The sequence below is a fragment of the Salmo trutta genome, chromosome 32 (assembly GCF_901001165.1).
Source record: "Salmo trutta chromosome 32, fSalTru1.1, whole genome shotgun sequence".
Lineage (NCBI taxonomy): Eukaryota > Metazoa > Chordata > Actinopteri > Salmoniformes > Salmonidae > Salmo > Salmo trutta.
Window position 1 is genome coordinate 10,461,991 of NC_042988.1, and position 57,373 is coordinate 10,519,363.

A 57,373-nucleotide genomic window follows, 5' to 3' on the forward strand; every position below is an offset into this window, starting at 1 on the left:
GTCATCTCAGAAGAGTGGAGGCTGTTATAGCAGCAAATGGGGGACCAACTCCATATTAATGCCCATAATTTTGGAATGAGATGTTCGACGAGCAGGTGTCATATACTTTTGGCCATGTAGTGTATTTACTTTGATGCATTTTACTGTACGTATGTGCATACAGTACAGTAGATGGCGGTAAAGTACTTTTACTTGACTAAACCTGCATGCTATATAGATGAAGAAGAGTTTCTTGCCCAATCAGGAAATAGCGGCTGTATTCCGCGCCTGCGCGTTTGAAATATGATAATTTTGTTGATATGCTATGCTAGCTAGCTAGCGGAGTTTATTTTTGCATATTAGGTTACCATTAACTTTCCTCTCTTCACTGTCTCGCCACTGTATCAAGTGAAAATAGAAAACGCTCTGCATGAAGGGCTGATGGAAAACGCAAGAGATTTGGTGAGCGCTATTATTGTGTTCTGTGTACATCTCTGGTGTAATCCTATTTCCCCTTTCTTTGTTGTGGTTGTCAGACTGCAGCAGCTCGTTTAGCTAGGTAGGCTAGGCAGCAGTAGTGCCAGCTAGTTACTGTAGCCGCAGAAAATAAAACAGACAGCTTTATTCCAGCATTGCCTGCCTTTCAATTGTTTAATAAAGCTAGCCGTTGTTGATGGCAAGCTGTGGTGCTGCTTCTTCAACAACCCTCCAACCTTCTAGGGCAGCTTGTCCGCTTGTATAACGGCGCAAGATCCAGCAGTTACCATTAACGTTACCTTAGCTGGCTAGCAAATTATTGCAAGAAGGCAGGCCCGTCATGTTAAATAGACCGCACTGCAGTGATTTTTGACGCTGTATTGGGGTGTCTTGCAGACTAATTCCTGGGATATCAGGTCATGAGCCAGCGCGTGCAGCTGTCATTTCAATATTGTGCTTTGGCAACAGAGGTTCTGAATAGAAAGGGGGCAGTGCACCACCGATGACATTAGCTATCGGTTACTGCAGTGCAAAACGTTTGCCATGTAGCTTACTTGCTGTATGTTGTCACAATATGTCGCTATTTTGATCACTGAGAACAGACTTGTTTTAGTGTAAAAATGGTAGGTGAACTACCACCAGATATGTGGTGGTGGGTGTTACGGTTATAATTGGTTAACATGTTGAGCTCTGAGCAATTTCCATGTTGGTTCAATGCAGTGTTATTCATAGATTAATTAATTGGTATGTAGCTATTGAATTGACATACTTTCAAAGTCCTCTTCACTCTTCATCTGAGTTCTGTCCGTGTTGCATGGAAACATTGCACATAGGCTACATATCCTCTTGGACCTCTATATGAACGCTTATCTAAAAAGGTTTATGGATGCAGTGATTGCTTTGCCGTTTTCAGAAAAATGGTCAGCAGTAGGTTATCATGCAAAGCAACCACCTGTAGTGGCATGCGGGTAAGTGAGACTGCATTGACTGCACTGTGCTAGCTCTATCTGACACAATCCTCTTTCTCCTACAGGCTGAACGGACTGTTCGTTCAGAAAGGAAGAGGCGGGACTCGTTTGGGATGTTCGATGGCTATGACAGCTGCAGTGAGGATTCTAGCAGTAGCTCGAGCTCCGAGGACAGTGATGAAGAGGTGCCCTCCCTCCCTGCCAGCCTGCCTATCATCAAGACCAACGGCCAGGTCTACACCTACCCCGATGGGAAGGCAGGAATGGGTTAGTAGTACTGTGACTGCCTCTGCTTATTGAACATAACCGCTGATGATGTTATTACAGGGTTGACCTGAGATTTTAGCATTCTATTATATGGCCATTTCTTCGACTGAACAGTACTCACACCTCGTTATCCCTCCTGTGTGTGTGTGTGTGTGTGTGTGTGTGTGTGTGTGTGTGTGTGTGTGTGTGTGTGTGTGTGTGTGTGTGTGTTTCACTCTCCTCAGCCACCTGTGAGATGTGTGGGATGGTGGGAGTGAGAGATGCTTTCTACTCCAAAACCAAGCGCTTCTGCAGTGTATCCTGTTCAAGGAGCTACTCATCCAACTCTAAAAAAGCCAGCATACTGGCCAGACTGCAGGTAACAGCAAACTGCACTAAGTCTACTTCTATTGTCCTTTTACCTCCCTCTATAACCACCATTTTTAAGTTGAATTGACATTGAAAAGTTGTGAAAACAGGTTGTATTTATTTCATTTTAATTCCTTCCTCTGTGTATCATCCTCTGTGTATCATCCTCTGTGTATCTAAAAGTAGCTATGTTTCCATTAACTGGTCCAGTGATTTTTTTTTTATTAGTATTTTTTTGACATTTAGAAAGTTTGTATAGAAAATAGATGCAACAATTGCCTGCTACAGTGTGTTTCCATTTAACTATATTGTCGATAAAAACAGCTGAACGTAATGACGTCACACCAAAAAAAGAATACAAATTAAGTAGTTAAAGTGTTTCCATTAACCTTTAAGGCAAATTGAACATTAATAAATCGTTGACAGTCTGGATGCCCTCCCAACTATGTGTTTCATGTCTCGGGTAGCCCACACAAGCCAGTATGGATATAATGCAATAATTTACTAATAATTATCATGTTCCCACGTATTGCACCGGTCCATGCCATGGTGAAACTTGCATCCAGCTAACCAGAAAAGCAAGGCGAAGCAGTTCAGGCATTCTTGAAATTCAGGACAATCGTTATCCTGCAAAAAAAAACACAATTTTAATAGTTGAAAAAATTGATTTTGGCAGCAATAGGTATTTAGCATTAAATGTTGAGTGGATCTTTTTTGTTAGGGCTACGTGATGACATCAGGTGCCCTGCGTACGTTCTAAATTATTTTGCGATCCTGTTTTTGAAAAACACAGTTTCCATCATAATTTGTCTCAATAAGAAAGTTAGACAAAATAAATCCATCTCAGTCGAACTGATACAAATGTTGTTGAGCTTCAGAAAATGTATCCTATAATCTGCCGTTTCCATTACACACATCGCAATGATTTCTTTTGTCGAATAAACCTGGGACAAAGGAAACCTGCCTGGCTTGTATGATTCTATCTCTCTCAATAGTCGTTTATTATTATTTTCAAAGGGTAAACCACCAACGAAAAAGGCTAAAGTATTACAGAAGCAGCCTCTCATGGCGAAGTTGGCTGCCTATGCCCAGTACCAAGCCAACCAACAGAATCAAGTCAAGTCAAAAACAGGTAAGTTCCACGTAAAAGTCCATGACACGTGAAATGTATTTATTACCAATTACAAATGACAACCATTACAAATGACTACAGTATAGGTGCAACAGTCTTCAAAGATGATTCTACTAGGACTAGATTGAGATATCTTTCTCACTGTAAATAAAGAAGGTGATGATAATAAGGTAGTCGTTGATTGAGTTGTGTTATCTCTCATGACGGTACTTGTGGTGGTTGCAGTGATTCCTGTGAAAGGCTTTGATTGGGGACGCTACATAGGCACCGGCGACATTAACGGGGCACCTGTCGGCTGTTTCAAACATGTAAGCAACGCTCAGCTCAAACACTCCAAATGGTTGCTGGTGAAAAGTGGCGGTGTATGGAAGTCAGAACATGTACACACAGACAATATGGTATATCTTAACTAACATTATACTTTTAAAGTAGAGATCACACTCAGTGGATAAATGATGTAAGCGTATATGGTTGCCTCTCATGACGACTACTTATTAAGGGACTAATATTACAATAAATACAAAGTAATTGAATTTCAGCTTGGGCCTTTCTTGGTTGTTATAAAGAAGTAGATTCTTCTAGATATTAGAATGTGTTGATTTGTAACCTGGTAAGACGTTTTAGGCTCCAGTACAACAAAACTCAACAGAGCAAGTATGTTAGAATATACCTCATTCCTATTGACCCATCAAACAGTGTGATGAATAGCTCATCTGGATGTTTTGGAAATACGGTGTCATTCTGCCTCTGGGGGGGAACTCTGGGATGACAGGTAGCCTAGCGGGTAGAGCGTTGGACCAGTAACCGAAAGGTCGCTGGTTCGAATGCCCAAGCCGACAAGGTGAAAAATCTGTCTGGGTTCTTAAACAAGGCACATAATCCTAATTTGCTCAAGGCGCGCAATACTACTATGGCTGACCCTGTCAAACAACACATTTTACTGCACCTGTCCGGTGTATGTGACAAAAAAATAAAACAAATATATACACACAGTTGAAGTCGGAAGTTTACATACACTTAGGTTGGAGTCATTAAAACGAATTTTTCAACCACTCCACACATTTCTTGTTAACAAACTATAGTTTTGGCAAGTCAGTTACGACATCTACTTTGTGCATGACACAAGTCATTTTTCCAACAATTGTTTACAGACAGATTATTTCACTTTATAATTCACTGTATCACAATTCCAGTGGGTCAGAAGTTTACATACACAAAGTTGACTGTACCTTTAAACGGCTTGGAAAATTATGTCATGGCTTTAGAAGCTTCTGATAGGATAATTGACATCATTTGAGTCAATTGGAGGTGTACCTGTGGATGTATTTCAAGGCCTACCTTCAAACTCAGTGCCTCTTTGCTTGACATCATGGGAAAATCAAAAGAAATCAGCCAAGACCTCAGAAAAAAATGTGTAGACCTCCACAAGTCTGGTTCATCCTTGGGAGTACCTTCCAAATGCCTGAAGGTACCACATTCATCTGTACAAACAATAGTATGCAAGTACTAACACCATGGGACCACGCAGCCATCATACTGCTCAGGAAGGAGATGCGTTCTGTCTCTGAGAGATGAACGTGCTTTGGTGCGAAAAGTGCACATCAATCCCATAACAACAGCAAAGTACCTTGTGAAGATGCTGGAGGAAACAGGTACAAAAGTATCTCTATCCACAGTAAAATGAGTCCTATATCGACATAACCTGAAAGGCCGCTCAGCAAAGGAAGAAGCCACCGCTCAAAAACTGCCATAAAATAGCCAGACTACGGTTTGCAACTGCACATGGGAACAAAGATTGTACATTTTGGAGAAATGGTCTGATGAAACAAAAATAGAACTGTTTGGCCATAATGACCATTGTTATGTTTGGAGGGAAAAGGGGGAGGCTTGCAAGCCGAAGAACACCATCCCAACTGTGAAGCACAGTTGTTAGGGTGCTTTTCTGCAGGAGTGACTGGTGCACTTCACAAAATAGATGGGTATCATGAGGTAGGATAAGTATGTGGATATATTGAAGCAACATCTCAAGACATCAGTCAGGAAGTTAAAGCTTGGTCGCAAATGGGTCTTCCAAATGGACAATGACTCCAAACATGTGGCAAAATGGCTTAAGGACAACAAAGTCAAGGTATTGGAGAGGCCATCACAAAGCCCTGACCTCAATCCTATAAAACATTTGTGGTCATAACTGAAAAAGCGTATGTGAGCAAGGAGGCCTACAAACCTGACTCAGTTACACCAGCTCTGTCAGGAGGAATGGGCCAAAATTCACCCAACTTACTGTGGGAAGCTTGTGGAAGGCTACCCAAAACGTTTGACCCAAGTTAAACAATTTAAAGGCAATGCTACCAAATACCAATTGAGTGCATGTAAACTTCTGACCCACTGGGAATGTGATGAAATAAATAAAAGTTGAAATAAATTATTCTCTCTACTATTATTCTGACATTTCACATTCTTAAAAAAAGTGGTGATCCTAACTGACCTAAGACAGAATTTTTACTAGGATTAAATGTCAGGAATTGTGAAAAACTGAGTTAAAATGTATTTGGCTAAGATGTATGTAAACTTCTGACTTCAACTATATATATATATATATATATATATATATATATATATATATATATATATATATATATATATATATATACACACACACACACACACACACACACACTTTTTTTTTTTACATTGTTGAAGCTGCACTAATTGTGAAGATAGGTGACAATGAAGAGTATTAGCTTGCCATGATGCGTTTGGTTGTTTTAATTAATAGCAGTCCTTTTTGAGCGGACATATTTGTATTGTGATGATGTCATTCTCTATGTTCAGCGTGTGTTGTCTTCTCTGCCTTAGGTTCCCATGGGAACTTCTTGGGGTGACCTTGCAGAAGGCGTGAGGGTAGAGGTGCCCAATACAGACAGCGGCCTGCCAGTGAAGGTGTACTGGATAGCAGGAGTTATCAAATTAGCAGGTAACAAAGCAGCCCAGAGAATCCTCTTCACTCTGAAATGCACCTGGTTGGATTCATAGATGACGGTGTACGTTCTCTGCATTCATTGTTTTCATCAAACTCTGTTTACACATAGACATGTTACACTTAGATGTAACCTACACACAATGCTTGGAAACATAGATACTTCTCTCATCCAATAATACTCCTATGATTCATTTTTAAGGGTATTTCAGGAACAAAATGATTGGGAAATCACAAATAAGGTTCATTGGTTTTCCTAACCTTAAAACATCCTTGCGTTTCTCTCCGCAGGCTTTAAGGCACTACTACGGTACGAGGGGTTTGATGGTGACTCTGGCAGGGATTTCTGGTGTAACATCTGTGTCCCTGACATCCACCCGGTGGGCTGGTGTGCAGCAGGAGGAAAGCCCCTGGTTCCTCCCAAATGTAAGAGTAACAGAGGGAGTCACTTAGACAACACAGCCAGGATATTTGTGGCCATAAGGTTAATTATGATAATGCCTTTATTTTTAAAAGCACCTTTCCTGATTTATGCTCAAGGTCACCAAATCAGTGCTCCCTACTCTTTTTAAACAAGGTACTGTAATTTGTTATGTATACGGCATGCGTAGCCTGTTCGCTGAAAGGTAATAAGAACAAATTATAGTACTGTACTTTGTTTTGCCAAGATAAGGATATATGCTCTGTTACAAGTGGTGGGGCAAGTGTTAAGTCATTAATCATTTCTGACCGGTTTGAGAGAATAATTTCTAATTTTTCCCAAACGTTGTCTGACTGTTTCACCTTAGCCATTCAGCACAAGTGCACCAACTGGAAAGCGTTTCTTGTGAAATGCCTAACAGGAGCAAAGACTCTACCTATTGATTTCTCCACCAAGGTGAGCTACAACTCTTCATCACAAGACACTCCAACACCTCACTCATAGCACAAACATGCATCAAATATCAATATGAGAAGATGAATACGCGTGTATTATTTCCACAAATACAACGCTAATAACCTTATGGCACTACCAGTACAAACATGCGTTGCATCTATTATTATATAGTCACATATTCTATAATGCCTAACTGGATTGTCAAGTAACCTTGTAGAATCTTCACCTCACCCTTCCCCAGGTGCAGCAGAGCATGCAGTTCCCCTTTAAGAAGCTGATGCGTGTGGAGGTGGTGGATAAGACTCACCTGTGCCGGACGCGGGTGGCCCTGGTAGAACAGGTGATCGGAGGTCGGCTTCGGCTCGTCTACGAGGAGTGCGAGGACGGCTCGGACGACTTCTGGTGCCACATGTACAGCCCACTGATACACAGCATCGGCTGGTCCCGCGGCATCGGACACCGCTTCAAGAGATCTGGTCAGTGACCATAGTGGGGAGGGCACGCGGGACTAGGCACGCGGGTCTTACACAAGGGTATAGATTTGCTTAGGGTTTAAGGATCTTGAAAATCTCAACATGGGTGAAACACTTAGGCACTTTAAGATTGTAGTTGTTTCTGTATGATTTATATTGACTTTTAGGGTTTGATTGTTGTCCATTAATGACAGATGCTCTTCCTTTATTTTGGGGTTTCAAACATTAATGATAATGTTTCAGATGTTTCAAAGAAACTTGATGGCCAAGTAGATGCCCCAGGACAGCTTTTTGCTAAGGTGAGTTCAAATAAATGTTTCAATCTGCCACTTGACTCAGTTCATTCAAATATTTTTCTGGTCTCTGACATTTGTTTGATACGTGGCACAATCTCTCTCAGGTGAAGGATGTTGACCAGAGCGGGGAGTGGTTTAAAGATGGCATGAAGCTGGAGGCTATTGACCCTCTGAATCTATCAGCTATTTGTATTGCTACTGTTAGAAAGGTAAGCCCTATAATCGTGATGAGAAATATGACTGACAGAGAAATTAGGGAAATAAAGGCAAATGACATTGCACGTGTAACAGAGTTGTACACATTCACGCTCCCTGCCTTCTCTTCTTCCAGGTCTTGGCGGATGGATACCTCATGATCGGAATTGATGGTTCCGAGGCAGCTGATGGCTCTGACTGGTTCTGCTATCACTCTACCTCTCCCTCTATCTTTCCTGCTGGATTCTGTGAAATCAACACAATTGAACTCACCCCTCCACGTGGTACACACTGAATTACATTACATTGTGTGGTAAAAGCATAATCACAATTGTCTATTTGAGTTTATTTGTAGTACCAAGAGAGTGCGCACCACTGATTTTCACCTCACAGTGGCTATTTCAATTGGCCAGCCAGTTGCTGTTACTTGTAGCCTCAATAAGTAAGTCTTTTCTGCAGGGTACACAAAACTCCCATTCAGATGGTTTGACTACCTCAGGGAAACGGGTTCAGTGGCAGCTCCGGTGAAGCTCTTTAACAAGGTAACCTTGTTCAGCTTTTGGTCTGCTAGCTATTTTGCCTGTTAGGTCGTTTTGGCTCTTTACTTTTGTTCTCAGTCTGTTAGTTAGACTGAATTTGTTGTCAAAACCAACTACTTGCTGTCTGAGTAACCCTTTACATTTTTCACCTGTTGGATTTCATCTATTTGAAGTTTGATTGTTTATGCACTTTGGCTTTTTCAAATTGCTTGATTTCTGTCAGTAGTGTAGTCGTTACAGGATATTAGTCCGAAATAAGAAAGACCAAGCGCATCTGAGTGCAGTGAAGTTAAGACTAGTAGCCCACCAATGTACAACTTTGCTTGCTTGTAGTTGTAGTGTTATGAGAAATTCCCTGAGTCCACCAGCTGAATGTCCCCTTCTCTTTGTTGACTTTAAAGGAGGTTCCAAACCATGGGTTCCGCCCTGGCATGAAGCTGGAGGCTGTGGACCTGATGGAGCCCCGGCTGGTGTGTGTTGCCACAGTGACACGTATTGTACATAGACTGCTGCGCATCCATTTTGACGGCTGGGAGGACGAGTATGATCAGTGGGTGGATTGTGAATCACCTGACCTCTACCCTGTGGGTTGGTGTCAGCTGACTGGCTACCAACTACAGCCACCAGCTGTGCTAGGTGAGGTTTTTTTAAATCCTGTTTATTGGGATTTTTCAGCATTTATTTCACAAAGACAAAGATAATAATTTTCTTAGTGCAAAGTCTGAAGTAGCTCTAGTCTAGCCCAAAACAACCTTTTGGAAAACAAAGTCAGATTTTTCATTAGCATCATCCCCAAAATGACCTTGACTGTAATCTCCCAAATAACCAAAACTACCAATACAGGTAGAACTGCTAAATACAAAACAAAAACAACCAAGAGAGACGGTCAAAACATCAAACTTAATTTAACCAAAACACAGAAACCTTCAGATAACCAAAACACTGCGACTTTTACGCAAACCTTTAATCTGAAACTAATTCTAGTAATGTAGAAAAATTGAGCTAAAGAATTGCATTTTTTTGAATGAGTTGAGACGAGCTGTGCTGAACGAATGTATGAATGAATGAGTTGTTCTCTGGTTTGTGCTTTTTTTCAGCCTCTAGAGAGCTCCCTCCGAGTGTGACAAAGCAGAAGAAGAAATCCCAGCAGTACAAAGGCCAAAAGAAAAGTGGGTCATCCGTCCCCTTGTTTCGCCCCGTGCCTCAGCCCCCTCCCCCTGCACCCTCCCCCTCTCGTTTCTGCCCCTTTGCCTCCGCCTCCTCCCCTGCACCCTCCCCTTTCCCTCTTTCTTTCTCTATTTAAGGGCAAAGCTGCACTCACCACGGTTCTTGCTCTGCGGGCATCTTTATTCACACCAAAACAGAGCATTGAAACAAAGTCAAAACTCTCCTACACCAGATAGAATTTTCGTACCAGTGTGAAGCTGTTACTACCGGATGAGACCTCAGGCTGAAGAAAAATCTTCAATGACTGCAATAAAATACAAATGATTTGGTTATGTAGGCCCATAGTGTGGATCTTTTTATAGTATGCTTGGTTTTTATATGTTCCTTCAGTGTTTGTTAGGCATGCCAGACATTACATCAAGGTTTTCCTGAATAACTTACATTTCTAAGACATTTTTTACCTAGATTTGAATATTTCAATTTTACCTTCTTAATGATTAATAACACATTAAGTAGTCACACGTCAAAAAGAGCAAAGATATAAGAGACATGAGAAGGTAACAGCAGAGCTGATAAACCATTTTACCTTTGTCTTGGTTTTTAGAGAGGAAGATCCCCATTGGTAAGCGGCCAGTGAGTTTGTCGGGGGTGGTATTGAGTGGAGTGCCCCAGAGGAACCTATCTGGAGACGAGAACATGACCCCGCCAGACTACCCATCTCCTCCCATGCCAGCATCTGCCCCTGGGAATGCACAGCCTCCCTCGGCAGCCCAGGAACTCGGCCCCAACGTAAAGCCAGGTAACCTAAGCCACCCTACCAACTGAACTCAAATTAGAAACCCATGTTAAGCCTGGTAGTTGGGTAGGGATGTCCGCTACTGAAATGGAAAAGTGTAGTAGTCCAAGTACTCTACCCCATCTCAACATCAACCATCTTGATAAGGCAACTTATTTTCTCCTTTATCGCCTGAGTTTTATAATTCATCCTCTCCTTCCTGTCTTTTCATTCCCCATCTTTCCTACTTCTCTACTGGCCCTCTTTTCTTTTTTAAGGGGTGATGCTGCAGCTGAAGGAGGAGGTTCAGGAGACGGACGAGTTCACCTTCCCGCAGGGCACAGCCTCCGACCTAGAGAACAACGGCTCCGGCTGCAGTTACTACATCAAACAGGAGCCCTGAGCCTCCATGGGGCACTGCTGCACCCACCAACGGAGGGCCAGCCTGGGGGCAAGAAGGAGCCAGTCCACTCCCTCTTTCTCCACAGCACCAGAGACCATGGGCCCTAGGTGGCATTCTCACAACATTAACATGGAAGGTCACCAAGCTGTGCCCATAGAGAGATTCAGGACAGAGCGGCTGAAAGACTAGTTCCAAACAGACAGCGCAAACGGGGAGAGGAGTGTAGAAAATAAAGGAAAAAAGAAAGGTGCGTAAATGACAATATCTTTGTTTCAGTTCAGTTTTTTGTACTTCCACAAAAAAAAAGTTTTTGTACGATTTTTTCAAATCCGAGATGTTTTTGTGCATCTCTCGTATTCGTTACTTTGAGGTAGGGTAATCTTTTGATGGATAAACTGTGTGATGTTTGAGTGTGTATATATAATCAGATTTTCCAAAAAACAGGGTGTATGTACAGTTGAAGTTGGAAGTTTACATACACTTAGGTTGGAGTCATTAAAACTAGTTTTTCAACCACTCCACAAATTTCTTGTTAACAAACTATAGTTTTGGCAAGTCGGTTACGAAATCTACTTTGTGCATGACACAAATCATTTTTCCAACAATTGTTTACAGACAGATTATTTCACTTTATAATTCACTGTATCACAATTCCAGTGGGTCAGAAGTTTACATACACTAAGTTGACTGTGCCTTTAACAGCTTGGAAAATTCCGGAAAAATAGTGTCATGGTTTTAGGAGCTTCTGATAGGCTAATTGACATCATTTGAGTCAATTGGAGGTGTACCTGTGGATGTATTTCAAGGCCTACCTTCAAACTCAGTGCCTCTTTGCGAACATCATTGGAAAATCAAAAGAAATCAGCCAAGACCTCAGAAAAAAAATTGTAGACCTCCACAAGTCTGGTTCATCCTTAAGAGCAATTTCCAAACGCCAGAAGGTACCACGTTCATCTGTACAAACAATAGTATGCTAGTATAAACACCATGGGACCACGCAGCCGTCATACCGCTCAGGAAGGAGACACGTTCTGTCTCCTGGAGATGAACGTACTTTGGTGCGAAAAGTGCAAATCAATCCCAGAATAACAGCAAAGGACCTTGTGAAGATGTCTGGAGGAAACGGGCACAAAAGTATCTATATCCACAGTAAAAACGAGTCCTATATCGACATAACCTGAAAGGCCGCTCAGCAAGGAAGAAGCCACTGCTCCAAAACCGTCATAAAATAGCCAGACTAAGGTTTGCAACTGCACATGGGAACAAAGATCGTACTTTTTGGAGAAATGTCCTCTGGTCTGATGAAACAAAAATAGAACTGTTTGGCCATAATGACCATCGTTATGTTTGGAGGAAAAAGGGGGAGACTTGCAAGCCGGAGAACACCATCCCAACTGTGAAGCACGGGGGTGCTAGCATCATGTTGTGGGGGTGCTTTGCTGCAAGAGGGACTGGTGCACTTCACAAAATAGATGGCGTCATGAAGAAAGAAAATTATGTGGATATATTGAAGCAACATCTCAAGACATCAGTCAGGAAGTTAAAGCTTGGTCACAAATGGGTCTTCCAAATGGACAATGACCCCAAGCATACTTCCAAAGTTGTGGCAAAATGGCTTAAGGACAACAAAGTCAAGGTATTGGAGTGGCCATCACAAAGCCCTGACCTCAATCCTATAGAACATTTGTGGGCATAACTGAAAAAGCGTGGGCGAGCAAGGAGGCCTACAAACCTGACTCAGTTACACCAGCTCTGTCAGGAGGAATGGGACAAAATTCACCCAACTTATTGTGGGAAGCTTGCGGAAGGCTACCAAAAACGTTTGACCCAAGTTAAACAATTTAAAGGCAATGCTACCCAAATACTAATTGAGTGCATGTAAACTTCTTGACCCAGTGGGAATGCTGAAATAAGTCATTCTTTCCTCTACTATTATTCTGACGTTTCACATTCATAAAATAAAGTGGTGATCCTAACTGACCTTAGACAGGGAATTTTTACTAGGATTAAATGTGAGGAATTGTGAAAAACTGAGTTTAAATGTATTTGGCTAAGCTGTATGTGAACTTCCGACTTCAACTGTATGTCGGTATTGAATGGACTAAACCTTACTGGTAAAAAACAATCACTCAGATATAAAGTAGAAACACCCCACCAATCAGCTTCATACCAGTTCCACACATTCAACTGAGATTTGAGCAGCTGACCACATTCTCTGGGTCTTGCGTTCCATTTGTGTGATAGCCAATCATGACTGACAGCTATCACTGGGACATTTACCAAGGAGAATGTGGTAGAGCCCCAAATCTCAGGTTTATCCTTTACCCACACTATATTTACCATGCCTTATTTAAAGTATGTTTACAAATATTACTCCTCTTGGCCAGTTGATTGCAGGCAAATTTGTCAAGTCAAAAAATTCTACTCTATGAAAAACAGGTCATTCACTGTGGTAATATTTAGTTCTATCACAGTTTACGACACAATGATATGCAAACCTTGACTCTTGTGTCAAATAATACAGAGATCTATCTGAAATGTTTTATATCTAATGTATGTAGCATTATTCTACATGAATTGTCATAATTCATCTGAAATGTTTTATATCTAAGGTATATAGCATTATTATACATGAATTATGTCAGAATTCAGAGCGATACTATAAATGTGAATAGAGGAAATATTCAAGCCACTGTAATAGTCGGGCTATTGTTCATCATTATCATCATTAGTGTTTCATCACTTCACTACCATCAACAACATGAGAACCGTTTATCTAAATAGAGAATGTACTGCCTTTTGTAAAAGAAAATCTTCAAAATAATGCTATGTTTGCTCTTCCTCTTTTAGAAGTTGAATGTAGTCTCCTGTTGCAAGGTAGTCAGGTTCTGGTCAAACCACACAAAGGTGATTTTCATGACAATTTAAATCACTTTGTGTGCATATTTCTTAGTAAGTGATTGGTAGGCTTGGGTTAAATTGTCACACTCACTGACTCATGATCATACATTTTATTCATTGGCCATCCTTTCGTTGGGAGATATTAAATGAAAGTCTATTGGTTTATAAAACAAAATATATTACATTAAATATTTATTCACAAAGCATACAGTATATAACAGAGGCAATTTACAAACATGATATGGTGATTTATTTTGTGCCATATGAGAAATTAAAGAGGGATTATAATCTACAATACTTTATCAAATACCAACTGCACTCCATTGTCTCACTTTATATACCAGTAAGGTTGACAATTTACTCTCAGGAAATCTTAGCGTATTTATTGTATTATAGGCTTCTTCGTCGTTATGGTTATTGAGAAAGGTGGTGTCGTTGGCTGTTGGCATGCTGAAATTAGGCTTCAGAGATTGATGTGGTCAACAGTATTAACAAAATGTGTTAGTCCAAGATCGGTCTGTAAAGTAAGTGTGTCACTTGGTTTACCATCTCACTAATGTAGAGACCTATCTGATTGTGATACAAGGCCCCATTTCAAGTGGATTTGTCATATATTTTGTCTCTAGAGGTAGGATTAACTGTCTGTCACTGTTTGATCATGTGTAGGTGTTTCTTGAACGATATTTTTTTTTTTCTCCAAAAGTTAAACGTTAGCTTTGTCGATTGTCTTACTGTTGTTACTGTATGTTTCAATGTCTGGCCCTGAGTGAAACTCAAACTAGTATTAGTCTCAATGAAAATGTACATTTTACACGTTGGCTGGTGTAAACCAGCTCAGGTGACCATGGTGATGCCAAAGATTGCCTAAGGTCACTGTCAAGCAATAACATCTTATCACAGTACTCTCCTAATGCAGTGAGATCCTAAGCTTTGAGCGGTACTTTCACTCAAACGTCAGACTGTGCATCAAAGACCGAATGGTGGAAATATACATTACATTGTTAATATATGGTATGACTGTTTTGAGGCGACAAATCTTGTCTCCATCGTCCTTGTAACACAAATGTTAAACTCGAGAATTCATGCTATTTGAATGAAGAAAAGAAACGCACAAATGGACTCAATATAGGGCTACACTATTCTGATCATGACGTTCAAATGCATTATTTCATCAATATAAGAAAAGACAGAGGATGTGTTTTAAAACCAAAATATGTGCATGCAGCAGTGTGAACATGTGCTTTTGGGCTTAACTAGTTGATCTTGGTTTATGTGTAACTGTTGGTCTTTGCACTAACATGGGTCTGTGTGCTTGTTTCTATTGTGAAACCCCTTCATTGTCTTTGTATTATGGTGCTATATATTTGATAGTCATAACCTTTTTAAGTATGAAATGACTTGACTGTGGCCATGGTGGAGAAATTCAGTTCTCTTGTATTTTGGATACAACTATGAAAGATTTGTATTGAATTAACTGCCAAAACATTCTTTGCATGGCACTTGTAGGATAAATTAATTTCTTTCTTCATCCAAGTATATCATTTATATTCATTGGTTTCCATGGTAATTGTGCTGTGAACATAGTTTACTAAGCTACAGTATAAATAAAAATGTATTTGAAAGACTGGTTTACTTTAACTTAAAATGTTAATTTTGCAGCAATATCGTAAATTAATTCAACTTTTTTTACACTGCATAATACAATATTGCGAAGCCAGCGTCTATTGTTTTGTTACCTACACCATTAAAGGGATGATTCAGGGTTACGGCAATGTCCTAGACTTGGCACTCCGGTACCGCTTACCATGTAGCAGAGAAGTCTGACAATTAGGATCTTCCTGACATGGCATAGTCATTACGCTAAAGTTCAGCCAATGCCAACTTCCTTTATACTGGACTTTTATCGAGTTCATTGGACACTGGGGAAGTAGAGAAAATGTGCCAAAATCCTGAAGCACCAGTGATGTTCTATTCTGTCTAGTTGCTGTTCAATGAACCATGGTCTCTGGATTTAAACATTGCTATTGTGCCCTCACAAGCAGTTCCACTACTCTCCCAATCCCTGATTTAGACCTGGGACACCAGGTGGGTGCAATTCAGGTAGAAAAGAAACCCTGTGAGGGCTGGAGCCTGCTGGTTAAGTGGTGTATACCCTTGTTCTCATTAAGGTTAACAAGTTGAGCCAATATAGTAGGCATATAGGGTAACATCCTGCTCTAACTGGATTGTCAAGGCAAACATCCAGAATTGTGTAGTTGACAACTCACAATAAAATCCTATATCTGTAATGTTGTCCAAGCAGTTAAGGTTGACCAAAACCTCCCCTCAGGCTTGCCCCACAATGGAAAACATGTCAGAACTTCCTTCACGGTGGTGAAATTGAGTTGCCCCAATTAGGTAGTCAACCCCCCCCAAGTAATCAGCTATACTAGAGGGCACCCTGAACGGTAACACCCAAATGGCATGTAAAAATCTTTGAAATTATTCTTCACAATATGAACTATTTGCAACAGCAATCCTTGCCGTTTATGAATATATTGAAGCCCCTTCAATAGAGACCCACACTGACTGAACAAAAGCCAGAGGACACTACCAAGTCATGAAACCAATGCTTTAATCAAATGTTTAATCAAGTAAACTAAGCGAGCCTTGCGTAGTCGACGTCATGATTGTGTTTGACATTATTTGTAAGTGCTTTAAAGTCACAAGGTACATGAACAATTCCAGATAACAGCATTCAGAATGGTTTGTGATGAGAAGACAGTTCCAAATTCATTTTATTTACTCATACAGGAATCCATGTTGGCAGCTCTTGTACTCAACCATCTCCTCTGGCTTGAACCACAGGCCAATCTCCTTTTTGGCACTATCAAGGGAGTCACTGCCATGAATGATGTTCCTGTAATTGCAAAAGGCAAATCAGCAACTCTGCATCACGGGGATAACAGGCTTGAAGTTTATTGGAACTATGCCACTGCAGGGGACATGTCTATGCATAGAAAATCCATTTCGGCTTGAATATTTTAAATCAGATGCCTGGCCAACGATATCCTACACATTTAGGCTGCACCCCTACTCACATTGGTTTAGCACTTTACTTCTTGCCATAGATTCGGTATGGACAGGCATCGGTGGACACTAACCTGCCAAGCGTGATACAGAGGTCACCGCGGATGCTGCCGGGCTTGGAGTCTGCAGGGTTGGTCTCTCCCAGCATCAATCTGCCGTTCTTCACAATGTTCAGGCCTTCCCAGATCTGAATGCAAGGGAGGATAAAAACTGAGGCTTAGGTGGAACACCACATTCTATCACAATCACTGCTCAAGAGAACCTGAAGTATTGTGTTCAGTGGCATTAGCAGTGAGCCACTATGAATTTAGCGAAGAGCAAGCATTTTGAAAAGGCCTGTGAGTAGTGTCTGGAGGATAGTTACCATGGCAACAACGGGACCGGAGTGCATGAAGGAGCAAAGGCCACCATAGAAGGGCATGTCCTTCAGGTCAATGTAGTGCTGCTTGACAAGGTCCTCAGATGCCTGCAATCACAAAGACTCAGTTCAATGCCGTTGAACCCTACTAGACGCGCCTCTGAACAGATGCAGTTATTCACATACCTGGACCATCTTCATGGCCACAAGCCTGAAGCCCCTCTGCTCAAAGCGCTTAATGATCTCTCCCACAAGGCCCCTCTGGACACCATCGGGCTTGATGGCAATGAAGGTACGTTCGTTGTTAGCCATGGTGCTGCAACAGGAGGATAGAGATGGTAGTGGGCCATCAGTGAAATGCACATTAACAATGAATAAACTGCTTAATTCGTGGAGATGCAAATGGCCCCTGAATTGGCTGGAGTATGCCAGGCCACTCTGCACAACACATCAGCGCAACCTTTTATCAACGTACTGCCAGTTGACAGCTCTTCAATGTCACCTAGACTGCTATGGAGTGAACAGATGTACTGTAGCTAGTGGGAATGTGGCCAAGGCCAGTACAATTCTATTCTTATCACCATCCTGCGGAAAGTATTCCCACATGCCCATTCCATGCCTATGGGGTATTTAGTATGAATTTGTTTCGTTGCCAACGCTCAACTCATGTTACATACGTGGGCAAACGAGAAGTTTGTTTTACTGGTACTGTAGTGCAAATTGAGCTCAGGCTTTAGCTGTGTTATGTTTAGATTTATGAAAAGTACGGTTCACTACATTCGACTGCAACCAGATGCTGCAGCAGTGTGACAGTGCAGTGTTGAACTCTAGCGCAAGCATAACTTTCGCTTTTTTTAAATAGTAATTCAAAAACCTACACCGACTTAAGTACATTACAATGAGTCAAGTGATCAAATCACAACCACACGAATTGCGCACAGGTAAGCGAATTTCACAGAAGTCAACGTTAATTAGCATTTTACATCGAGATTGTTAAATTGTTTGAAAAACACGACAAGTATCTGACGTTACATGGCCAAGTCCCGATTTAATGCAAATCCGAGTTATACTGGCATTATAACTTCCTAAGCGAGCTAAGGACGTTAAAGCAATGAACTTGAGCACATCCCATTGTTGAAAGCAGGTATATTTAGTAGATACCACATGGCCCGGCTTGCCACTGTCGTTAATCGAAATAAATTCCAAGTAGATTAAAGTCGAATTGTCAAGTACTTGCCACCTACAACTGAGCTTACTGTAACACGAATTTCGACGAATAAATTGGCTTAAAGTAACCCGCAAGGCTTAACTAGTTTGCCATGTAAATTAGCTGATAACACCACCCAAGCCATCACGTCAGGTGAAACAGACGCACATTCCCGGTGTTAACGAGTTATATTTTTAATTAACTATCGTTAAGCATGCTATGACTAATCCAAATCATTGGTTTACTATTAGGATGAGACTTACCTTTAAAGCGTCACTCAACGCATGTCAATTAGCTAGTTAGTTGGGGAGAAACGGGCGAAGAACCAAGCCGTTACGTGGCATCCTAGCTAACAGTTAGCTAACGTTAGTCAATGCGAAAGGCAAAACACTAGCGAGACCGAGCCACCAACTTCCTAAAACCATGAAAGGAATAGATCGACAACGAGAAGACGCGTAAAACACAACGCTGTGATTTAATGCAAAATGAAGGGAGTTGTGGTGCCACCATTCAAGTAGCATACCTTTAAAGTTGAGATGAAGAGACTGACAGAAGACCCAGGAGACAACCGTTCAAGGCAGGGATACAATCAGTAAGAACAAGAGTTGATGACAGCTAGTTTATATAGGCTGCCGAGTGAATGGGTGGGGCTTGGATGAGGTCAAAAATGGATTGCCATGTTGCTTGCCTATTAATCACCAATGTTATTTTGTGCATTCTAGAGCCACACAACAGTTCATGGTGATATCGACATGTGCTGTCAAATATTCGAGTCTAGACAATGGGAAGTGCAAATGATGTACCATAGCAACACCAAAGGTTGATATCAGCAGACTAACCAAAATGTTATCTGTTGCAAAGGGTGGGTGTAAACAGGCTTAGGTGTAAATATATAATATATATCCTCACATTTTACAAACACACTTTGAAACAATTTTCCTTTACGCATTTTTAATTAAGTCTGCTTGTGGTGGCCGAGACATATGTTATTTTTTTATGAGGCAGACTTTATTTGACTGGAATAGTGTCTAGTCTAGTATCTGTTGTTGGCATTTATGCAATTATGCTTGAGAACCCGGGAATTATTGTGAAACAACTTGCGACAATGGCTGTTCTGAGGCCCGAGGCGACGCAACGTTTTTTTATGGGGCAGAATTGATTTGAGTGGAATAGTGTGTAACGCTCAGTGGTCTAGTCTGGTATCTGTTGTTTTCATTGTTGATTTTGCTGCCACCTGTTGACTGTTGCAGTTACCGCACAATTACGTTTGTGACGTCAATCAAATACGTCATAAGTGATCGTGTTTATATGGAACGCCTTTCATATGTTTGAAACAGATCAGACATTTGACCATCCATTCAGTCATCAAGTTGGCGTCGTTGGTGGTCGAAAATGTATTAATCCGCATTTTATTGCAATGTAATTGCATCATAATTGTTTGGGGTGATACAACCGGTGATAATATGGAGAAGAAAGAAGTTGAGGTAGGCTTTGTTTTTATATCAAACATTTTGAAAGGCAAGATAAGTCTTGCCATCTGCCAAATTCAGGAATAGTGTGTAATTGGGTAAAGGTGATCGCCAAGGTGACATTATTCATAGAGGACTTTCTGATGAGATTCCGGGGTCAGAGGTCAAAGGTTATATAACCGTTTGATAAATAATGTAGGCTAATTAATGAGAGTTTGAGAAAGGTGATATGTAAAATCTCAGTCACAGGAGACTGAAGCAGAGAGAGAGATGGAGGATGCTGATCCAGAGTCAGCCGGCCCATCTCAGTCACAGGAGACTGAAGAAGAGAGAGAGATGGAGGATGCTGATCCAGAGTCAGCCGGCCCATCTCAGTCACAGGAGACTGAAGAAGAGAGAGAGAGATGGAGGATGCTGATCCAGAGTCAGCCGGCCCATCTCAGTCACAGGAGACTGAAGAAGAGAAAGAGATGCAGAAGGCTGATCAAGACTTAGCCAGTCCATCTAACATATGGGAGCCACATCAGACTTTTCATTGCAACCTATCCTTGGCCCAGAGAAGCTCCTCCTCAGAACTCAAATTCTTAGGGGAGGAGATGACTGAGAAGTAGGTTGCTCTTTGTCTTCCCCATACTTATCTCCTATTCTCTACACTGTATGTTCTGCAACCAGCAAAGAACCAATCAGAAGGTGTGTTTGTAGTGTACATGTACAGTACCAGTCAAAAGTTTGGACACACCTACACATTCCAGGGTTTTTCTTTATTTTTACTTTTTTCTACATTGTAGAATAATAGTGAAGAAGAGCAACCGCGAAGAGCAACGCTCAGACAGGACATGAGGTTCGGGTGTCCTCACCTTGCACCTACTTCCTGTCAGCAGTGTCGGCTGAGGTGCAGAGTCTGGTGGTCCAGAGATCAGGGACCAGGATGTCAGCCAGACAGTCAGGCAGCAACCACCTGCTGAACGTGTCTCAGGCGGAGATCACCAGGGCCGTCGAGCTGAAAATGGCTGAAATGTATGGTGGATCCCTATGGGATTGGTCCCTGACAGAACAGAATATCCAGCCAGGTCATGACAGAATCACTGCTATGTCCAGTGATTTGGTGGATTTGGTGGTCGATGATACCCTAGATGCCCTTGGATATCTAGAGAACCAGGCATTATCCGGGCCCCAGAGCGTTAGCTACCTGACAGGGATTGAAGGCCACGACACTGATGGTGTGGCAAGGGACATAGTCCGGAAAGCTGCAGCCAAACTCAAGGCATCCATGTCTGAGTTTGAGCTGGAGGTGGGATCCAGATCCTCACAGGGCAGCAGTGGTCCCTCGAACCACTCACCTCTGTCTCGCTCCTACTCTGACCTGAGGATGCTCTGTGTCCAGTCAGCAGTCAGAACTGCCCTGCAAGTGTTAAAAACAGAGCTTGACAGCAACTCAGACGAGTCCTTTGATCCGTGCCAGATGGCTAGAAACCTTCTAGCACGTCTAGCGTCGGGTGTCGAGAGCATCGACGATCTGGAAATTGGTGAGATGCTCCAGGGCCCCTCATCAATCATGGAGCCGGAGGCTGTGAGTGAACACCCAGACATATCTTCCACTGCCATCTACCAATCCCTGCTCATTGATTGTCCTTTCCCACCATCAGAGAGGGTTCAGGAAACAATTATCCTAAGCCATCCACTCACTGCACAGGACGTGACCACACAGGGGGAAAAGCAGCATTCTGCTGACCTTCAGACCGACAGCCTAATGGCAGAATATCCTGCCAAGGCACAATGGGTAGTGAGTCAGGTCATAAGAGATGCTTCTTTGACCGTGGACATCCTGTCAGCCCACGTCTCCTCAAAGAACGTTGCTGAGGCCTCAACTCGCATTCTTCAGTCCCTTCTAGTGGACTTAAACGAGGCAGTTGAGGTGAGTAGGGCAGAGGCGAGCAAGTTCTGGGAAAAGGTCCAGTTATCCTCCCAGAAACTTTACAGCACAGCTGTGGACAAGCTGAAGAGTTTGTACACTGGTTGCCTCCTCACCAACGAGCAAGACCACCAGGATACCCATGTAACCGCTGACAAAATCCAGGACATGGAAGTGTCTACCAACAATGACCTCAAAGACCCAACAGTTGCAGTCAGCCAGGAGTCAGTCAGACGCAGCGCCAAGAAGATCCTCACAAAGGTTCTGAATGTGATCAAGGCCGGAGTAGCTGGCTCAGAGCACTCATCTGTGGGCGAGCAGATGACCGAAGAGTGCCAAGTTGCCACAGAGATGTTGGACTCCATTCTGAACAGACTAGAAGATGATGAGCCTGATGTGGGTGAAGAGGATCATCTTCATGTGATGTCTGTCCGTGACATCTACCAGGATGTCTCATCTAAAACCTCTCAGGTTTGTATGGTGGTTAGTAGCCAGGCGATGGACGCGTTGACCGATGATGTGTCTGCCGCGACCTTTGTGCATGGTAAGTGAAATTAACACTTTTCATTTATTTTCTTTTGTAATATGCACTAAATTGATTAACTCCTGTTGAATGTAGGATTCACTCATTTTGAGCTTAATAGTTTTATTGCAATTGTGTTCATTGGATTTTCAAGATTGTGTATTATTGTAAAATATGCACAACATAATCCTGAGCTTAATTATTTTATCTCTTCTACCCCCAGATATTGTGCACAGGTCAGAGAGTTGTCTCTCTCAGGCCACAAGTACCCACAGGTCAGGCACTAGCCAGGCCTCCAGTGACCTTGTTGTTGAATACATGTCTGAGCTCCATACCAACTGCCTTGACACCGCATTGCCTGTGAGGTGCACTTCTACAGCTGTTGGCGATACAGAGACTTGTCACGTCCCCTCTGCCAGAGTGAAGAAGAAGAGTCAGGGCCGGAGGTTCAGTTGCTGCCCAAAGTTGCCAACGGTCAGCATCAAGGTATGAAGCTCCATGTTTGGTGTTTTTCCCCTTCATTACAGCTGAAATATAATCCAAAGCTAATGGGGTCAGAGTGAGACATTGTGGGGCGTCTAATGGAAGGATGAATTTACTCTGCAACAGGTGTTCAAGAGCAGAGTGGAACCAGAGAGCCACCCTGTTCAAAAGGAGCTGCCTTCGCAGCGTTTCAGCACCTCTCGAGTTGCGCTGTGTAAGCGACACACAATGATGATCGTTTTATTTTGATGCATTGCCAAGACGTGGCCAGTGGTCAGAGTGGATGCAGCTTTACTGAGTTTAATGCTGAGGTTTATTCGTCTCTGGTCCCATAATGCTTTCTCTGATCAAGGCCACTGAGTTTGACGAGCTGTCAGGCAAACATTGTAGCGACTCTTACATTTCCCAAAGTCAAAATTATAGATGCTGTCATTTTGATGTATTACCGTTTGTCTGGTTGGTTTAGACTGTGGTCGGAGAGAATGAAAGTACATTTGCCATGTTCAATTCTGATCCTGCAATGTTCTCTTATCACACACAGATGATGATCATGCTGTCCCATTCATTCCCCAACTTGAGGACGACCTGCCACCAGCACCTGCACAGGAGTCCCGTAAACGTCCCCTGTTGGTGAGAATGTTCCGGGCCATTTCCAGGGCCATCTCGAAGCCATTCAAGGGCTGTGCTTTTTGCAAGAAGAATTAGGAAAGGGTTAGCCATCAACATCTAATAAACATGTTAGCAGCATTGATTTGTGTGTCTGCAGTCAAATTTAATAGACTCTCTTGACATGGCATTTTAGTAGACACTTATCCAGAGCAACTAGGGATAAGTGCCTAAGTCAGTTTGGAGATACAAACCAGTGACCTTTTGGTTATTGGCCCAACACTCTTAACCGCTAGGCTACCTGCCACCGCATGGGTTTTACCATACACTGAAGTGATAAGGGGTTGACCCAACTGAACATTTCACGCCAGATTTGTATGTTCCATTTGCTGTTATAAGTACACGATTTCAATATCTGTAATATACTTGCAAACTGAGAAGGCATTTCACACCAGCTTTGTTTGTATTGACCTTAGTGAAAATGTGTTTATATTACATTGCAGCACAATATTAATATAATAAGTGCCTTTTTCAACACATTTTGATGCATACATTTCCAGTGGGGTATGGTTTGTGGCCCATTATATTCTATACAGCTCTTCGGGAGAGGTTGCCAAGGTCAAAGTGGAGCTATTATCATCCTGCTGATCATACAGTATTTGGAATGAAGAAGGGTCCATTAATAGGGGCTAGGGTCAGCCTGAAACTGAGAGGTATCTGTTGGTTGGGGTCCAAGTGTGGGCTTGAAAATGGGCCATTGACAGTTGCTATTTAGAGCTTCTGCTTTCCCTCGCTCCTTCTGACAATTTACATAATCCCTCTGTCTCTCTTGCACCCCTTTGATAGTTTGATTTGTGATCACCTCTGTAAATCTCTTGTATTTTTACAAAATAATTATCTCAACTATGGCCTATGGATGGAGGTGTACCAGGAGGGAAATGTAAGAGAATACAGATTTGTGTATTTGAAAATATAGGAAAGTTCCCATTTCCAATACTGTATATGAAGATAATATGTTCCCATTATGCATAATTGTTATGCTTTTTCTATGCATAGTCTTTTATCTTTATTGTATGTCATTTGTATCTGTCTCTTGCCTGTCTCTCACATACTTTCACACATACCCAATGATTACACTAATATGTACACTCTCAAAGAAAACATAAATAAATACAGATTGAAATAGTTAGGAACATTAAATTCAAAATACATTTAAACTTTTTGTCAATGTCAAAGTCAATAGCTGAATATCATTCTATAACCCATGGAGAACAGGGCTCAAGTTGTTTGTAAAGAGAGAAAAAAATACAATTTATTCCGAGGTCAGGGGTCAAGAAAAAGGAATCACGTGATAGGGAATTTTGCGCTAAGCCTGCGCTCAACCACTGATTAATAAAACACCTACACCGTTGGAGCGTTGCGTGGGCCATGAGTTCTTCTCGGTGCACATACTTTGAAACTTTGTGAAATAGTACAGCCACACTTTGACTTTGCTCACACCTAACACAGCGTTGCAGCCAGCCCATGTGGAAAACATTGGGCATGTTATTGTAAATGGCTAGCTAACACATCTATGGGTCTACTGAATCTTGCTAAATTCTAGTGTATCCTGAGATAACTTACAATTCGTTTCATATGCTAAGGTTTAAACGATAAACATGGACAAAGTCGGTATACACTCTAGAAAGGGGAGAGAGACGATGAAGAGAGTCTCTGTACCAGAGCCTGACTACGAGGAAGAAGTGTTAAAAAGACACAAAAATGCCCAAGCAGTGACTGTTTTAGGCGTAGAAGATGCATCTGTAAAACTTCTTGAATATCTTGTTTTTGGTGCTGAAGATGATCTTGTGGAAAGGCTCGTGGAGGTAGGAATTCATTAGTTACATCTGGGGTGTATTCATTACACCGGTTCTGTAGCTTAACGTTTCGTCTGTTACAAAACGTTTTGCAACAACTTCCGAACGCTCTTCAACGTGACGTAAAATCTGTTGGGTTCTTAAACGGAAGTTGTAGTTCATTTTCATTTTACGGTTGCCATTCCAATCCGAAAAGTCTGCATAATGAATACACCCCTGATTCCATACAGAATGATCCTGCCTGCCAAGGTTCTTAAAGATTCTCAGTGGATTATGTTGTCACATTGTCAGCATAGTATAGATGTAAATCCAATATTGATTAATATTTAGTTACAACCAGGTACTAGACTAATAATCTCCAGTGTCATATCCGTCTGTCACATATTTACTTTTAGTTTCATTGCAGTCAGTTTTTATCAAATCCATTTCTTGTCAACAGGACAGAGAGGATGGCGGTGCCACACTTCTGGATGATGGCGAATCCGATGTAGAGAATGAAGCACGGCTGAAGGTTCAGACAACCAGGACTGCAGTGTGGGAGGATGAGGATGATGATCTGGAGGAAGAGTTAGTACCTGGGACTGCAACGACGATGTCTTATTGTTTCTTTTCAGCATCATCATGTACAGTGCGTCACACTTCATGTTACTACGTTAGCTGTAGTCATGTAACCCTAATGTCAATTACATTGATATGTGAATCAAACATTGCTTGTATGGGCAGTTACTAGGGATAGGCATCTTTCTCTTTGAAGATGAATTGATATGTATCTAGATACATGGGCTCCAGTATGATACAGAAATCAGTGCTTGACTTGGACTGAAATAGGTTCCGGTACTCATTTTGGGTGCCGATACTGTTTTATATTTAGGTGCAGGAGCGCCACAATACTTTTGAGCTAATCTTCTATAAGATGAACAGGAGCTCAAGCAGTAGAACATTTGAGGTGCTGGTACTCTGCCCCGGTGAATTTCTGCCCAAGTCAACCACTGACAGGAATGATCCGTTTTAGTTTGCAACGATTTGGTTTGATGAGAAAAACAAAATCGGTTGTGATAAGACATTTGTTGCATAAACACATTCATATTCCATTCTAAATTCAAATCTGGTGCTGATGGAGCTCATGGGCTGGGCCTCTCTTGAGCTGGATCTGTTCGAGCTGACTTCTGTGTGTAAATGTCTATGGTGTATTTTGTCACCTGAGCTGAGCCATAAGGAAGACTAGTGGGCATCTACCAACCCACTATCAGATTAGGGGGCTTTTTGCGTAGACAGATTGTTAAGCCTCGATCACACCTACAGAGTCATTGCGTAAAATGGTACGCAGCATCATCTGGATGTGTGCAACCAATGTTCAACATTCACCTTCTAGTGTACCAAAATGCAATGACGCTATCGGTGTGATCGAGGTGTTATTGGTCAGCGTGCGAAGCAGCAGCGCACAGTTTGAGTAGGCTACTGATATTGCTTGGGGTTGTGTGGCATGCAAAATGACTTGTAGATCAATGACTGTCAACGCAGTTACATGCTTAGTTTTGACAATGAAAGAGAAGAAGCATCAGTTTTCACAAAAGATCAGAGGTATTTTCAGAAGGTAGAAAGAAAGAAAGTAACATGCGCAAAATCTTTTTTAGTGAACTGACAATTTCTAACGTTTGAATGGATTTTCTGACCGATGCATGGTGCATTTTAGATCGATTTGTATTTGAACCGGGGACTGATGCGTATCGGTGAACGGTTACATCCCTAGCAGTTATGTCACTATGTTTATTCTTCCATGACCTTTCTCTCCCGTTTCTTAGAGTGGACATGACACACCGGTTCCGTAGAGACCTGACCAAGAGTGACGCAGAGGCCAAGATGTCCAAACAGAAGTTACAGCAGAGGATGAAAGAACAGTAAGTGGATATTAGTAACACAGCCATGGAGTAAATACCACTGGGTTCTGGTGGTTCAAACTCACACTTCCAACTCATTTTTGCCAGGTTCCAAAAAGCAATGGGTGGAATGCCATCTTGGGCAGAGACAAAAGTCAAGAAAAAGAATAAGAAAAAAGGTAAACTCACATTTTGGTAATAAACATCTTCATGATCCATGTAATATGTTATATGACAGATGCCCCTCACTGATGATTACCTACTATATAATGATGAGAGGGTATATAGCAGGGTTCCCTCAACTGACGGCCGCGGTTCCCCCAACTGACGCCCTCCAAGTTTTCTGAAGTATTTTTTTATATTTTTGAACATAAGACTGTAAAAATCCCAAGTCAGCTCCAAGTGATTTAATTTTGGAAATCTGTTCCAAAGTATTCCCATACATAAAAGATACACACTAAGTGTACAAAACATTATGAACACCTACTCTTTTCATGGTATAGACTGTTTGAAATGATTGCTTTAATAACATTGTATACATGTTTGGGCTTCTTGCGGTCAATTTGATGTCTACAAATTATTTGTATTTACGTTCCGGCCCCCTGACCATCCGCTCAAGAAAAAATTGGCACGCTGCTGAATGTAGTTGATGATCCCTGGTGTATATAGTATACATTTGTGTCTTTTCAATGAAAGATGTGTCTATTTTCAAAAACTAAAGATGACTCTGATGATGATGAGGATGGAGACGACCTGATGAGGAAGACGGGCAACTTTGTGGGCTCATCCGACAGTCTTCCCAAAGGAATCATACGGGTGAGTTCAGTTCTCCTATCATCTCGCCACTACTAAATTTGATATTAAGTTGGAGTAAAACAACCAGCTCTCTCTCTGACTGCAAATAGGGACTCTAACCAGAGTTCTTTAGAGTTTTGGGAGTTACAAATCCATGACATTTTCCAGTATTAGATCATGTGGTTTTCGCAATCGATATCACAATATTGGGCTCCCGAGTGGCGCAGCGGTCTAAGGCACTGCATCTCAGTGCAAGAAGTGTCACTACAGTCCCTGGTTCGAATCCAGGCTTTACAAAAGGCTTTACAGCGAAAGCAAAACATTAGATTATGTTAGGAGAGTACATAGACAAAAATAATCACACAGCCATTTTCCAAGCAAGGACATGTGTCAATAAAACACAAAACACAGCTAAATGAAGCACTAACCTTTGACGATCTTCATCAGATGTCACTCCTAGGACATTGTTACATAATACATGTATGTTTTGTTCGATAAAGTTCATATTTATATCCAAAAACAGCATTTTACATTGGTGCGTGATGTTCAGAAAATGTATTCCCACCAAAACGTCCGGTAAATGTGCACATCAATTTACAAAAATACTCATCATAAACGTTGACAAAATATACAACAATTATTTAAAGAATTATAGATAGACTACCCCTGGATGCTGTGTCAGATTTTAAAATAGCTTTACGGAGAAAGCACATTTTTCAATATTCTGAGTACATAGCTCAGCCATCACGGTGAGCTATACAGACACCCGCCAAGTTCGGGGCAACCTAAACTCAGAATTAGTATTAGAAATATTCTCTTACCTTTGCTGATCTTCGTCAGAATGCACTCCCAGGACTGCTACTTCCACAAGAAATGTTGTTTTTGTTCAAAAGAATCCATATTTATGTCCAAATACCTCCGTTTTGTTCGTGCGTACAGATCACTTATCCAAAGGCATAATGCGCGAGTGCGGAACCAGAGACGAAAAGTCAAAATGTTCCATTACCGTACTTAGAAGCATGTCAAACGCTGTTTAAAATCAATCTTTATGGTATTTTTAACGTAAAATTGCGATAATATTCCAACCGGACAATAGCGTATTCATTCAAGGAGAAAAAGAAGGAACAGCGTGCTCGCGTGACCGCGCATATCCAATCCCTTTGTTGCCATGCAGTCCACTCAAACTGAGCTCCTATTATCTGCCCAGTGACAGGAGAATGCTCAAACCACTTTCTGAAGGCTTTAGACAGCCAATGGAAGCCTTAGGAAGTGCAACGTAACCCCATGGATACTGTAGTTTCGAAAGGGACAAGAAAGAAGAACTACAATTCTCAGATCCTCTACTTCCTGGTTGACTTTTTCTCAGGTTTTTGCCTGCCATATGAGTTCTGTTATACACAGACACCATTCAAACAGTTTTAGAAACTTCAGAGTGTTTTCTATCCAAATCTACTAATAATATGCATATTCTAGTTTCTGGGCCAGAGTAGTAACCTGTTTAAATTGGGTATGTTTTTCATCCGGCCGTGAAAATACTGCCCCCTAGCCCAGACAGGTTAACTGACTTGCATAGTAAAATAAAATAGAGTATTTTCAACGTCATGTTTACATGGGATACTAGTACATTTTATTCTGGATGTATTTAACTCTCTTGCAGATTAAGAAATGCCTACACGCCAACAACGACCGGCCGTCTGAGGACCGGCTGACCACGGTGCAGTTCCACCCCTCTGCCCAGGTTGTCATGACAGCAGGGCTCGACCAGTCCATCTCTCTGTTCCAGGTATTCATTTTACTCATCAGCTTCAGTCTTCTCTCAGGCATTCTTGTGGCTGTCATTGTTTGACATGGTATAGGGAACGTCATAAACGGGCCAGTTGGGACTATATGCTTTTAATAATATCCTCCAGGTCTTTTGTTTGACCATACAAACTATAAGCCCCCAAAAAATACAAACTCTCAATGGACTATCAAAGTAGCCACCCTTTGCCTTGATGACAGCTTCGCACACTGACAGACAAGTTTGTACTAATATGAATTACCTTCCACCTCACTCTAAATGTCCCTCCTTCGTCTCCAGGTTGATGGGAAGACCAACCCTAAGATCCAGAGTATTCACCTGGAGAAGTTCCCGGTGCACAAGGCCCAGTTCAGCGTGGACGGGGAGCAGGTGGTGGCCACCAGTTTCAGGAACAAGCTGTTTTACATCTACGACATGATGGAGGGCAAGGTCATCCCAGTCCACACTGTCAGAGGTGAGGAGGAGGAAGCAATGGAGTCACTAGAACCCCAAGGCTGTTAGGTAGTTATCTAACCCGTTGGCTGTTAGGTAGTAATCTAACCCGTTGGCTGTTAGGTAGTAATCTAACCCGTTGGCTGTTAGGTAGTAATCTAACCCGTTGGCTGTTAGGTAGTAATCTAACCCGTTGGCTGTTAGGTAGGGACATAGCCTTTTATTACTAGGCTTGGGCGGTACTGAGATTGTCAAACCTTCATACCAACCTTGTGCCATCCAAGGATATAAGGCAATACTGGCACTGAACACAAACCCCACTGAGCCTCTGTAAACCGATGGTTAGCAATGCTAACAAGTACATGTACAATTTTATACAGTCTCTGACCTAAGTTATTTGCAGGACAGACATCCCAGTTCAAAGTTATACAAAAACTAAAAAAATACTACTCACAATTTGCTGCACACACAAAACAAATATTAGACGGCAAGGCTCTTGATCCAGGAGGGGATTCTCTTCTGTTACCAGGAGAAGCTTGTTTTTTTGCAAGAAGCTAACCAGCTATATAACTACTGTAAGTTGGCGAACTAAATGCACAACTTCAGAGTATTTAGCATATTTTAGACAGTTCAATTAATAGTTATAAGATATATGTTAATGGTATTTAATGGCGCCGGATATATATTTTATATTTGAGATTCTTTGAAATAGCCACCCTTTGTCTTGATGACAGCTTTGCACACTCTTGGCATTCTCTCAACCAGCTTTGTGAGAGAGTCACCTAGAATGCATTTCAATTAACAGGTGTGCCTTGTTAATTTGTGGAATTTCTTTCCTTAATCCATTTGAGCCAATCTGTTGTGTTGTGACAAGGTAGGGGTTGTATACAGAAGAGAGACCTATTTAGTAAAAGACCAAGTCCATATTATGACAAGAATAATCAAAGAGAAATGACAGTCCATCATTACTTTAAGACATGAAGGTCAGTCAATCCGGAAAATGTCAAGAACTTTGAAAGTTTCTTCAAGTGCAGTCGCAAAAACCATCAAGCACTATGATGAAACTGGCTCTCATGAGGACCGCCACAGGAAAGGAAGACCCAGTTACCTCTGCTGCAGAGGATAAGTTCATTAGAGTTAACTGCACCTCAGATTGCAGCCCAAATAAAGGCTTCAGAAGTAACAGACACATCTCAACATCAACTGTTCAGAGGAGACTGCGTAAATCAGGCCTTCATGGTTGAATTGCTGCAAAGAAACCACAAATTAAGGACACCAATATTAAGAAGAGACTTGCTTGGGCCAAGAAACACGAGCAATGGACATTAGACCGGGGGAAATCTGTCCTTTGGTCTGATGAGTCCAAATTTGAGATTATTGGTTCCAACCGCTGTGTCTTTGAGTCACAGAGTAGGTGAACGGATGATCTCTGCATGTGTGGTTCCCACCGTGAAGCATGGAGGAGGTGGTGTGGCGGTGCTTTGCTGGTGATACTGTCAGTGATTTATTTAGATTTCAAGGCACACTTAACCAGCATGGCTACCACAGCATTCTGCAGTGATACGCCATTCCCATCTGGTTGGCGCTTAGTGGGACTATCATTTGTTTTTCAACAGGACAATAACCCAACACACCTTCAGGCTGTGTCAGGGCTATTTGACCAAGGAGAGTGATGGAGTGCTGGATCAGATGACCTGGCCTCCACAATTACCCGACCTCAACCCAATTGAGATGGTTTGGGATGATTTGGACCGTAGAGTGAAGGAAAAGCAGCCAACATGTGCTCAGCATATGTGGTATCTCCGTCAATACTGTTGGAAAAGCATTCCAGGTGAAGCTGGTTGAGAGAATGCCAAGAGTGTGCAAAGCTGTCAAAGGCAAAGAGTGGCTACTTTGAAGAATCTAAAATATATTTTGATTTGTTTACCATTTTTTGGTTCCTACATGATACCATATGTTATTTTATAGTTTTGATGTCTTCTCTATTCAACTATGTTGAAAATAGTAAAAATAAAGAAAAACCCTTGATTGAATAGGTGTGTCAACTTTTGACTGGTACTGTAGGTCGGGGTGCCTTGTAAGAATCAATTATTGGATAATAAACTTCGATCAAGACTATCCTACCAACGGGATATTAAAAACTGTAATATCTTATGTTTCACAAGTCGTGGCTGAACGACGACATGGAATACATACAGCTGTCTGGGTTTTCTGTGCATCGGCAAGATGGAACAGCTGCATCCTGTCAGACAAGGGGTGGTGATCACGCTCTCCGCAGCCGATGTGAGTAAGACCTTTAAACAGGTCAACATTCACAAGGCCGCAGGGCCAGACGGATTACGAGGATGTGAACTCTGAGCATGCGCTGACCAACTGGCAAGTGTCTTCACTAATATTTTCAACCTGTCCCTGTCCGAGTCTGTAATACCAACATGTTTCATGCAGACCACCATAGTCCCTATGCCCAAGGACATTAAGGTAACCTGCCTAAAATGACTACCGACCCATAGCACTCACATCTGCAGCCATGCAGTACTTTGAAAGGCTGGGCATGGCTCACATCAACAGCATCCTCCCGGATACCCTAGACCCACTCCAATTCACATACCGCCCCAACAGATCCACAGATGACGCAATCTCAATTGCACTCCTCACTGCCCTTTCCCACCTGGACAAAAGTAATGTGAGAATGCTATTCATTGACTACAGCTCAGCGTTCAACACCATATTGCCCTCATCACTAAGCTAAGGACCCTGGGCCTAAACACCTCCCTCTGCAACTGGATCCTGGACTTCCTGACGGGCCTCCCCCAGGTGGTAAGGGTATGTAACAACAATTCCGCCACGCTGATCCTCGAGGGGGGCGTGCTCAGTCCCCTCGTGTCCTCCCTGTTCACCCATGACTGCATGGCCAAGCACAACTCCAACACCATCATTAAGTTTGCCGACGACACAACGTTGGTAGGCCTGATCACCGACAATGATGAGACAGCCTATAGGGAGGAGGTCAGAGACCTGGCAGTGTGGTGCCAGGATAAAAACCTCTCCCTCAACGTGATCAAGACAAATGAGATGATTGTGGACTACAGGAAAAGGAGGATCGAGTGGGCTTGTAAACCAAACACCATGTGTTACTGGGAATTACCGGTAAGCTTCATAATGAAATATTATGTGACCGGGGGAAATGAAGAATGGGAACTGCTTTATCTCCTAACGTATTGCTCAAATGGACTGCAGGTATTTACTTAAAAAGTAGCTACAAATATTCAAATGTATAAAAAAGAAAGTTTCAACTGTATTGACGGTATTGAAAACCATCCAGTGGCTATTTCCAAATACCCTGTTATACGGTATACCGCCCAAGCCTAGTTGTTACCGAGCAAATGATTGTGTTCGGTTTAAAGATAAAATCACTGTATATTCTCAGCCAGACTGTTATTTTTTAAATGGGTAGTGGGTGAGTGACTGGTTGTGTGATTGAGTGCAGTAACAATTATGGTTGTCCCTCAGGTCTGAGGGAACAGAGAGTGAAAGAGTTTGAAGTCTCCCCTGATGGAGAGTCCCTCCTCCTCACTGGCACCTCCGGATACCTCCACGTGTTAACAATGAAGGTAGGTGATTGTAGATGGCAAATACCTGGTATACCATGCATCCAAAAGGGATCAAAACATAAGACTCCATTTTGGGTCAGGTGCAAACATCCATTGCATAAATGTCTGTATATTCTCACTGTTGTTGTGTTTTTTTCAGACAAAGGAGGTAGTGAACAGCATGAAGATCAACGGAAACATCGCGGGGGTGGCTTTCTCCCACGACGGCAGCAAAGTCTTCACCAATTCTGGTGGGTTTTACCCTGGTCTAAAAAGACACACAGCCTAGCATCCCAATCACATCCTAAAGCCTTTGTAGATGATTTTAGTTAAAGCTGCAATATGTGACTTTTTGGGCGACCTGACCAAATTCACATCGAAATGTGAGTTATAGATCTGTCATTCTCTTTGGAAGCAGTTGATTTGTTGTATGTGTGATATTTCTATGGTTCACATTAAGTTATTTTGTGTGTATTTTACTTTTGGTTTTGTACACAAGCTTCAAACAATATTTTTGTTTAAGGAAAATATATTTAACAGAGATGGTACAATGATTCTCTACATCAGTGGTCCTAGTCGGTCACCAAACATTTCTGTAAAAAAAACAATGATAAATCCTTGTGTTCCTATTGTTTTGTATTTGTTTTGTGCTGTTGGTGGTAGGTGCACTTGATTCAGCAGCCCTAACACTGGGAAGGCAAAGTGTTCCCATTTTGAAAAATGTCATGTGTCTGAAGGTAGAACTCCACTTACCCGGCAGGCCCAAAGAGCAAATCAAGTGCACCTACAGGCCTACCGCTGGCCAATCAGATAGCTCAGATCACTGTGTATGCACAGTTTCCTCGAGCCATAGATGGTAAAAAGAAGCCTAGAGCGCACAGCAAAGTTGATACTGTGAGATTTCAAAACTTTTAAAACCATGACTAGAGAGACTCAACGAAATATAGCAAAGCACTGCTGTTTTTATGAGTAAGTTCATGTTGAAGTTGTTATTCAGCGCTGTCAATGCGCATTCTCCCTACATCCACTCACACTGCAAGCAGTATAGCAAAGTGTTATTAGCGGTGTGTCTCTCTTTTTATATAGAGTAATATTTCACTAACTGGCCATCGGATGAACAACATGAATTGGTGCATGAGGCAGAAATGAGTTTCGCCATCAGCTGGAAGCTCTCGTCTTCCCCTCAGACTGACCATCAGATGCAGGTCATCAGTCCAGTAAAATAAATACAAGCAAATGATTATGCTCACTCAGCTGTGGCTAAGTAATACAGCAAATGATCTGTTACCAGTGTGATCATATACCTACAATTTTGAAATATAATGTCAGAAGAACAACATTGGCAGGGTAATTCAAGCATAGCCAATATGCAGTGATAATGTATTGGGCGTATTTTATTTTTATTTGACCTTTTTTTTAACTAGGCAAGTCAGTTAAGAACAAGTTCTTATTTTCAATGACGGCCTGTTAACGGTGGGTTAACTGCCTTGTTCAGGGGCAGAACGACAGGTGTCAGCTCGGGGATTTGATCTTGCAACCTTTCGGTTACTAGTCCAACGATCTAAAACCTATTCAGTCTGTCTACAAACAGGCTCTCAAAGTGCTCGATAGGAAGCCCAATAGCCATCATCACTGTTACATCCTCAGAAAGCATGAGCTCCTGAGTTGGGAAAATCTTGTGCAATACACCGACGCATGTCTTGTATTCAAGATCCTAAATGGCCTAGCTCCCCCTCCACTCAGTATTTTTGTTAAACAGAAAACCCAAACATATGGCAGCAGATCCACAAGGTCTGCCATGAGAGGTGACTGTATAGTTCCCTTAAGGAAAAGCACCTTTAGTAAATCCGCTTTCTCTGTGAGAGCGTCCCATGTCTGGAATACACTGCCATCAGACACACATAACTGCACCACATATCACACTTTCACAAAATGCATGAAGACATGGCTAAAGGTCAATCAGATTTGTGAACATAATCCCTAGCTGTGTATTGACACTTTACATGTTGTCTGTTGTCTGTAGCTTGTGAGGTGTGGAAACACTTTGTTGTTTTTATGGATTTTGTCTTGTTGCTTTTTGTTCTATGTTGCTCTGTCTGTATGCTACATCTTGCTTGTCCTATGTTGCTCTGTCTGTATGCTATGTCTTGCTTGTCCTATGTTACTCTGCGTGTGCTCACTGTTCAATGATTGTCTATATTGTAATTGTTGTTAATAACCTGCCCAGGGACTGCGGTTGAAAATTAGCCGGCTGGCTAAAACCGGCACTTTTACTGAAACGTTGATTAATGTGCACTGTCCCTGTAAAAATAAAATAAACTCAAACCACTAGGCTACCTGCCGCCCCAAAATATAGCCTACTACAAACCTAATTGCTACAGAACAGTTTTTAATAGTTTAATGGTTCATACTCAGGCTTTTGTTTTTTGTCATGTTTTAAGAATCTGAGCGGTAGATCTTGGCTTGTATTTTGACTCAAGGTGACCACTGCCCTGGTGATCACTGCTTGTTTTGTCACAAACTGAAATTAGGCGAACTATTAGCATTTTAGCAAAAAATCAATGGCAGATTGATTTCTGCATATTGCACCTTTTAAAGCTGTACATGGCTACCTGTATGTTCTAAACCTTTTTTATGTTGCAGAGGAGGGTGAGGTGTACATATGGGACATGAGGAGCAGTAAATGCCTGAACAGGTTCACTGATGATGGCTGTGTGAGTGGGACCTCCATAGCTGCATCCAAGAACGGACAGTATCTGGCCTGCGGGTGAGTCACCCATTTTGTCTTCAACATTTTTCGCATCGTTTTGTGACATAAGGTTGTTGGTGGGTAGCTCATTTATTCATTCAACCATTTCCTTGCTGATATGATTCAGCAGCGATTGTGATCAAACCATTGCGATGTTTGTGTATTGTCCTGTTTGTCTGGCTTCAGATGTCTTTTTTAGTTTTTATGCGTGATTCTGCCACAAAACCTTCAGGATAGTTGGGTCGTTCCACCAATTAGGTGTCTTTTTTAAGAAGGGTAACAAATGTTAAACGTGCTCTTTATGACAGAATGTTAACTTAATAAAACATGTTTTAAATGTTTTTTAAGCATTTAAATAAAACAATTATAGTAAGTGCCTATTAAGTGCCAAATAAACGAACAGGGTTGACGATTTCATCTTTATTCAGCCATACATTTCCTCGTGACAGGGGGAATGGAATCTTGTTTTGTGCAACAGGAAGTGTTAATTAAATGCAAGCTTCACAAAACAAATGTTAACATTTCTAGACTGTCTATCCATGAGTAGCAGGGTTGACATGTTATGCTCGACCCGCTCCGTTTTCCACCACAAAACACTAGAAAATGACCAAAAAAAGAGTAGAACCAGCTCATCTGCTTTTATTTTGATTTGACTATTAGGTGTTCTATGTTTTTTGGGGGGGAAATACTTTAAAAGGAATAGTTTCACTATATTAAAACGAGAATTCAGTTAAAGTATCATGGTTGATCTTAAAAGGAAGGACAGACGTAAATTAATCACATTAAATAAATTAGCTTCAGGAAGGATAACAAAATAGTGCTGTACAATGATGGTGAAACTTTAAGAAATGTTTGGGTTAAAATCTTCCTGGAGGTGACACATGGTTGACGGTGGGACATGTCAAAATGCAGAATTCTTGGCACTTAAGCAAGTCTTTATTCATATTAAAAAATATATATATTTATTGAGTTCTCCATGTGGTCTACATTAAAGGGCACCTCATTTAATATAACAGGCTTTTAAAATGTAATATTTCTGCACAATTTCTACTTAAAATATTAAAGGGATGCAAAAGGCATAACCCAATTATATTTTTTCATATAGTATACCTGTAGCAGACAAGTTTTTCACATTCTTTTTCTACCGTTTCTATTATCTCAGGTCAGCGGCAGGTGTGGTGAACGTGTACTCCCAGGAGGAGTGTATGCGTCAGAACAACCCCAAGCCTCTCAAGGCCATCATGAACCTGGTGACCTCCGCCACCTCTCTCTGCTTCAACCCCACCTCCGAGATCCTGGCCATCGCCTCCAGGGCTGACGACGAGGCTGCCCGATTGGTCAGTCTCTCTCTCTCTCTCACCTAATGTTGTCTTTGTCATCATTACAGCTACACCTGGTCTCTTGTAAATAAGAGGTTGTATTGCAGCATGACTTGGATAGTAATAAAGTTTGAATTTATTTAAAATGAAGTAAAACCATGTCTCACTTTCACTGTCATCAAGTGCCATGTGTCTACCCTTCTCATTTCAGGTTCATATCCCCAGCTTCACAGTGTTCTCCAACTTCCCCATGTTCCAGAGGAAAACCATATACAGGGCCCACCGTCTGGACTTCTCCCCAAACAGCGGCTTCTTCTCCCTGGCCAACAACAAGGGCCGTGCCCCTCTCTTCAGGTGAGGCTCTTGTTTTTCCTTATTGTTTTTGTATATATTATAGAAAAAATAAGAAAAAAAACAACACTATGGGAGATTTTTATTTTATTGGTATTTTTTTAAACAAATAAATATACAAAATATTACAATAATAATTTGGTTTATTTTTCTCAACTACATTTCAGGTTGTTGCATTACAAACACTTTTGATGAAGAGCATCCCAAGCAGGCTCGTAGTCAACATCAAGATACCAAGCTCCCTCAATACAACTACCATTGTCTTCAAGAAGACATTTTACAATGAAAAATACTTGAATTGAGAAATCGGTTATGCTTATTACATCTATGAAAGTGTCACAGCAAGATACCATGTCTTCGTTATCCTGTTTTTTTCCCCCTTTCCTTTTTTAAGTGTTCTGTTTTCAAAACGTACATCCTGTATATTTCTTTCTGTCTACTTTAGGGTTTTACAAATGTTTGTATATTGGATAAAATACAACTTCATTTCCTTGATACTTGGCTGTTATTATATTTTCTTCTGTTTCTAGATATCTTGGACAACAATAACATTATAGATTGTCTATAATGCTTAAACTAGTATAGAAAAGCTGTCAAACTTGTATGCACTATAGCCCCATTAGTCTATTCTCTGTTGACCTGAGAATCTGTTTTCTACCAGCCACAACAATGGATTAGAACTATTCACTGTGAATTCCATCTTGACCAAAGCTGCCATTTTTATGAGGAAGGCGCTCCTCTAAATCTGATAGTGTTTAAAGTTGATCATCTTCACACAACTTTGGATTACATACTTAACATACAGTGCCTTCAGAAAGTATTCATACCCCTGGACTTATTCCACATTTTGTTGTTACAGCCTATATTCAAAATGGATTATTTCTTCTTTTTTTCTCGCCAATCTACACACAATACCCCATAATGACAAAGTGAAAACATGTTTTTGAATTTTTTGCAAATGTATTGAAAATGAAATGCAGCAATATATCATTTATATAAGTACTCAAACCCCTTTGCTATGACACTCCCAATTGCGCTCAGGTGCAGCCAATTCCCTTTGATCATCCTTGAACCGTCGCTACAACTTGATTGTGGTCAAATTTAAATTGTTTGGACATGATTTTAGAAAGAAAAACACCTGTCTATACAAAGTCCCACAGTTGACAGTGCATGTCAGAGTAGAGACTACCATGAAGTCCATGGAACTGTCTGTAGATCTCTGAGAGAGAATTGTGACAAGGCATATCTGGGGAAGGGTATAAAAAATGTCTAGAATGTTGAATGTTTCCAAGAGCACAGTGGTCTCCATTGGTAAATTGATAAAATATGGAACTACCCTGACTCTGCCTAGAGCTGGACCTCTGACCAAACTGATGAAAAAAGTCAAGGGGTATGAAAAGTCAATACTTTGTGAAGGCACAGCCTATCTGACCCAGTTTATCAGCAGAACAAAACCAAGGCCAGAAAGGCACATCAGAAAGTGAAGCTAATATAAACCCTTACTTTGCATTCATGCTCCCATTATGGCTCAAAGAACAGTTTGCTTGATGGTGCTATTCGCACTGTGAAATTGACTCAGCTTTTTTTTCACTCCACCAAAGGGACCCTGCTGAGCCACAGCTTTGAGAGAAACAACTACACATACATGTACAGACCTCAAATGAATGACAGTCACAGCACCATGTGTTACATACTTTAGATCCTCCTTTAGGACGCCAGTCAGGATAGGCAGCATTCCAACACCTACATTTCTCATTAGTGAAAGCACTGTGTCCTCCCCAAGGCGTCGTTGTCATTTGTATCTGCATTCAGCTAAATCATTTCTCTCCCTTTGTTTCAGTGCGTCTTTATCACATTTATTGTTTTGGTCTGTCCTGAGGTACTTCTGTAATATAAAAGGCTGGAGAAATGTCTTTATGATGAATGAACCTTAACACCAAACAAACAAAAGAGTTTTCCCCTGTAGTCCCCCTAATGCAGAAACCAACAGAAACTAACGGGTGGGAAGTACTGAAACAAATAATGAGCCTCATCAGCATTTTACTTTGTTTTTGTTCTCATGAGGGTGTCTTGAGAGTCATTAAATATATTTGCCCTGCAAATCAGACATGGAAAATAGCTGCAATTGTGAAATGAATGGTAATTTGTGTAAATATAGGTTGAGGATCAACACAGGTTCTGTCTATTCTCTGGTCTGTCTGACTAATTTACAGATTTGCGATTTCAGCAGCAGGTTGCAGCTGTGTAGTTGGTGAACCTCTCAAAATAATCACAAACTCCTTGGTCTATCTCTTATGAATTTATGTGCTAGTAGCAAAATGATCTACAGTAATTAGCAATGTCTTCTTACACAGTATGTCTCTTTTTCACACGCATGTTGGAGAAATACAGTGCATTCAAAAAGTATTCACACCCCTTGACTTTTTCCACATTTTGTTGTGTTACAAAGTGGGATTAAAATTGATTTGTCATTTTTTGTCAATGATCTACACAAAATACTCTCAAACTGGCATAAAAATTGTACTTTTTTATATTAATGGAAAATAAAATACTAATATATTTTTAGGTAAGTATTCAAAGCCCTGATTCAATGCATGTTAGAATCAACTTTGGCAGCAATTACAGCTCTGAGTCTTTCTGGGTAAGTCTCTAAGAGCTTTACAAAGCTTTACAAACCAGGATTGTACAATATTTGCCCATTATTCTTTTAAAAATGATTCAAGCTCTGTCAAGTTGGTTGTTGATCATTGCTAGATAGCCATTTTCAAGTCTTGCCATAGAAGATATTCCTAATGTTTGGTATACTCAGTGTATATTTGGCCTTGCGTTTCAGGTTATTGTCTTCCTGAAAGGGGGATTTGTCTCCCAGTGTCTGTTGGAAAGCAGACTGAATCAGGTTCTCCTTTAGGACTTTGCCTGTGCTTAGCCCTATTATTATTAATTTTTTTTTAACTCCCTACTCCCTGCCGATGACAAGTATACCCATAACATGATGCAGCCACCACCATGCTTGAAAATATGAAGAGTGTGACTCAGTGATGCATTGTGTTGGATTTGCCCCAAACATAACACTTGGTATTCAGGACATAAAGTTAATTTCTTTGCCACATTTTTTTTATTGAAAACAGAATACATGTTTTGGAATATGTTTATTCTGTACAGGCTTCCTTCTTTTCACTCTGTCATTTAGGTTAGTATTGTGGAGTAACCACAATGTTGTTGATCCATCCTCCAGTTGATCCATCCTCCACAGCCATTTAACTCTGTAACTGCTTTAAATCACCATTGGCCTCATGGTCAAGTCCTTCATTCCTCTCTGTCAACCGAGTTAGGAAGGACGCCTTTATCTTTATCGTGACTGAGTGTATTGATACACCATCCAAATTATAATTAATAACTTCACTGTGTTCAAAGGAAAATTCTATATCTTATTTTTTTTACCCATCTTCTTGGAAAACCTCTCTGCTCGACTGAGAGACCTTACAGATAAATTGTATGTGTGGGGTACAGAGATGGGGTAGTCATTCAAAAAATGGTGTTAAACACCATCATTGCACCCAGTGAGTCCATGCAACTTATCTGACTAGTTCAGCAAATGTTTACTCCTGAAGTTATTTAGGCTTGCCTTAACAAAGGAGTTTAATACTTATTTACTCATGACATTTCACCTTTCCATTTTTATTAATTTGTAAACATTTCTAAAACCATAATTCCACTTTGACATTATGGGGTATTGTGTTAAGATCAGTGACACACAATCTAAATGTAATACATTTTAAATTCAGGCTGTAACAACGAAATGTGGAAAATGTCAAGGGGTGTGAATACTTTGAGGGCACGGTAGTTGTTTCACTAACTCACCTGACTGCTGTGCAAGCTGTTGTCAACCATCACAACACACACCCACACACAATCACACATATACCTGACTAGCTGGAAGTACCTTCTTTGGCAGTGGTGACAGCAGCTTTGTAGGACAGTCACAAACTTATTTCATTCTTTCAACTCCATTGCTGAAGAAAGATATACGGTAAGTTTGTGTGTCAACAATTCTTGTAACAGGATCACGAGTAGCCTATAGCAATTTTTTTACAAATATTATTTCTATGTGAAATATGCCTATTGTATTACAATTACACCAATTGCTCATACAATGTTTTTTTTGTGTAATATTGATTGCTGTACAGTTACAGTACTATAAATACTCTTATGTTTTTATTCCAACCAATCTTCTGTCTGTTGACTGTTGATGTGGGTCAGATATGTTTCAAAATGAAACACACAACTCAATAGTGGCATTATCATCAGAACATGTAACAGTGAACATCCCAGTTTGGCAGATACCATTCTTCCTTGATTGACAATGGTTTAGTCGCTGAGAAGTTTCCAGGTAGACCTCAGTACAGGACAACCATTGACTGTATTTTATTTTCCATTCTTCACAGCCATTTACATAGACTTGGTTACATATGACCCTCACAGCAACTTGTTGGTGAACAGGTTTGACAAGCTAGCGCCAATTGTGTAAAGTATAAAAACTAGTAGCACAATGCATGTGTCATGTCATTTTGGATGGTAACATCTGTGCGACGATACAGTAAATTAAACCTGGGCTTTGGACAGCCATTGGCTTTGGGCCAAACTGAGAGAGGCCGCATGAATGGGACACAAGAATCGGCCTTTTGACAGCCTGCAGTTGTCAGTAGTAGATTAGAGAAGATAAGACCTGGGATATTGTTTACCTGACTGGCAGGGAAACTTGAAAGTATGTCCCCATGTTTTTGAGGTTCTATAACTTATTTGTTGGATTCATGGATCACTTTCCAAATAAATATATGTTTAAAGGTCTTAGGGTTGAAAGAGTCATTTACTGCATCACAAAGAGGCCATTGTTGTTTTTATTGAGGGAGGTGGTGCATTGGAGTTCACATACATTGACAGCATGTATGGTGTGACATCCACATTCACTCATGTCTGAGACAATCTAAGTCACACGCAACAAAACTGACTATAGTCTACACCGAGCATACAGAGATACACCTGTTATTTTCCATTGGCTCAGATGTGAAGTCCTGTGACATCAGTGTCCTGATCATTTCTCAGGTCACCTAGAGGAAAATCACTTGCATGTCACACAAGTAGATTAATGGTTGGATAAGGGAGTCTTCTTTTGGGACAAACTACAAAAAACAGAACAGTCTATTGTTGTGCTTTCAGGTGCACTGTAGGAATTCTGTTGCGAAATCACACACACACACACACAGCATAGGAGTGGGAGAGAGTCTTCTGATAATGTCATGGAATGCTGCAGGACCAGAAATGTCAATGGACTCAAATAAAGAACATTTTGAAAAAACAGACACAGACTTCTGCATCATCATCATCGCATTTCCCACGGTTTATTCGTTTACCGTTGTTTGTTTGGGGAGTCAATAAAACTCCTTGCTGTGGTATGTGCCTTGCATGAGTTCATGGTGTACAGTTCCTTCTTTACACCCATGGAAAAACTATAGGCATGGCTAAGACAACCACATTCATAGACAGTAACTGCTTTAGCGCCTATTGACGATAGTAGCTTCTGACCGTTGGATTTTTGTTAAGAGCCCAGATGCTTGCTCAAAAAATTAACACGCATTGCTTGAGGTTCGGTTTTGTAAACATAAGTAACATATCTTTCATATTAGCAAGATTTTTTTTTTTTTTTTTAAGTTAAATGGTGTGTGGTAAATGTACCTTTTAAAAAAGTATTTATTGCTAATATGAAAGATACGTTCCTTATGTTTAGGGTTAGGGATAGCACACGGCCATATTTCCATTACAGCGATTGCTTACTGAAAACAGACGGAAGACAGAGTGGACTACCTGTGCTAATTATCCATCTGCATCTCTGAACACCTGTGTGTAAATGGAAGATGGACGCCACAAACATGTTGTCACTGAAAAATACTGTCTGCTGCAACTGTGTTAAAACAGTGTACAGTGAGTGTGTATTCTGCATTTGTGAAATTATTTTTTGATGCGATATGAACGTCGAGGGATTTATGTTTCTAAGAACGTACTGCAAATGAGAATCGAATCACGTTTAAATGGAGTGAGCAGAGGCAGCCACTCCGAGTGAATCAGCACTGATCGTAAACAGGTGTTAGGCCAATCCCGGTGGAGATGGCCCACAATGCACCTGTGCATACCAGTGATTGTTTGTCCACTGTTAGACACACCTTATCTCTGATCTACAACAAACAAGTCTGAAAACAGGCAAAAAATACTACTCTGGGATCGGTTAAGGTGTGTTTATTTTACTCAAAAATATACACCTCGACAAGTTTAGTTATCTTTTAGAATGCATAGTCAAAATGCTTGATAAAAATGTTGTGTAGGAATTACTATGGCTATTTGTGATGCAACCCTTACTATTAATTGTTTATCAGCCCTTGTAATTTTGTGACCATTTTTTTGCCTTGAGGGATAATAGGCCTTGGCCCATTCTAAAACTATCCAGTTGTGATTTTCAAAGCGGTTTCTGTTGGTGAGATTTTTCCTAACCTCTTCTCTGTTATATAATATGCTGTTGATTGAGGAGTGCCCTGAGGGATGTTAACTTGGGTCACCACCACACACACACAACAGCTTGGGCAGTCCTCAGACGGAAGGCCAAATTTTAAATCCCTAGCCTAAGTACTTGTCGGTTAACATGGACCAGCAGTAGAATTAGTAGGCCAGTTGTTGTGCTCTGTGTTGGTTATTGAACTGGTGATGGCAAAAGGTCTTCAACTTCCTTCAATACAAGTAGGGCTACAACCACAAGCCCATCTAGCCCAGTGACTATGATAGCTTAGTTATAGTTGCATGAGTCATCGGCCTCTACAACATGGCAATCTGGTTTATCGAACCTGTATAGGCCTAGTTCAATCTTTGACCAATGTGTTGACCTACGGGCCAAGTAGAAATGTTTTTGTGACCTAGTATGTTGTCTCACCCGTAGGGCTTTTGGTAGGAGAAAATGATGGCTGAGGCGGGGGTCCTGGAGATGTTTTCGGAGCAGGAGCTGACCTGCTCCATCTGCTTAGACCTGTTCAACGACCCAGTGTCGACGCCCTGCGGACACAACTTCTGCCAGGGTTGCATCGGAGGCTACTGGGCCTCCAGCACCACCTGCACCTGCCCGCTCTGCAAGCATCAGTTCCCCGAGCGGCCTCAGCTCAACATCAACCGAGTCTTCGCCCATATCGCTGAGAAATACAAAGAAGCTCACTACGGCACAGGAAAGCTGCACGCGTCGGACGTGAAGACACCGGGAGCCATGGCCAACAGCAACCCGTTCCTGGAGGATATGATCAAATGTGATGTGTGTACAGGGAAAAAACAAGTGGCGATCAGCTCGTGTTTGACCTGCACGGCATCCTACTGCGAGGCCCATGTGCAGCCTCACCTGAACACGCCCTTCTATGCCAACCACCAGCTCCTGGAGCCCCGGGAAGCGCTTCGCGGCCGCACCTGCCCACTGCACCACCGGCTTCTGGAGGTGTACTGCCGCACGGACCAGATCTGTATCTGTGCCATCTGTGTGCTGGAGGAGCACCGCACACACCGCACAGTGTCCGTGCAGACAGAGCGAGTCAACAAACAGGTGAGAAGGCAAAGCAGCTTTCACATCAGGCGCTTGGAGCACACACCCCTTCATAACCTCAATGGCCCAAGCAGCTCAAAGATGCTTTTGTGCCAAGGCTATAGTCTGAAGGCTACTTAAGGGTGTGGTGTGTTTCCTGGGGTTGGATGTGTGCCTTAAAGAAATACAATTTAATTCTAGTTCTGTGGTTGGTGTGCCCTAACAGTCAAAATAGACAATGGCCAATGCATGACGAGAGGGCACTGTCAGGTATTTTATTTAGGTAACTTTATTTTATATTACATCTTGTATTTTGAACCTTTGAAATACTGAGTATTGGCTATGAGTTTGTAGGTCATAGGGGACTCTCAGCTTCTTGCAATGCAGATGACATAGATAGATAACCCCTATGTAAACAAGCCACTGAAATCCCTTTTGCAATGCAGATTTTACTCTAAAGATTATCTGAGATGGGAGTTGGTTATGTTCTTGTCTAAGTTGCATCTACATTTCTAATGTAAACAACCTGCATAGAAACAGTGACTGGCTATTTCTGGTTCGCTTTCAGATAACTGTAAAATCCTGAACCAAGAGGGTAAAAAAGGGATGGGGAACTGTGGAACTTTTCAAATTTAGTAACACATTTCCATTCAATGACTTCAATGATTGCATTACAATTTGACAGCTGCCAGTTGCACTGTATTTTAAGTCATTAAATATAACATATGATCCTCCTTTTGGCTCTGAGAAGAAAACAAAGAAACAGCTCATCGCATAAATGTACCTGAGAAAATGGGCAGCTCCATGTCGATTTTGAAGAACTTCATTTTCTACTGCTACTTCTATGAGCAAACAAACAGGAAGGGTGCACACTGCGACCTGGAATGTGTTGTATGAACAGGTATAAAGCCATGGTTTGCGATTTACTGCCACCTGCAGTTTTGAAATGTTTGCTCATGAGTATAAGTCATTGGCTGATCCCTCCTGATGACACGGATGAAATCATGTGATCCTTCCTTAACCCATAGGAAGTCTCATCCAGTTGACTACTTCAAAATAGATCCCCACAGTGGTGAATATATTGATAAAAGTCACCTTGTCCTAGAGAGATTTACACGGTTATCAAAAAGTCATGCCAGGGTAAGTCAACACAAAACACAGCCCTTATTTAAAGTGTTTTGAAAATCCCCTATGGGAATAATGAATTGTGGAAAAAAACTGTTGGAACCATTTCCCTGTTTGACTGCTAGGTTTTATGGGTATTATGACTCATACTGTGGTACTCTATGGTTAAAGTCCTCAATGGTGCTAAATGGGCTTTTGGGCACTAGAATCCTCATATCTCTATGGGTTGGGCATCTGACTAAAAACATGAGCAATTTTACATAATTTAGGTATAATCTTGTGGATAATGGGTTTGGTTCAAGGCAAATGAATAACATGCATGATTTTTTTTGAATGAATGTATTTCATTATGTTATCTGAAATGTATATGGCTATTTCAAGGGCAATGTTTTTCTATTTGCATCTAAAAAATATTTTCTAGGGTATTTTTTGGGGCACTTCAAAGCACATTTTACTTGAATGTGTTCCCTAAGAGCGCCTGTTTAAGCAGCAGCAGGCCTGCAGCATTGTCTAGTTAGGACAAGTAGTGAACAGACATGATGCCAAATCTACTTTCAATGACACTGCATTCACATAATTGGTCTCTTTGTCTCTCATCCTCCATCTCTTTACTGTCCTTTGTCTGTCACACAGAAACTCATTGGGAAGACTGAACTGGAGATTCAGAACCGGATTGAGAGGAAGAGCCTCCGTCTGATTGAGCTCAAGAGCCGACTGGAGACCGTCAGGGTAGGCAGCTGATTCACAGGCCCCGACATTGTATCAACATTGTGTTAGATCTATTTGACCCCTTCACTTAACCCCTCAACATGTCAGGCTTCATATTCATCAGATCACACTACCACTCTGTCTAGTGTTAGTAGACCGTACCAACAACCATTACTCCCACTGCAGTGGCTATTAGCAGTTCAAGACAGTTTGTTTAGTCAACCAGTAGCTATTAGCAGGTCTAGATAGTCTGTTTAGTCCACCCAAATTATGTTTGCCATACCGCTGTTATGATACATTACAGAAAAAAACTATTACCGTGTTTTTTTTAAACACGTTTTAGGCTTGATGAACCACACATTTTTCAGTTGTGTGATCTGCGATCACAATAATGACCATAACTGGAGAGAAAGAAACTGATCTTAAATCAGTGTCAAGGAGCAACTTAACCATTCTGTTTTTTTCTAGAACTATGCACGGGGTGAGCTGTCGCAGGTGGAGCAGTTGCTGGGGGAGCTGAGTTGCTCAGTGGACAGGATCCGTGAAGAGCTGGTGGGTGGGATGGAGGAGAAGCGGGTGTCAGTGGAAACACGGGGGGAGGGGCTAGTGACCCGTTTGGAGGCGGAGCTTGGCCAGCTGCAGGTGCGGCGATCCAGACTGGAAGCCCAGGCCACGTCTGATGACCACATTGGCTTCCTCCAGGTACGGAGGGAATGTGTTTTAGCTGAGGCACCTTTTATCATTTGTGGATGCACTTCATTTAGCTTATCTGTTGTAACAGTTGGGTGGGGTTTGCACTTTGAGGGCAATGGGACATGCACCTGGTGTGCCACGTGTACGGACCAATGGCCTCTAAGTGCAAGCTATCAGAGGTATTACCAGAGTCCACTCCACGTCCATTCCACTGACGTTAAACTCTGAACTGTAAGTCTTTCAATTGAATATATCTCTCAATGCCTGCCTTCAACCCACTTTCAGAGTTTTGAGGAGGCGAGTGCCCCCCTAGAGGCAGACTCTGACACCCAGGAGTTGGAGCCCGAGGCGGCGGTGTCGCTGCATTTCTCTCTGGGGGAGGTGAAGGTGGCTCTGGGGGAACTGAAGAAGAGTATGGATGAGATCCGCATGGGGGAGGTGCGCTCCCAACGCTCCCGTGAGTAGCACCATCATCACTTTCATTGTTATAATCAATCTCATAATCACCATAGTCATGTCATCATTATTTATTATCCTCATTATCCTTTTCAAAATGGACATCACAGTTACCAAATATTCATAATAATGGTAATTTCATTTGATACATTTTTTTCTTTCCGGGGGGGTAGATTATTTGCGTCAGTTCCATAATGTTCATCATATCGTTACCAAAAATTTTGTAAATAAATCATTAGTTGTTCCCTTACTGTGGTTTTCGGGTGAAGTTTCTCATAAATTACTGAGTTGAAGGTACCGAGAAAGGTATTCTGAAAGTAGTCTGTAAGCAGTCAAAATACCATTCCTACTCAAATACCTCATGCCAATAGAACTCATTCCTTCTGTCATCCATCGCTGCGTTGAAACATCGGTCAGGTGAAGAATGAGTCATTCACAAAAGTGGGTTGTAAAAATACCAGGAGGAACGCGAACATATGAGGAAACACAACCTGCATAACTATTATCACACCTGGCCTGAAAGTATAATGCACTGTATGTTGTGGACCAACCTATTTGTTTGTTAATATAACCCATTATGCGTGTGTTTCAGTTACTTCCCTACGGGAGAGCGACAGTATGATGAGTGTACAGACACTACGGAACACTAAGAGTCAGTGGTCTCTACGAGGTGGGTCAATTTTAAGTTGCGTCTCATATATATATATATATATATATATATATTATAATACCAGTCAAAAGTTTGGAAACGCCTCATTCAAATTATTTTATTTTTGACTATTTTCTACATCATAACTATGAAAAAACACACATGGAATCATGTAGTAACCAAAGGTGTTAAATAAATCAAAATAGATTTGAGATTTTTCAAAGTAGCCATCCTTTGCCTTGATGACAGCTTTGCACAATCTTGGCATTCTCTCAACCATATTTATTTATAGGGGACAATGCACATTAATCAACATCAATAATGCAACATGTAAATGTGCTGGGGTTAGCCACAAGCTTATTTACACCCGTCATCCCAGGGCAGCTAAGGACAACTACACAGCCACAATACAAATACTCACTAAAACAACACAAAATACAAATACATCCAAAAATATATATTTCTAAGGACAACTATCATCAACTGCCGTCTTGCATATGAGGGACCACAACTCATGTGTGCAGATTTGGATAGATTTTAGCCATGTTTTCAAATTCAAAGTACAATCGGGGCAGCTTCTCAAGTCCGTGGGCATTGCATTCCAGTATATTGTAGCTCTAACAGAGAAGGCCGATTTTACTGTGTCAAAGGGACAACGCAATCCCCTCTAGTTACTGCCCTTGTTATCCTGGAAAGCCCATGCGAGCCTGGTCTTCAAGATCCTGCATCTACATACTGCTTAAAGCTATCCAGGTTAAATCAATATATGATATGACAACGGTGGTAACTGATTGGTTTGTTTGTAGAGTGATTTCAATTGGTTTCAGAATAGTAGTTCCTGCTTGTGACCAGCATGTGAGGCAAAATTGTGAGAAGCTCACTCCCTTGGCTGAGAAGCAACCCCACACATGAATGGTCTCAGGATGCTTTACTGTTGGCATGACACAGGACTGATGGTAGCGCTCACCTTGTCTTCTCCGGACACGCTTTTTTCCAGATGCCCCAAACAATCGGAAAGGGGATTCATCAGAGAAAATGACTTTACCCCAGTCCTCAGCAGTCCAATCCCTGTACCTTTAGCAGAATATCAGTCTGTCCCTGATGTTTTTCCTGGAGAGAAGTGGCTTCTTTGATGCCCTTCTTGACACCAGGCCATCCTCCAAAAGTCTTCGCCTCACTGTGCGTGCAGATGCACTCACACCTGCCTGCTGCCATTCCTGAGCAAGCTCTGTACTGGTGGTGCCCCGATCCCGCAGCTGAATCAACTTTAGGAGACGGTCCTGGCGCTTGCTGGACTTTGGGCGCCCTGAAGCCTTCTTCACAACAATTGAATCGCTCTCCTTCAAGTTCTTGATGATCCGATAAATGGTTGATTTAGGTGCAGTCTTACTGGCAGCAATATCCTTGCTTGTGAAGCCATTTTTGTGCAAAGCAATGATGACGGCACGTGTTCCTTGCAGGTAACCATGGTTGAGAGGAAGAACAATGATTCCAAGCACCACCCTCCTTTTGAAGCTTCCAGTCTGTTATTCAAACTCAATCAGCATTACAGCGTGATCTCCAGCCTTGTCCTCGTCAACACTCACACCTGTGCTAACGAGAGAATCGCTGACATGTCAGCTGGTCCTTTTGTGGCAGGGTTGAATTGCAGTGGAAATGTTTTTGGGGGATTCAGTTCATTTGCGTGGCAAAGAGGGACTTTGCAATTAATTGCAATTCATCTGATCACTCTTCATAACATTCTGGAGTATATGCAAATTGCCATCATACAAACTGAGGCAGTAGACTTTGAAAATGAATGTGTCATTCTCAACTTTTGGCCACGACTGTAGAAAATGGTCAAAATAAAGAAAAACCCTTGAATAAGTAGGTGTCCAAACTTTTGACTGGTATTGTACATGCAGTACATTCGGAAAGTATTTAGACCCCTTGACTTTTTCCACACTTTGTTACATTTTTGCAAATGTATAATAAAAAAATAAAAATCACATGTACGTAAGTATTCAGATCCTTTACTCAGTACTTTTAAGCAGAGATTACAGCCTCGAGTCTCCTTGGGTATGATGCTACAAGCTTGGCACACCTGTATTTGGAGTTTCTCCCATTCTTCTCCGCAGATCCTCAAGCGCTGTCAGGTTGGCTGGGAAGCGTCGCTGCACAGATATTTTCAGGTCTCTCCAGAGATGTTCGATCTGGTTCACTCAAGGATATTCAGAGACTTGTCCCAAAGCCACTCCTGCATTGTTATGGCTGTGTGCTTAGGGTTGATGTCCTGTTGGAAGACTGGTGCGAAGGTTCACCTGAGAGCTCTGGAGCAGCTTTGCCCCCTATTCATCTTTCCCTCAATCCTGACTAGTCTTCCAGCTGAAAAACACATCCCCCACAGCATGATGCTGCCACCACCATGCTTGACCGAGCCAGAGTTCAAACTTGGTTTCATCAGAGAATCTTGTTTCTCATGGTCTGAGTCTTTGGGTGCTTTTTGGCAAACTCCAAGTGGGCTGTCATGTGCCTTTGACTGAGGAGTGACTTCTGTCTGGCCACTCTACCATAAAAACCTGATTGGTGGAGGGCTGCAGAGATGGTTGTCCTTCTGGAAGGTTCTCAGATGTCCAGAGGAACACTGGAGTTCTGTCAGTGACCATCAGATTCTTGGTCACCTCCCTGACCAAGGTCCTTCTCCGCCGATTGCTCAGTTTGGCCGGGTGGCCAGCACTAGGGAGACTCTTGGAGGTTCCAAACATCTTCAATTTAAGAATGATGTAGGCCACTGTTCTTGGGGACCTTCAATGCTGCAGACATTTTTATGTACCTTGCCTTAGATCTGTGCCTCGACACAATCCTGTCTCGGAGCTTTACGGACAATTCCTTCACCCCATGGCTTGGTTTTTGCTCTGACATGCACTGTCAACTGTGGGACCTTATCTAGAGAGGTGTGTGCCTTTCCAAATCATGTCCAATCAATTGAATTTACGACAGGTGGACTCCATTCAAGTTGTAGAAACATCTCAAGGATGATCAATGGAAACAGGATGCACCTGAGCTCATTTCCGAAGTTTCGTAGCAATGGGTCTGAATACTAATGTACATGCATACATTTGCACAGTTCTAAAACCTTTTTTCGCTTTGTTATTATGGGGTATTGTGTGTAGATTGCTGAGGAATTGTTTTTGTTACAGCCTTATTCTAAGAATGTATTAATACGATGTGGAAAATGTCAAGGGATCTGAACTTTACGAAGGCACTGTATTTCCACACTGGTTGGAATAATACTGTGACATTTTTAAATCTATGATAAAGCACTTTGTAAGAGCTGTTTTAAAAAGGCCTCCTGAAACCAGATTTTTGCCCTACTCTCTGCCAATAATAGCTGGTTTTAAAGTTCACATCTCTACCATTAAGCTCTTCCAATTAGGCACCTTTCTCGGACCACGCAGACAGTCTTAGCTAAATTCATTCTTGAGAAATAGCATTTTGCTAAGAAGCTGTTTTAGTTTATTTTTGACCATTTTAATTGAAAACAAGGTACGGTACTTAATTGTTACCCAAAAATGATTTGATATTGAGATAAAAATGGCTGCATTCGTTCTGTACTCACACATACTTCCATTAAACAACATGTCTTCATGTTTCTTCTCCCCTCAGATCTAAAAAAGATCAAATCTGGATCAGGTATGTCTGTCTGCACTCTTGAAGCTCTTCACTCCAAAGATTCTCTTTTGGATTAAGGTCTAGGACCCATGTGAATGAACTATTGGGTAATGAAATGGGATATTTTGCAGAGGCTTTGTTTTTTCGCTCAAAGGAAATGTTAGACACAAGTCAGGAGTTTGTCTTAAAGGAAAACACTTACAAACCTAGTTTACTTAAAATGCCTTTTCTAAGAAGATTGGTGCATGGTGATTCACGATGCCTCTCCTGAAGAAGATTTAAAATAACTAATTTGATGTAGGCCTCAATAGATTGTTTTTTTTTTTTTTTTTTCACTTTATATTTCGACAATGTATGCCATTTTTACACCCACACATCTAATAGAACATCTTCACCCACCTTCAATGGTTCACTAATAGTTTTAAGGCCCAGTGCAGTCAGTTCAGTTTTTCTGTGTTTTGTATCATATTGTACAATAGCTGATGAAACGAACACTGTAAAAAATGTTGCTCACTAGCCACATTTTCATCCATAGTTTTATGCAAGTGAAGTCGTACAGTATGAAAATAATCACGATAGCTGTGATAGAAACGGGATGTTTCAGGACAATTTGTAAAATGCTAACAGAATTTTTGTTCGACATGGTTGGATCTTTTTAGTGTCAGTAAAATTAATCAGGCAAGAAATGCAGAAATATTGACAACCATCATATTGAAGTAAACTTGGCGTCACGTGATGATATGGTGTGTGGTCCTCTTGCTACATCTTGGGGAAACCATGCAATTTATTAGGCTACAGGTGAAAGAAGTTATGAACTTCACTGTGCACTTTCAGTACCCTGTGATTTTGACACTCCTTTCCAATAAATATTGAGGGTCTTATTCTGGTGACGTGATGCTTGACTGCTGTCTGACATACAAATATTCTCCCTCTTATCCATAATAATCTTATCACGTAGAGTAGCCTACCTGCACGGTATCTGAGAGCTGTTGGCTAGAGTGCGCGTGCCAAGACCAGAGTAGGCACATTCGCTATTTAATACAACAGTTTGTGACAACTATCAATAGGGATGGAAATACATTGAACATAAAAATGTTGTTAGGTACGTGAAAACTTACCCATTGAATTTTATCCGCAAAAGTGAGTTTGGTGGAAGCACACTGGTGGGAAATGCATATTTTCTTTATAGAGATTATAGAATACTTGCATAAATTTCTGTCGCTAATTGGATGGAAACCTAGCTAGTGTTATTTCCTGATAGTTTCTGGTTGGAATTCATCTACATAGGACCTTCTAATCAACCTGTTTGCGTGGGTGGGAGTTTTGCCTTGCCTGATGACATCACCAGGTGGTAAATTGATTAATTAACAATAGAGTTCCAAACTTCTCTGCCAATTACAGCTTGTTTTAAGATTTCCCCTCCCCACTCAGATCACTCCCAGACAGTCCTAGCCAAATTCTTTCCTGATTAGGTTTCTTGCTAAAAAGCTATTTTTGTCAATTTTAATGGAACACGACAACAGTAAGGTACTTAATTGTTACCCAAAAATGATTTGATATAAAAAAATGGCTAGTATCTATGTATTGGAAAAGAGACTCACCGTAATTACTTTTTCGTACAGGGTTGAAGAAGATCCAGTCTTATTTAGGTGAGTTGTTCTGATCTTAATTCTAAATACCAACCTATCCTGGTCTTATCTCTACCATTGCTCTTACTGTATTACTGGATGTAGTGATTGACTGTTGTTTTCCAATAAAGGTCTCCAAATAGTCTGTTTACACAAGACACCATCTCACTGTCCTTTTGGCCATGATTCCTAACATTATTCGGCTGTGGCATTCACACCAGAGCCTTGACCTTTTTGTGTTCCTTCTCATTCGCAGAGGATGTGACGCTAAACCCAGTGACGGCGTACCCCTTCCTCATCCTCTCTGACGACAGGAAGCAGGTGAAGAGAGGAGAGAAACTGCAGTTCTACAGGAACAGCACGCAACGCTTCGACGTCTGGTCTTGTGTGCTGGCCAAAGAGGGCTTCAACTCGGGGCGACACTACTGGGAGGTGAGGCCAGGGGTCAAGGGTTAGGGAATCGCATAGAAATTGGAGGGTGGAAGAAATGACTGAATAGTGGCTTCAGTTTTATTGGTTTAATCTATTTAGGCATTTGATGTTAGAAGTGTAGGACATGCAATCTAGGAGAGTAAATCAGTTAGGGTTCAACCTTGCATGCTCGTCCCCACTCAAACTGTTGTCGGTATCACTTTATCATTCTTCCTTTGTCTCTTCATCTCAGGTGAATGTGGGTGAGAATAAAGACTGGAAGGTGGGCGTGGTGCGGGAGTCAGCCCAGAGGAAAGGGCTGTTTGACATGAGCCCTAATAGTGGTTACTACGCCCTCTGGTGGGGGGGCACCCACCTGCGCGCCCTCACTATTCCAGCCCTTACCAAGGTTAAGACATCAGTGCGCCTCCGCAGAGTGGGTGTCTACCTGGACTGTGAGGAGGGTCAGGTGACCTTCTACAATGCCAAGACTGGCTCGGAGGTGTACAGCTTCAGCGTGGCCGAGTTCTCTGAGAGGATGTTTCCTCTACTGGGCACTGGGGACAGGGAGGTTCCCCTGGCTCTCATGATCACACAGTGTGGCAGTGTGCCCGAGTGAGAGGATAGTGAGATGACATGAAAGTGTGTGCATGTATAGAAAATTATGAAAGTGAAAATGTGTTTCAGGGTGAATTTGCTTGAAGATTAAAGTGTGGTTAGCTTGGATGAGTCAGTGGGAAAGTGAGTGCAAGTTTGAGTGGATGATGAACATATTGGTGAAAATATTTTAGGTTGAATGTGCTTGAAGATGAGTGTGAGATGAGGTATGTGAGATGGAGGGAGGGGACAAAGATAAATAAAGTCGTATGGGGTGAAAATAAGATGGAGAGAAGTCTCATCTCTACATTTTGCCTGCAACCTCCAATTCAGCTGTTGGCATTGTCCAGTACCCACTCAACATTTGACTCATTGCACACACACTGGTTCACAATGCACTGAAAGGCAGGTGATGGGGCAAAACACTTGTGTGGAATCTTGGAATTACTTCATGGTCAGAAATCAGTCAGAATTGGTATCTGAAATCACAATGGTACACTTGTATTCGAACCCTCTTCATTGTCACAATTTTCTATTATTTGTGTCAAAATGGCTTCAGTCTAAGGTTCTTATATATCTTGGTGGATAGGTCCTGTTGAGGATATCTTGTATTGTTCAAGGTTGTTTCACACTAGCTCAGGGTTTCCCCAAACTCGGTCCTCGGAACCCCAAGGGGTGCAAGTTTAGTTTTTTGCCGTAGCACTACACAGCTGATTCAACTAATCATCAAGCTTTGATCATTTGAATCAGCTGTGTAGTGTTAAAGCAAGAAACAAAAACATGCACCCCTTGGGGTCCTGAGGACCGAGTTTGTGCAGGATTTCCCAAACTACTTTTGTTCTATATCTGGAATTGAATTCTGTCCTGTTTGCAGCATTGTGTAATGTGCACATGTTTTACAGTTGTCAGAATGGTGGACGATGATTATAGACATTTGCTGAATCACTGTCCTTACACAATTCAAGTGGACGGCCGTGAAAGATGCTATTAGCTTGTGTGGCCATTTACAGCCCTTGACAGCAATGAGTTGGTAATTTATTTTGTGGCAATATTGCTTGTTATTGTCTGTTCTGTCCCATACGTATGTTTTAAATATTTTAACAATAAAAATGTATTGGGTGGAATAAAAGACTGTCTCAGTTATGTTTTACAGTTGGTCATTGGAACCTTACCATTGTTACATGGGGCTCCTGAGTGGCACAGCAGTATAAGGCACTGCATCTCAGTTCAAGAGGTGTCACTACAGTCCCTGTTCTGAATACAGGCTGTGATTGAGTCCCATAGGGACAAAATTGGCCCAGCGTCGTTCTGGGTAGGCTGTCATTGTAAATAAAAACTTGTTCCTTGCTGGTTAAATTTTTAAAAAATCCCTACAGCTGCACTAGCTGCTGATTCCAGCCACAAGAGGGTGCTGGAGTACAAGAGCAGTCTTTCCCTCATCCCTGCTCTTGGATAGCCATTCTGTGCAGGCGCAAACTCAAACCTAGCATTTCATGAGATGCACCAAACTCCCAACATTGACAAATGCGAAGAGCATGGACACTGCGTCACTATAGCTCAATTATAATGGAAAGCGGTATTAACCAGCAGTGTATTGCGTAGGTCCAGGGCAAGGAAATCTAATTCAACAGTAGTGGCTACCAATTGCATCTTTGTTCAGCTGATCTCATTGATTCTT

At 41.6% G+C, this 57,373-nt stretch overlaps 4 protein-coding genes across 8 annotated transcripts; 3 read left to right on the top strand and 1 right to left on the bottom strand.

Annotated features, from left to right (window-relative positions):
* The first annotated feature begins 257 nt into the window (after nucleotides 1-257).
* On the top strand, nucleotides 258-11,314 carry LOC115171040 (MBT domain-containing protein 1-like). Its single transcript, XM_029727495.1, has 17 exons — nucleotides 258-441; nucleotides 1,490-1,691; nucleotides 1,916-2,049; nucleotides 3,057-3,171; nucleotides 3,397-3,479; nucleotides 6,028-6,145; nucleotides 6,440-6,574; nucleotides 6,937-7,025; nucleotides 7,267-7,501; nucleotides 7,742-7,797; nucleotides 7,899-8,003; nucleotides 8,126-8,273; nucleotides 8,449-8,531; nucleotides 8,930-9,164; nucleotides 9,626-9,697; nucleotides 10,300-10,494; nucleotides 10,749-11,314. Exons 1-17 carry the CDS (start codon nucleotides 421-423, stop codon nucleotides 10,871-10,873), a joined length of 2,151 nt encoding a protein of 716 aa, XP_029583355.1. The 5' UTR covers nucleotides 258-420; the 3' UTR covers nucleotides 10,874-11,314.
* Nucleotides 11,315-16,371: 5,057 nt separating this feature from the next.
* Nucleotides 16,372-19,062, bottom strand: LOC115171041 (nucleoside diphosphate kinase A). Its single transcript, XM_029727496.1, has 5 exons — nucleotides 18,932-19,062; nucleotides 17,388-17,517; nucleotides 17,208-17,309; nucleotides 16,918-17,030; nucleotides 16,372-16,673 (listed from the first exon to the last, which is right to left on the bottom strand). The coding sequence occupies exons 2-5, from the start codon at nucleotides 17,511-17,513 to the stop codon at nucleotides 16,556-16,558; spliced, it is 459 nt and encodes a 152-aa protein (XP_029583356.1). The 5' UTR covers nucleotides 17,514-17,517; nucleotides 18,932-19,062; the 3' UTR covers nucleotides 16,372-16,555.
* Nucleotides 19,063-22,544: 3,482 nt separating this feature from the next.
* On the top strand, nucleotides 22,545-38,668 carry LOC115171042 (U3 small nucleolar RNA-associated protein 18 homolog). 2 transcript variants are annotated; one of them, XM_029727497.1, is made up of 15 exons: nucleotides 22,545-22,798; nucleotides 22,922-23,009; nucleotides 23,337-23,425; nucleotides 25,697-25,824; nucleotides 27,060-27,155; nucleotides 27,243-27,313; nucleotides 27,856-27,950; nucleotides 29,587-29,712; nucleotides 30,010-30,184; nucleotides 33,673-33,773; nucleotides 33,913-34,003; nucleotides 36,396-36,519; nucleotides 37,664-37,838; nucleotides 38,032-38,174; nucleotides 38,339-38,668. In XM_029727497.1, the coding sequence occupies exons 1-15, from the start codon at nucleotides 22,631-22,633 to the stop codon at nucleotides 38,361-38,363; spliced, it is 1,695 nt and encodes a 564-aa protein (XP_029583357.1). In that variant the 5' UTR covers nucleotides 22,545-22,630; the 3' UTR covers nucleotides 38,364-38,668. The 2 variants fall into 2 exon arrangements, with proteins under 2 accessions (XP_029583357.1, XP_029583358.1); XM_029727498.1 differs by lacking the exons at nucleotides 22,545-22,798; nucleotides 22,922-23,009; nucleotides 23,337-23,425 and adding an exon at nucleotides 24,800-25,266.
* Nucleotides 38,669-42,084: 3,416 nt separating this feature from the next.
* Nucleotides 42,085-56,824, top strand: btr30 (bloodthirsty-related gene family, member 30). Of its 4 annotated transcripts, XM_029727501.1 has the most exons (11): nucleotides 42,085-42,201; nucleotides 42,617-42,695; nucleotides 45,154-45,798; nucleotides 47,536-47,631; nucleotides 48,079-48,312; nucleotides 48,589-48,760; nucleotides 49,352-49,429; nucleotides 53,054-53,080; nucleotides 54,682-54,708; nucleotides 54,944-55,119; nucleotides 55,352-56,824. In XM_029727501.1, the coding sequence occupies exons 3-11, from the start codon at nucleotides 45,172-45,174 to the stop codon at nucleotides 55,715-55,717; spliced, it is 1,803 nt and encodes a 600-aa protein (XP_029583361.1). In that variant the 5' UTR covers nucleotides 42,085-42,201; nucleotides 42,617-42,695; nucleotides 45,154-45,171; the 3' UTR covers nucleotides 55,718-56,824. The 4 variants fall into 4 exon arrangements, with proteins under 4 accessions (XP_029583361.1, XP_029583359.1, XP_029583360.1 ...); XM_029727499.1 differs by lacking the exon at nucleotides 42,617-42,695; XM_029727500.1 differs by lacking the exons at nucleotides 42,085-42,201; nucleotides 42,617-42,695 and adding an exon at nucleotides 44,372-44,456.
* Nucleotides 56,825-57,373: the final 549 nt, after the last annotated feature.

Coding starts and splice junctions, on each gene's coding strand:
- LOC115171040 (XM_029727495.1), top strand. CDS start 421: ATGGAAAACGCAAGAGATTTG. Junction 7,502..7,741: donor ACACCGCTTCAAGAGATCTG/GTCAGTGACCAT, acceptor ATAATGTTTCAG/ATGTTTCAAAGAAACTTGAT. Junction 8,274..8,448: donor TGAACTCACCCCTCCACGTG/GTACACACTGAA, acceptor TCTTTTCTGCAG/GGTACACAAAACTCCCATTC.
- LOC115171041 (XM_029727496.1), bottom strand. CDS start 17,513: ATGGCTAACAACGAACGTACCTTCATTGCCATCAAGCCCGATGGTGTC. Junction 17,310..17,387: donor TGGCCATGAAGATGGTCCAG/GTATGTGAATAA, acceptor TTGTGATTGCAG/GCATCTGAGGACCTTGTCAA. Junction 17,031..17,207: donor CCGGTCCCGTTGTTGCCATG/GTAACTATCCTC, acceptor CCTTGCATTCAG/ATCTGGGAAGGCCTGAACAT.
- btr30 (XM_029727501.1), top strand. CDS start 45,172: ATGATGGCTGAGGCGGGGGTCCTGGAGATGTTTTCGGAGCAGGAGCTG. Junction 47,632..48,078: donor GCCGACTGGAGACCGTCAGG/GTAGGCAGCTGA, acceptor GTTTTTTTCTAG/AACTATGCACGGGGTGAGCT. Junction 53,081..54,681: donor AAAGATCAAATCTGGATCAG/GTATGTCTGTCT, acceptor TTTTTCGTACAG/GGTTGAAGAAGATCCAGTCT.
- LOC115171042 (XM_029727497.1), top strand. CDS start 22,631: ATGTCTGAGCTCCATACCAACTGCCTTGACACCGCATTGCCTGTGAGG. Junction 22,799..22,921: donor TGCCAACGGTCAGCATCAAG/GTATGAAGCTCC, acceptor ACTCTGCAACAG/GTGTTCAAGAGCAGAGTGGA. Junction 27,314..27,855: donor GAAAAAGAATAAGAAAAAAG/GTAAACTCACAT, acceptor CAAAAACTAAAG/ATGACTCTGATGATGATGAG.